The 71,685-nt window shown below is 51.2% G+C and overlaps 2 protein-coding genes and 1 long non-coding RNA gene across 3 annotated transcripts; 1 reads left to right on the top strand and 2 right to left on the bottom strand.

Moving 5' to 3' along the window:
• The first annotated feature begins 5,463 nt into the window (after positions 1-5,463).
• LOC144947185 (uncharacterized) lies at positions 5,464-18,927 on the top strand. Its single transcript, XM_078876376.1, has 5 exons — positions 5,464-5,526; positions 9,647-9,863; positions 10,702-10,776; positions 13,500-13,550; positions 18,487-18,927. The coding sequence occupies exons 2-5, from the start codon at positions 9,699-9,701 to the stop codon at positions 18,541-18,543; spliced, it is 348 nt and encodes a 115-aa protein (XP_078732502.1). The 5' UTR covers positions 5,464-5,526; positions 9,647-9,698; the 3' UTR covers positions 18,544-18,927.
• Positions 18,928-29,767: 10,840 nt separating this feature from the next.
• Positions 29,768-33,686, bottom strand: LOC144947343 (uncharacterized). The gene is made up of 2 exons (XR_013640033.1): positions 32,539-33,686; positions 29,768-32,507 (listed from the first exon to the last, which is right to left on the bottom strand). It is a non-coding gene; the product is annotated as an uncharacterized LOC144947343 (long non-coding RNA).
• A 13-nt stretch (positions 33,687-33,699) lies between these two features.
• On the bottom strand, positions 33,700-69,129 carry LOC144947151 (uncharacterized). Its single transcript, XM_078876345.1, has 7 exons — positions 69,079-69,129; positions 56,084-56,193; positions 39,893-40,030; positions 37,882-38,152; positions 35,345-35,370; positions 34,595-34,712; positions 33,700-34,438 (listed from the first exon to the last, which is right to left on the bottom strand). Exons 1-7 carry the CDS (start codon positions 69,127-69,129, stop codon positions 34,355-34,357), a joined length of 798 nt encoding a protein of 265 aa, XP_078732471.1. The 3' UTR covers positions 33,700-34,354.
• Positions 69,130-71,685: the final 2,556 nt, after the last annotated feature.

Here is a 71,685-nt window from a genome sequence, read left to right as displayed (position 1 = left end):
GCGCCCCTTGTAAATGTGAGTCGGGGACGCATAGGTGTTCGCCGATTCCAAACCCCCCTCAGCCGCTTACGTTGGCCGTCGAGAAGTCGGACACTCCGATGGAACCGGGACCGGCTGACGGGGTTTTGAATCTGCCGCGGTCTGTCTGGATCCGGGAACAGATGATGGATGAGTCATTGGTGTCCTTGCGGAAGCGGTCTGCTAAGGACAATGGGAGTCCGAGTACGGCTGTGGGGCCGCATACCGCTCTCCGAGATGGTCTGCTTATGTGGCGGGAGGGGTTCCAGGAACGTTGGCGCCTGGTGGTACCAACGTCCTTGCGATTCGAGTTGATTAGAACCCTCCATTGTGACACTCTCTTACATTTAGGGGTGCAGAAGACCTTGTTGACGTTGCAACGTCATTATTTTTGGCACGGCATGGCGACAGATGTCGTAGGGCACGTGCGCGCGTGCCCTGCGTGTGCACGACGTAAGCCGCCGAAACATCCTTACGTGCCGCCTCTCCAGTCGATTCAGGTGTCTCGAGTCAATGAATTGGTGGCACTGGACATATTGGGACCTTTTCCACCATCGGCGAGGGGTAATAAATATTTGCTGGTAGGGGTTGAGTACCTCTCCCATTGGCCGATGGCCTGGCCGTTGCCCGATCAGTCGGCCGCGGCCATTACCGACGCCTTTTTGTTTGGGTATATTATGGATAAGGGGGCGCCTGAGAGACTCCTCACGGACCAGGGCAGGAATTTCTCTTCTAAATTATTGGCGGAAGTGTGCGCGGGCCTTGGGACTAAGAAAGTACGGACATCCCCATACCATCCGCAGACGGATGGTATGGTTGAACGGCTGAACAGGACATTGTCTGCCATGCTTTGCCATACCGTGAGTGAACAACAATCAGATTGGGATCTGCACATCCCCGGGGTGCTTTCGGCGTACAGGATGACGCCTCATGCGGCTACAGGATATTCGCCGTTTTACCTTATGTATGGTCGGGAAAACGTGCCGCCGGTGGATGTGCAATTGGGAACTGGGGTGAAGGGACCTCGTAAACCACTTCCTGAATACATTCAGGACACGGTTCGCCGAGTCACGGAGGCGCGGGAGAATGCCCGCGTGGCTACGGCCAAAGCCCAGGCCCGGAACGAGCGATATGCGCGACGGTCTGAGGGGGAGTGCCCTTGGAAGGTTGGAAACCTAGCCTGGCTTCATTGTCCACAGGTACGTCCGGGGACCTCGCCGAAATTGCACAAACCCTGGCATGGTCCCGTACGCCTCATTGCGGTTCCCAACCCACAGTCAGCACGCGTCCAGATTGGGTCTCGTCGCTGGGTTGTGCATACGTCGCGCTTGAAACCATATGTTGCTCCCTTACATGATGCGTCATCCCCCAATGTTGCCTTGCCGGGGTCTGTTGCTGCTGACTCTCCCCTGCCTGCGTCCATTGATCTTGCTAGAGCGCCTGTCGTACCTGTTCCAGACAGGCCGGCCGTGACATTGCGGGGGACGAGGGGCCCTGCTCGGAGGACGCCTGCCAGGTCTGCGGGACCTTCGAGCCCTGCAGCCCTTCCGACCCAGCTGCGGGCACGGTCACAGGACAAGCCCAAGACTAACTCTTTAGAGACACGGGACGGCGGTGGACTTCCAGCTGCGACAGGGGGATTACCCCCTGTCATTCCTCGACTTTCATCGCGTTCCCGTTCTGCGAGTGGGCCGCCGACCGTCCGGGACGGGCCGGCGACCCGCACACGTTCCAAATCGCTTACGTTTCGTTGATTGTTGCTGTCTTGTTATTTTTTTTTTCTTACAGTTGTATTTATTGCATGCTTTTTGTACGTTCGTTGATGTTAATTGCGTTGTTGTTGTTGTTCTTGCTGTTACATTGTATGCTTAGTGTCCTTTAGGGGGGGAAGCTCGGTTCGCCGCATTACGATTTGCTATTGGTCAGCCATGGTCGGCTGGGATTTTTCTACGGGGGAGGGTGGTGTAATGCGGGCGTAAGCGACCTTCCGGATGTGACGTCACGGGGGGTGGAGTCATGTGACGTGGGGGGAAGGTTCGGGTCCTTAAGCGGGTAAACCGGAAGGGGAAGGCAGTCGGGGTGTGAGCGGAAAAGAGTGAGGCCACGCGGGCGAGTGTGGAGAGGGGGGGGGCGCCGACGGCCATCGGGAGCCAACCCCGAAGATAAGAGGAAGCTGCGGAGTGGTGTGCAGCTGCAGAGGAGACAGCCAGAAGGGCTGCGTGTTAGAGGCAGCGGTGTGGCTGCCAGGAGGAGCTGCGGAGAGAGAGAGAGAGAGGGCTGCGTGTTAGAGGCAGCGGTGTGGCTGCCAGGAGGAGCTGCGGAGAGAGAGAGAGACAGCAAGAGGCTGTCAGAGCTGCGGAGGGAGAGGAGTTGCAGCGAGTACAGCCAAGGGGGGCTGTGTGAGAGAAACAGCAGCGGAGCTGCTGTTGTGGATCGGGCCGACATTGGAGTCAGCACCGTGGAGAAGCTACAGAGTAAAGACAGCCGTGTGGGTGTACAGCACGAACCGAATAAAGGACACTGAGCCAGACATCGTGGTCCAGTCGTTTATTACACAATCACCACCAGTCTTCATCACAATCATTAACAACAGCCGCCTCCACAATCATCGTCACGGATGGTCCCTCAGCCCATCATCTCTCCGGCGTCGCTAAAATTGGCACCACTTTGTGAGGAAGTCAACAGCGGTTTGTCCTCTGCTATAGCCTCACCCCCGCCATAGGAATGTGCAATTTCCACCACTGGCTCTACACGACAGTGAACAGGTAAACACCGCCGCCTCGATGCTCATTGGAGCCTCGGATTAGCATGGTTGGCAAAGTACGGTGCAAAAGAAGTTCAACATACATACAGAGCAGATCACGCGGCTCTTGACTTGAATCGTAAATCACCACCATCACATTCGCCTTCATCATCACCATCGTGAAGACACTTCGTCAACCAAAGCAGAGGAGCTGACGGAACGGTCAATGCTTCTTGGCGTCAGGTAGCCGTGGTCTCCTCTCAGCTTCTTGATCATCATCTGGATATCTGTCTGTCTCTCTGTCTGTCTTCACGAGCCTTCTGCTGCCTCGTAAGATTAAAAAAAATAATTCCTCCACGACACTTCCCCATCGGCTAAATCAGCTCGAGCCTGCCGTATATCACGTGACTTTCGTGTAGCCACACCCACTCTGAACCCCTCCCCACGTGACTTCCTGTGACCACACCCACTCTGAACCCCTCCCCACGTGACTTCCTGTGACCACACCCACTCTGAACCCCTCCCCACGTGACTTCCTGTGACCACACCCACTCTGAACCCCTCTCCACGTGACTTCCTGTAGCCACACCCACTCTGAACCCCTCCCCACGTGACTTCCTGTGACCACACCCACTCTGAACCCCTCCCCACGTGACTTCCTGTGACCACACCCACTCTGAACCCCTCCCCACGTGACTTCCTGTGACCACACCCACTCTGAACCCCTCCCCACGTGACTTCCTGTGACCACACCCACTCTGAACCCCTCCCCACGTGACTTCCTGTGACCACACCCACTCTGAACCCCTCCCCACGTGACTTCCTGTGACCACACCCACTCTGAACCCCTCCCCACGTGACTTCCTGTGACCACACCCACTCTGAACCCCTCCCCACGTGACTTCCTGTGACCACACCCACTCTGAACCCCTCCCCACGTGACTCCCTGTGACCACACCCACTCTGAACCCCTCCCCACGTGACTCCCTGTAGCCACACCCACTCTGAACCCCTCCCCACGTGACTTCCTGTGACCACACCCACTCTGAACCCCTCCCCACGTGACTTCCTGTGACCACACCCACTCTGAACCCCTCCCCACGTGACTTCCTGTAGCCACACCCACTCTGAACCCCTCCCCACGTGACTTCCTGTGACCACACCCACTCTGAACCCCTCCCCACGTGACTTCCTGTAGCCACACCCACTCTGAACCCCTCCCCACGTGACTTCCTGTGACCACACCCACTCTGAACCCCTCCCCACGTGACTTCCTGTGACCACACCCACTCTGAACCCCTCCCCACGTGACTTCCTGTAGCCACACCCACTCTGAACCCCTCCCCACGTGACTTCCTGTGACCACACCCACTCTGAACCCCTCCCCACGTGACTCCCTGTGACCACACCCACTCTGAACCCCTCCCCACGTGACTTCCTGTGACCACACCCACTCTGAACCCCTCCCCTCCCCACGTGACTTCCTGTGACCACACCCACTCTGAACCCCTCCCCACGTGACTCCCTGTAGCCACACCCACTCTGAACCCCTCCCCACGTGACTCCCTGTAGCCACACCCACTCTGAACCCCTCCCCACGTGACTCCCTGTAGCCACACCCACTCTGAACCCCTCCCCACGTGACTCCCTGTGACCACACCCACTCTGAACCCCTCCCCACGTGACTCCCTGTAGCCACACCCACTCTGAACCCCTCCCCACGTGACTCCCTGTAGCCACACCCACTCTGAACCCCTCCCCTCGCCACGTGACTTCCCTGTAGCCACACCCACTCTGAACCCCTCCCCACGTGACTTCCTGTGACCACACCCACTCTGAACCCCTCCCCACGTGACTTCCTGTAGCCACACCCACTCTGAACCCCTCCCCTCCCCACGTGACTCCCTGTGACCACACCCACTCTGAACCCCTCCCCTCCCCACGTGACTTCCTGTGACCACACCCACTCTGAACCCCTCCCCACGTGACTTCCTGTGACCACACCCACTCTGAACCCCTCCCCTCCCCACGTGACTCCCTGTGACCACACCCACTCTGAACCCCTCCCCACGTGACTCCCTGTGACCACACCCACTCTGAACCCCTCCCCTCCCCACGTGACTCCCTGTGACCACACCCACTCTGAACCCCTCCCCACGTGACTTCCTGTAGCCACACCCACTCTGAACCCCTCCCCTCCCCACCTGACTCCCTGTGACCACACCCACTCTGAACCCCTCCCCACGTGACTTCCTGTGACCACACCCACTCTGAACCCCTCCCCACGTGACTCCCTGTGACCACACCCACTCTGAACCCCTCCCCACGTGACTCCCTGTGACCACACCCACTCTGAACCCCTCCCCACGTGACTTCCCTGTGACTACACCCACGTTGGACCCCTCCCCACGTGACTCCCTGTGACCACACCCACTCTGAACCCCTCCCCTCCCCACGTGACTCCCTGTGACCACACCCACTCTGAACCCCTGTCCCCGCCCGCTGTGTAAGCAGACGCCGATCCCGCTCCGTGCAGCAGCAGCAGCGTCGATCCTCTGACGCAGCTTCTTCCTCCTGCGCCCTCTCACATCTCTCCTCACCCCTCTGCTCCCGTTTCTCCGTTCCTTCTCCACCCCTCTCCCACTGAGCTCACATTCACTCAAATTCTCTCTTCCCTCTCTCGTTCCTCTTTCTCTCCCCCACCCCACGCCACCACGTGTTACATCCTGGACTCAACTCCCTTCCCCGTGGTGCAGCCACTACAGGTACAACAGTTGCTGGTTTTGTCACCATTTACACAAGATGTCGTTGTTTTTTTTTAAAATCTGTGGCCGTGAACAAACATTTGAATGGACCATATTCCACAACGGCAGTAATTGTGACACGAAAGAATTGCAGACTTCTGCGCGAAGACGCAGCAGCTTGCTGCGAGAGGCATGCTCGCGAATCATGAACGAGGGTAGACGGGACGGGAGTACAGCAAGTAGGTTGGTGGACTGTCCGTGGGCAGTGCCGGATTAAGCTAGCACGGGGCCTGTAGCATATGATGTTATAAAGGGGCCCTAAAAAAAACATGAATATTAAAACACTAAATTTTTAACTTGCATAGTAAAGTAATTGTATTTTTGCATTTGCTACACAGCCGGATAATACGACAAATCGCTAACCTTCAACACCCAGTCGTTCACCAAAGTTGAAGGCGGTATAGTACTATAGTGATAGAGCAAGTGCAGAATCGCTGAAGCGGATTTGATAGCTTGAAAGCATTCAGCGCGGAGCCCTTGAAAGTGCGGGGCCCGTAGCTTGTGTAGCTACTTGTGTAGCTACACACGTGTGTAGCTACACACGTGTGTAGCTACACTACTACCCGTGTGTAGCTGCTACTACACGTGTGTAGCAGCTACACACGTGTAGTAGCAGCTACACACACGTGTAGTAGCAGCTACACACACGTGTAGTAGCAGCTACACACACGTGTAGTAGCAGCTACACACACGTGTAGTAGCAGCTACACACACGTGTAGTAGCAGCTACACACACGTGTAGCTGCTGTCTGTGGGTCTGTGGGTCTGCAGCCAGATCGTTGAGTGTCACCCCCTCGTACACACCGCGCTGCTGCTGCTGAGAGTGCCACTAAGAGGTCTGGTGGCTCTCACCATCAGCCCAACCAACACACAGAACCCGCAACGGGACGTTGTGTCATCAGGCTACTACTGCCACTACCACCACCACTACCACCACCACTACTACCACTACTACCGCCACCACCACTACTACCACTACCACCACTACTACCACCACTACTACCACCACCACTACTACCACTACTACCACTACTTCCACCACTACCACCACTACTACCACCACCACTACTACCACCACTACTACCACCACTACCACCACTACCACCACTACCACCACCACTACCACCACTACCACTACCACCACCACTACTACCACCACCACCACTACCACCACCACTACCACCACTACCACCACCACTACCACCACCACTACCACCACTACCACCACCACTACCACCACTACCACCACCACTACCACCACCACCACTACCACCACCACTACTACCACCACCACCACTACCACCACCACTACTACCACTACTTCCACCACTACCACCACCACCACTACCACCACCACTAATACCACCACTACCACCACTACCACCACCACTAATACCACTACTACCACTACTACCGCCACCACCACTACTACCACTACCACCACTACCACCACCACTACCACCACCACTACTACCACCACCACTACCACCACCACTACCACCACCACTACTACCACCACCACCACTACCACCACCACTACTACCACTACTTCCACCACTACCACCACCACCACTACCACCACCACTAATACCACCACTACCACCACTACCACCACCACTAATACCACCACTACCACCACTACCACCACCACTAATACCACTACTACCACTACTACCGCCACCACTAATACCACCACTACCACCACTACCACCACCACTACCACCACTACTACCACCACCACTACCACCACCACTACCACCACCACTACCACCACTACTACCACCACCACCACTACCACCACCACTAATACCACCACCACTACCACCACCACTACCACCACCACTACCACCACTACTACCACCACCACCACTACCACCACCACTACTACTACCACTGCCACTACTACTACCACCACTACCACCACCACTACTACCACCACCACCACTACCACCACCACTACCACCACCACTACCACCACCACTACCACCACTACTACCACCACCACCACTACCACCACCACTACTACTACCACTGCCACTACTACTACCACCACCACTACTACCACCACTACTACCACCACTACTACCACCACCACTACTACTACCACTGCCACCACTACTACCACCACCACCACTACTATCACCACTACTACCACCACTACTACCACCACCACTACTACCACCACTACTACCACCACCACTACTACCACCACTACTACCACCACTACTACCACCACTACTACCACCACCACTACTACCACCACTACCACCACCACTACCACCACCACTACTACCACCACTACTACCACCACCACTACTACCACCACTACTACCACCACCACTACCACCACCACTACTACCACCACCACTACTACCACCACTACTACCACCACTACTACCACCACCACTACTACCACCACCACTACTACCACCACTACTACCACTACTACCACCACCACTACCACCACCACTACTATCACCACTACTACCACCACCACTACTACGACCACCACCACTACCACCACCACTACCACCACCACTACTATCACCACTACTACCACCACCACTACTACGACCACCACCACTACCACCACCACTACCACCACCACTACTATCACCACTACTACCACCACTACTACCACCACTACTATCACCACTACTACCACCACTACTACCACCACCACTACCACCACTACTACCACCACCACTACTACCACCACTACTATCACCACTACTACCACCACTACTACCACCACTACTACCACCACCACTACCACCACCACTACTACCACCACTACCACCACTACTACCACCACTACTACCACCACTACTACCACCACCACTACTACCACCACCACTACTACCACCACTACTACCACCACTACTATCACCACTACTACCACCACTACTACCACCACTACTACCACCACTACTACCACCACTACTACCACCACCACTACTACCACCACCACTACTACCACCACTACTACCACCACTACTATCACCACTACTACTACGACCACCACCACTACCACCACCACTACTATCACCACTACTACCACCACCACTACTACGACCACCACCACTACCACCACCACTACTACCACCACTACCACCACCACTACCACCACCACTCCATCCCGTCAGGTCTGCGTGAGTGATGGGGCAGTTGTGGAGTGGAGGTGTTCCCATTACCTGGGGCAGTGTGCTTATGCCCAGCTCGGCGTTTGACACGAGAGTTCTCGCCAGAATGGGAGACTCAACAATACTTAGATGTGATCATTGTTTTTTTACCCTTCTATCTGGCAACAAAACTGACCATGTGAGACTAGGCTCTAAGGAAAGCTGTCTTGGGTGTGGACCAATCAACTTCAAGGACAGTGCATACATTATCAGAGTTATGTTTTTTTTTGCATTACGACTGCAGGTATTGTGGTCTATGCAAACATGACTCCTTGTAAAAAAGGTGTCAGTTTTGTTGCCAGATAGAAGGGTAAAAAGACAATTATCATATTTTTTACTGGCAAATGAGGTTCCAATGGAATACTTAGATGTATTTATTTCACATCACGGTTGCTTGAGCACACGGGGTCCCGAGCCTCCAAACACCAAGCGGCCAGCAACAAACAGCACCCGGCGTTTTACACTTTTGCCACGTGGCGTGGCGGGTGTTGCGTGCGTGCCTCTTGAGTTGGCCCAGACATCTCGGTGAGTGGCAACACCCTCTTGAAAGTTCGTGTCTCGAGGATCGGTGCGGCTTTCCATGGGTAAACAAAGTACGTTGTTTGTTGTTGTTGTTGATCTTGTTGTTGATGATGATGTCGTTGTTGTTGATCTTGTTGTTGATGATGATGTTGTTGTTGATCTTGTTGTTGACGCTGTTGATGATGATGATGATGTCGTTGTTGTTGTTGATCTTGTTGTTGACGCTGTTGATGATGATGGTGTCGTTGTTGTTGTTGATCTTGTTGTTGACGCTGTTGATGATGATGGTGTCGTTGTTGTTGTTGATCTTGTTGTTGACGCTGTTGATGATGATGGTGTCGTTGTCGTTGTTATTGTGCTTCACCTCCCGCCGGCAGGAGACTGAGAAGCCGGTGGGGTGGAGCCCAGTTCCCTCGTCCACCCTGGAGGATGAGCGAGGAGGTGGAGGTGGCGGGTCAGAGCAGCAGGAAGAGGGCGGCAAGGGAGGAGGAGGAGGGGGAGGGGGGAGAGGAGAAGGCCGAGGAGAAGGCCGAGGAGGAGGAGGCTCCACCACCAGCCAAGCGACAAAGAGGTCGCCCTAGGAAACAGCAGCAGGTCAGAGGTCATCGCATCGTCGCTCGCCACCTTCACCTTGAGCCATCATCTCACGAGTGACATCGTCGCCGAGATTGGTGACCTCGTCACCGTCTCTGAAGCGGTTTCACCGTCGTCGTCGTCATCATCATCAGCAGCTCGATTGTCAGAAACGGCAGCATCTTCAAAAAAAAAGCATCAGCACTTGCACCTCCCCACATCAGTCTGCACGGCTCCGCGGGGAATCTCCCTCCGCACGTGTCGTTCCACGTGCGTCGTGGAGAGCGGTGGGACAATTGTTGGCGCGCTGTGGTACAAGTGCGGCCAAATCCGAGTTGGACTCTCGCTCACGGCCAACATCGGTGACGAATGTTCGAACCGTTTCTGGGCCTCGCCTGGGCACTGGTGCGATGTGTACACATCGTCACCGGGGAGACAAAGGCTGTTAAATTTCGATTTAAAGCTTTCGTGACTGCAGGGATTCCAAGCACACGTGCTTGGAGCTTATATATATGCTCCAAGCACGTGTGCTGTTTCATTCAGACGCTGTCGCCTCGACAGACCTGGTTTTCACCTGAGGACGGCTGCTTGCGTTGTGGCCGAAACGTCGTGAGAATTATTTCATTATGTTTTATTTTTATTATTTTATTACTTCCCTTCTACATGACTTTACCGAAAGAACCAAGAAGAGAGACAAAGGCCAAAGGCTGTCGCGCGCTCTGCTGGCCACCCACCCCCCCCACCCCCTCGTGTGCCGTGCCGGCCTTAAGATGTGCTCGCTAACAGCACTTGCCCCAAGAGTCTGCTATAGCCTATACGGGTGATCTTTGCCTGTGTACTTGTGTGTTGCTGTGTGCAGGTCTCTGCGGCTGCCCCCATGCCCAAGCGACCTCGGGGCAGGCCCAAGGGCAGCCGGGGCAAGGCGCCAGAGACGGTGCGTACACAAAGATAGCCACGCGTGTGGCCTAGCCACGCGTGTGGCCTGCACACGCGTGTGGCCTAGCCACGCGTGTGGCCTGCACACGCGTGTGGCCTAGCCACGCGTGTGGCCTGCACACGCGTGTGGCCTGCACACGCGTGTGGCCTGCACACGCGTGTGGCCTGCACACGCGTGTGGCCTGCACACGCCTTTGGGGGGCAATTACGATGAGCGAGTAAGCACCTGTGAAAGAAAGTCTGCAATCTTCTTGGTTCTTTCGGTAAAGTCACGTAGAGTGGAAATAATAAAATGATAAAAATAAAACATAATAAAATAATTCTCACGACGTTTCGGCCACAACGCAAGCAGCCGTCCTCAGGTGAAGAACAGGTCTGTGGACGGCTGCTTGCGTTGTGGCCGAAACGTCGTGAGAATTGTTTTATTTTTATTATTTTATTGTTTCCATTCTACGTGACAAAGGAATTTGCATATCAACAGAGGAATTTAGCATATTTATGGGATTAGTCACTACTTGTGGAATGCGTAGGAGGTGGGGGGGTGTTTCAAAGTCATATTATGCCCGTGCATTATGTAGGATTAGCAGCATCAAAGGGAGGAGGTAGGGTTAGCAGTAATAAAGGGAAGGAATTTTAATAGTAAGGAGCTGCAGCAGCCAAACCAAACCTTCCTCCCCTAACCCATCAGCTTAAATATACGCTGCCAAGCTTGGTGGTGTTCATTCAGACGCTGTCTTTCCGACAGACCTGTTCTTCCCCTGAGGACGGCCGCTTGCGTTGTGGCCGAAACGTCGTAAGAATTGTATTTTATTATGTTTTATTTTTATTATTTTATTATTCCCCTTCTACGTGACTTTACCGAAAGAACCAAGAAGATGAATCCCTGCAGTCACGAAAGCTTTAAATCGAAAGTCTGCAATGGCTAACGAGCGAGGCGGTGTGATCAGCTCCACGCTCGCCTGCCTTTATTTCCCCCCCGTGCAGATGTCTACCTAGCCTGGCACTGCCCAGTAGCGCCCTTCACGAGCCTCCTACGCAGAGGCCGATCTTGACACCGCTGGTATCAGTCATCGGCAAGTCCACTCAGCTCCACATCCTCCTGCACCGCATCAGTCCATCTCTTCTCCAGCCTGTGCCGCGCCTGTTCAGCCCCCTCTATCCGGCCAAATAGAAGCTGCTTTGCCATGCGGGGGCTGGGCAAGCGGGCTACGTGACCCAGCCTGCCGGAGCTCACTGATGGAACTGTGTCCAGATCTTTCAAAGGTCTGTGAGCTCATAGAATCCAGTCTGGTTAAAATCCAGTATGATTCGTAGGCTGGTAAGCCTGTTGCAAGCCAGAACAGATGTTCCTTTAAAGAGTTCCATGTTTCACGAGGATTGAGATAAGATGGCAAAACTCTGGCCGAGAAGACCCGGAGCTTCGTATGGAGTGACAGACCAGGAAGCTTTCACACAGCGTGAAGTAACTGATGAAAATATCCCACTTGACTTTTTCAAAGTGAGACCACTGCCAAACTGGGGCTGGTCATCAGCTCTCGACTGCACCCGGGTATCGATCATCCTCACATTTTGTCCGTTCCAGATGGAAATTCCTCCTGTACAGTCATGGGAAGTGTCTCTAACCAAGTGGTCAAATAATGTAGGAGCCAGAGGACATCCCTGTCACACTCCAAGGTGAACAGGGAATGGCTCTGAATTTACCCGGGCCCAGCCCACCATCATGAAGGTCCTTGATGAATTATGAGCAGAGAGTCAGGGACTCCGAAAGCACGAAAGAACAACCCAGAGCACTGGGTCTAGTGATTGTATCATAGGCCTTGACCGAGGCCCATAAAGCAGTCGTAGGTCCCTTTGAACGACCCTCTAGCCCAGCGGTCGGGAACCTATGGCTCGCGAGCCATATATGGCTCTTCCAGTGACGGCATATGGCTCCCAGACAATTTTGAGTTGGAAAAAATAAAATCAGTTTGGAACTGATTTTAAAATACTTGTGATATTACTTAATAATACTGTGTCATTTTAAAGTAAACAGAAATTAGTTTTGAAGATACATTTCACGGGTCACGCCTGCACGAAGCTCAACCTCGCCACGTATGAACCAGACTACAAGGCCATCAGCAAAACCTCGCAGCACCAGAAGTCGCATTAAAAGTAAGACGTATTTAATTTATTAGACGTTAAAAATACTATATGGCTCTCAATGAAATATATTTATAAATATTTGGCTTTTATGGCTCTCCCAGTCAAGAAGGTTCCCGACCCCTGCTCTAGGCCGTGCTGTAGCACACAGAGAATTCAGAGGACCGTGTGTCTGTGTGGGACCAGATCGGAGCTTCTCGGCATCAACGCGACCTTGGCAAGGGGGACGGGGGGGGGGGCCATGAAAAATCCATCGCAGGACCATTACCAGCACGCTGAGGAGGGACGCGCGCCCGGTAGACGTGAAATTATAATCAGTGACGACCCCCCCCCCCCCCCCTTCTTAAAACAAAAGGGGGGACCACCAGACCGCACGCATAAAGACAAAAGATAAAGATCCCCCGTGTAGCCTTAACAGACTGTTGGGGCAAGTGTTGTTAGCGAGCACATATTGATATTGAAACGCACAGAACTCTGATGTTGACGAAGATGGCAATGCTCATGTCGGTGATGGTCACGCCGTTGTTGATCGCGGTGATGACGACGACGACGATCACGATTCCCACACTTCTGTCTCCGTAGGCAACGGAGGCACCGGGAGAGACGAAAGGACGAGGGCGCCCGAGAAAGCGGGTAAATTGGCGAGCGCCGCCTCACTTCCACATGCCCACAGCCTCACTGCAACGTGCCCACAGCCTCACTGCAACGTGGTCACATCCTCACTGCAACGTGCCCACAGCCTCACTGCAACGTGCCCACAGCCTCACTGCAACGTGGTCACAGCCTCACTGCAACGTGGTCACAGCCTCACTGCAACGTGGTCACAGCCTCACTGCTGCATCACTGAGACACGATGTCTTTTGTTGACTTTGAGCTTTCGTGACTGCAGGAATTCATATTTTATATAAGCTGTCTCTGGTGTGGACCAATCAGTTTCAAAGACAATGCATAAATTATCAGAGTATTGTTTTTTGTTTGCATTTGACTGCAAGTATTGTGGTTAATGTGAACATGATTCCTTGCAAAAGGTGTCAGTTTTGTTGCCAGAAAAAAGGGGAAAAACCTTATTAGTATAGGAATTCATATTCTTTGGGTCTTTCGGTAAAAGTAACGTCGATGGGTTCAAAAAAAAAAACATTTGACGTCTCACCAAATTTTTGCCAAATTCCAGCGCGGAGAATTCAAATGTCGGGGTTGGCTGTCGTGACCGTCACGCGGTAAAGCCGGCGTCGTGGGGTTTCCCTCCGCTGTGCGTGGAGCAGCGTGCCACTGGAAGGAGAAGGGGGTCTCAGAGGTCACTCTGTGATATCCGCTTCCGCGGGCTGCTCTCCGAGGACACGAATCGCCGCGCACGCACTGCACGGCGATTTCCGGATTCCACTCCACGTTACTATGCCAGGAGGGGACTGTGTCACTCCCTCGCGCACGGGACTACCACTGCCGTGGTGGCTAGGAGATGTTAACTACCTCTCCTGGTGTACAGGAGGTCGTGGGTTCGATCCCGACCCTGATGCCTGCTGCTGTATATTTGGAGTTTGCGTGTCTCTCTCATCATCATCATCACGGTGTCTAGGAGATGTTAACTACCTCGCCTGGTGTACAGGAGGTCGTGGGTTCGATCCCGACCCTGACGCCTGCTGCTTTATATTTGGAGTTTGCGTGTCTCTCATCATCATCACCACGGTGGCTAGGAGATGTTAACTACCTCGCCTGGTATACAGGAGGTCGTGGGTTCAATCCCGACCCTGACGCCTGCTGCTGCTGTATATTTGGAGTTTGCGTGTCTCTCTCGTGCGGATTTTTCTCCAGGTCCCCCCGTTTCCCCCCCCACCTCCACATTGAGAATGAACGTGCCTCTGTGGAGTATTTGACCGCTATGAACGTCCACGTGATGACAAGCCACTCGATTGAGCGATCGCCAGGCCGCTTCTGAAGAGCCACCAATAGCCCAGCGTGCCGCTCTTACCCGCTAAACATTTTAAAAAGAAAAAGTCGATTTGTATTTGTTTGTCAGTTGCCAGACGCAGAAGGTTGAGCAGCAGATGCCACGGTCCCAGGGTCCCGCAGTCACCGCCCTCGCCGTGGGCACGACGCCGGCAGTCGTGACGATCCGACGCAGGACGCCACTGGGAAGGGAACTCCGGGGTCGGTGGGGTCGGGATGGGGTAGCTTTGGGGGGAGGGGAGGAGGGGGAGAGACGGGGGGGGGGGGTGGGAGGTGTTGAGATTTGAGAGTCTGCGTTGGGATGTTTTTGTGCTTTGCTTTTCTCGCCTTCGGAATTCCCAAGCACCGGCGAAGATTAGCAAGCAGCGGGCTTGTCGCGACCGATATTATTCGTCACAGAGGTTGTTGTTTTTGGGGGGGGGTGGGGGGGAGGTTAGATCGCGTTCAGTATACAGGCAGTCCTCTATTTACGATGGAGATGCGTTACGACGACCTCATCGTAAGTGGAAAATATTGTAAGTCGAAGATGGCCTAGCCTACCCAGGAGTCTTAAAGAATGGTGATAATTTAGCAAAACAGAGCAATTTACAGTACCGTACTGTATAAACTATATACTGTGTATTTATTAATTACAATACTGTATTGCACAGTAAAATGTAAAGTAAAAAACAAGGTAATTTCTTAGCCGACCTATATGAACTACAATTTAATAGAAAGTTTTTTCAGGAAACAATCCTATCTGATATAAAAACTTTTAACATGCATTGAACGTAGCGTATCGTGGTAACCCTAAAATGAAATCGCTAAGGCTACGTATCATACATGCGTTGAACGTACGGTATCGTACCTCGTACGCTGCTGCGTTTGCCTGCCGCGCGAAATTTTAAATATTTTACAATTTTGTCGTATCGCCATCGTAAGATCGAAATATCGTAAGTCGGAGCATCGTAACTCGGGGACTACCTGTTAATGCGTCGTGACCCTCCACCACCCGACACGGCCAAGTGGCAAAGGATTTGTCACGCGAACAAACAACACGCCAATCGAGTTGCTCCTTCGACACGGAGCGGCGCTCGTGCGTCACGCGCAACAACAAAAGCCACCACGTGCAGTTCCTGGAGAGCTGCGTTTGCCGTGTGCTCTTGTCTTAAGGTCACCGCCGAAGCAAATGTCTGAGCGAACGTGACCGACTAAGCAGCAGCAGCAGCTGCAGCAGCGAGTGAGCCCGTGTGAGTGAGCCCGCGTGAGTGAGCCCGCGTGAGTGAGTGGGTGAGGCTGAGTGAGTGAGTCTGAGTGAGTGAGCGGTGAGTGATGTGCGAGTCAGGCTGTGTGAGTGAGGCTGAGTGAGTGAGGCTGAGTGAGTGAGGCTGAGTGAGTGAGTGGTGTGTGAGTGAGTGAGGCTGAGTGAGTGAGTGAGGCTGAGTGAGCGAGCCCGTGTGAGTGAGTAAGGCTGAGTGAGTGGTGAGTGAGGCTGTGTGAGTGAGTGAGGCTGTGTGAGTGAGTGAGGCTGAGTGAGTGAGTGGTGTGTGAGGCTGAGTGATGTTGTGCGAGTCAGGCTGAGTGAGTGAATGAGACTGAGTGAGGCTGAGTAAGTGAGTGAGGCTGAGTGAGGCCGTGTGAGTGAGTGAGGCTGAGTGAGTGAGTGAGGGACCGCGTGCTTTTCTCATTTCCTGGAGTCGGGAGTGGGAATCACAGCTTCCTGTGCAGAAACATTTTCAGGTGGAGAGCGGTTTGAGGTTTTATAAAAACAAAAGTCTAAGATTTGGGTACAAACAAAGACAAAGATCCCCCATATAGCATCAGCATCATTTTCGCGTACGTACTTTTAATGGTACGAAAGGGGGTGAGTAGCCAGCAGTACGCCCGTCCGCCTTTGTCTCTCCAGTGGCGATGTTTACACATTGCACCAGGTACTTGTTTAAGGCCGAGTCGACCTAGGGGAGGCCCAGGACCAGCTCAGATAATCGTCACCGGTGTTGGCCATGAGCGAGAATGAACCTCAGATCGCCGGGTTCAAACGGACGAACATACATACAGCACACAGATATTGTGTAGCCTCCACAGTCTATTGGGGCAAGTGGTGTTAGCAAGCACCTATGAAGGCCAGGACCACCCATTTAAGGTTGAGTAAACCCAGGGGATGCACGCGTCGGGTTCAGGTATTCGTCACCGATATTGGCCGTGAGCGAGAATTGAACTCGGTTTTGCGGGGTTGTCGCACAGCGGGCTAACCACTGCCCCACCACTCTTGTCTCTCTTTCAAATTCGAATCACGAGCACGGATTCTAACAGTTCATCGACCCGATAGGAAGGGGTCACAGGTCAGGGTTCACCAGTCGTCAAGTTCGACCAATATACAGGGTGCTTCAAAAAATGTTTAAACACTTATATCGTTTTTAATGGAAAAAATAACGGATAATACACTGTGACATGATAACAAGTGTGATGTTAATCGTTTCAAAAAGTCAGAGTCTCCCACTTATCTTCTTGGTTCTTTCAGTAAAGTCACGTAGAATGGAAATAATAAAATAATAAAAATAAAACATAATAAACTAATTCTCACGACGTTTCGGCCACAACGCAAGCAGCCGTCCTCAGGTGAAGAACAGGTCTGTCGAGAAGACAGAGTCTGAATGACACACCCCAGGCTTGGAGCGACTATTTAAGCTGGGATGGAGGGGGGAAGGGCGGCTTGACAAAATAATTTGCATATCAAGAGGAATTTTGCATATTTATGGGAAATGCAGATATGCGATTAGTACTACTTGTGAAATGCGTAGGAGGTTTGGCGGGGGGTTTAAAGTCATTATGCCCGTGCATTATGCAGGATTAGCAGCATCAAAGGGAGGGGATAGGGGTAACATTAATAAAGGGAAGGAATGCTAATAGTACGTAGCTGCAGTAACCCGCCGTCATTGTCAACACGTGTCCTGGAATCTTTTCCAGGTGGTCTCCAGAGCCCGGAGGCAGCACGTATCTTGCGGTGTTGTTGCAAATTCTCAGAAAGTGTTCACATTTTTTTAAAAGCACCCTGTATAGATCTTACATGCGCACCTGTTACCTAACCTTTTCACGTAACATTTGCGCAGTTTTTTGACTCCACGTGTTTCCTACGTGACCTTTATGAACCTCATTTGTCGTGCGTTATTCCGCACCTGCGGTTAGCAACGTACATAAGGACCCTGTACTCGTTCTCTGCATATTATTATTTTTGTGTCTCTGTTGTCGTTGCTGCTGTGCTCACGTATCACGGATCCCCCGTGCGAAATATCCGGGGATTGGCTAAACGTGTGAGAAATGTGATTTCACAGCCAGTGTCGTGATTCATCATTGATTTTTCGAGCGGGGGGGGGGGTTAGGCCACGTGATCATGTGGACGACGTTGCCACGTGGTGCACGAGCAGCTTCACTGCTTTGTCCTGAAGAAGCTGAGCGCAGTTTCAAGCGAAAACGCCGGGTTGTCTCAAATCACTTTAACAAAAAATCTGTCCGCGAGAATTGCTCTTGAGCTTAAATGCTGGATAATTCATCGAATCGTGACATGTACATTTATTTGTATGACAAATTTATTTTTTAAGAATCTAATTGTACTTGTGATTTTTTTTTGCGTTTGTTTTTTTTCAAGGAACCGGAACAGGCAGCTCAAGAGCCACCCCAGGGCTCCTCGGGCACCAGCCAATAGAAGCAGGCCTCATGCTACCTCAAGACGGTCGGGTCCTGTGAGCACGTAAGGTGGCTAACGAGGTCAACTGCCAACTGCCTGCACGGAACAAGTTAAAATATGATGCCCAAACACACAAAGGCGGCCGTTGAGACGCGATTTAACCGCGCGGTTAAGTTAACCGCACTGCACATTCTGGCGGATGAGGGGAAATCACGATAAACGCAAAGCAAAAAATGGGTTTGTGCTCAAATGAAATTAATATCTAAACGGAGGCCACGTGGTGGCTCAGAGGTCAGAGATTCTGAGCCGGCACCGCTGAGATCCTGGGTTGCAACCACAGCGATTACACCGGGGTCTCATAGACTCACACAGAGACCCATATACTCGCGTAGAGACCCATAGACTCACACATAGACCCATAGACTCACAGAGACCCAGAGACTCGCGTAGAGACCCATAGACTCACATAGAGCCCCACAGACTCACAGAGACCCAGAGACTCGCGTAGAGACCCATAGACTCACACAGAGACCCATAGACTCACATAGAGACCCATAGACTCACATAGAGACCCATAGACTCACGTAGAGACCCACATACTCACATAGAGACCCACAGACTCACATAGAGCCCCACAGACTCACAGAGACCCAGAGACTCACGTAGAGACCCAGAGACTCACGTAGAGACCCACAGACTCACGTATAGACCCATAGACTCACGTAGAGACCCACAGACTCACATAGAGACCCACAGACTCACGTAGAGACCCACAGACTCACGTAGAGACCCACAGACTCACATAGAGACCCATAGACTCACGTAGAGACCCACAGACTCACATAGAGACCCACAGACTCACATAGAGACCCATAGACTCACATAGAGACCCACAGACTCACGTAGAGACCAATAAGTTTACATAGAGACTCATAGACTCACGTAAAATGAGTTGTGATCAAACCGGGTTCTCAAATATAGAGAGTTGATGGACTCGACTCAGTCACCAATGAATTGCATATATAATCACAGACCTACACATGGTCTTATACAGTATAGAGACCCCAGAGGCTTACATAGAGACCAATAGTCTGACACAGAGCCCCATTGGCTCACTTAGACCGGGGATTGTGAATCAACTGGGTTTCTCAAGTCTAGTGAGTTGATGATTCTAGATTTGAAGCTTTCGTGACGGCAATGATTCATATTCTTAGGTTTTGTCGGTAAAGTCACGTAGGTAAAACATTAAAATTAATATTTAGTTTTATTAATTTTAATGTTTTACCTACGTGACTTTACCGAAAAAACCTAAGAATAAGAGTTGATGATCTAAGCCCGGTCGCCTATTTAATACGTGAAACCCATCGCATAACATTTGGATGTGCACTTAATTTGGCAACATTTCGGCTCTGAGCGATAACATTTGATCGGTTTGACTGTCATGCAATGAGCGTTACTCCCTTATGTCAGGGCAAGGTGGGAAAGTGCTGCCCTCTGGTGCGTGTGGATAAGAGGTGACCTGAAATGAATCTCACAGGTAGTTCTGTGGTGTCCGCTTCTGCGGGACGTTTGCTAACACGGCCGCCGGGGGGGGAGTCTCGCCGCTCTGCGAGGTTTTCCCAACGGATTCTTCGTCTCGTGACGACGCGCCGCCGATGGCAGCACGACGATTGCGTGGTACAAAATCGAGAGGAAATGAGACAAAATCATTTTGTTGGCGGCCGGGTCGAATTTCCCAAAACCGGCCCAAAACTCGTACGACGATCAACTTCCCGACGCGTTTTTTCAATTGTTTAAGCCAAATTTCGATTTAAAGCTTTCGTGACTGCAGGGATTCATCTTCTCGGTTCTTTCGGTAAAGTCACGTAGAAGGGAAGTAATACAATAATAAAAATAAAAACGTAATAAAATTATTCTCACGACGTTTTGGCCACAACGCCGCAAGCAGCCGTCCTCAGGTGAAGAACAGGTCTGTCGAGGCGACAGCGTCTAAAAAAAAAAAAATTTGAATAGGAATCGACAGCGATCTCCCTCTCTCTCTGATCGCCCGCACGCCACTCAGATGTTCATTTTCGCCAAATAATTTCCCCACTGGCGCGTGGCGCGGAGGTAACTCGACAGACGACGTCGCCGCGTCGACGTCTGAGAGTTGCAGCCTCGAGGTGGCAGTAGAGCAAGTGGGTTTTGCCAGCCGGCGTCACCCCCTACATGGTGATGGTCCCCCCCCCTCCCCCCATCGCAGCAACGTAGCGCGGCGCTCTTCATTGCAAGGCCCCGCAGGCCACTGGCGGCCCCAGGTGGCCTTTAGTGCGGCCCCTGACACGCGGCCCTCCCCCCGACAAATACACAACATGCGACAACACCCCCACGCCCCCCGCATCATCGTGCTGCTGTCAAACCCCAACGGTGTTTAATGTGCGCTGGCTCTCGCACACTGAGGATGTCTTATTGGCCAAAGTGGGCCCCCCTCCACCCGCCACCCATCTCTGAAAATCAGCGACGGACACTCGAGTAGCGGCGACCCTCCTGGCAAACGAGTCTCGAGACTCGGCGAGGCTTCCCCGGGTTAACGCATTCCACGCCTGAAATCAACTCGGTTGGGATTTCAAGGCGGTTTCGGCAATCGTCAGTTATGCGCGGCCGCTCAGAACGACGCACGGTTGTCAAGAGTTTGGGGGGCGGGGGGGGGGATAACGCAGCCACGAGTTGAAGGCACGGCGCCACGCGCCGCAGTGCGCGCCAGTGGCAGAGCAGAGAGACTGTGCGTGCACGATGAATGCGGTCGTCGGGGTAACTACACACGCACGCGTCGGTGTTCGTCTACCTTGATCTGGCAGCTGATGATGACGGCGATGAGGATGACATTGACGAGAATGATTTTGATGAGAATGATGGCGGCGATGATGATGGTGATGATGGAAATGATGATGGCAGTGATAATGACATTGACGAGGATGATTTTGATGAGAATGATGGCGGCGATGATGATGGAGGTGATAAAGATGGCAGTGATAATGACATTGACGAGGATGATTTTGATGAGAATGATGGCGGCGATGATGATGGTGATGATGGCAGCGATAATGATGGCAGTGATAATGACATTGACGAGGATGATTTTGATGAGAATGATGGCGGCGATGATGATGGTGCTGATGGCAGCGATGGTGATGGCAGTGATAATGTTATTGACGATAATCATGATATGAAAAATTATAATATTTGTACCCTTTCTGGCAATAAGATCCCACGATAATCATGATGATGGCAATGACAACTGGTGACGATGACGTTGATGATAATTATTACGATGATGACGATGAAGGTAACGCTTTTGATGATTGACAACTATGGTGAAATCGCGATAACGACCATCACCGTCATCACGATGACAACGACGACGCTGTCGGTAACCATGACGATGGTAGTGACGACGATTACGGAATCGCGAGGTGCTATTGATCCAGCTGCGTGACTTTGTTTGCTTATTTTGGTGCTAAATGCGTGACAACAAAACACACGGTTTCTATAAATATACTATTTGCCGTCTACTGCCTGAACAGTGGGCGGGGTTTGCATGAACAGTGGGAGGGGTTTGCATGAACAGTGGGCGGGGTTTGCCTGAACAGTGGGCGGGGTTTGCCTGAACAGTGGGCGGGGTTTGCCTGAACAGTGGGCGGGGTTTGCATGAACAGTGGGAGGGGTTTGCCTGAACAGTGGGCGGGGTTTGCATGAACAGTGGGCGGGGTTTGCCTGAACAGTGGGCGGGGTTTGCATGAACAGTGGGAGGGGTTTGCCTGAACAGTGGGAGGGGTTTGCCTGAACAGTGGGAGGGGTTTGCCTGAACAGTGGGAGGGGTTTGCCTGAACAGTGGGAGGGGTTTGCATGAACAGTGGGAGGGGTTTGCCTGAACAGTGGGCGGGGTTTGCCTGAACAGTGGGAGGGGTTTGTCCGAACAGTGGGAGGGGTTTGTCCGAACAGTGGGAGGGGTTTATCCGAACAGTGGGAGGGGCTTATCCGAACAGTGGGAGGGGCTTATCCGAACAGTGGGAGGGGCTTATCCGAACAGTGGGAGGGGCTTATCCGAACAGTGGGAGGGGCTTATCCGAACAGTGGGAGGGGCTTATCCGAACAGTGGGAGGGGCCTATCCGAACAGTGGGAGGGGCCTATCCGAACAGTGGGAGGGGCCTATCCGAACAGTGGGAGGGGCCTATCCGAACAGTGGGAGGGGCCTATCCGAACAGTGGGAGGGGCCTATCCGAACAGTGGGAGGGGCTTATCCGAACAGTGGGAGGGGCTTATCCGAACAGTGGGAGGGGCTTATCCGAACAGTGGGAGGGGCCTATCCGAACAGTGGGAGGGGCCTATCCGAACAGTGGGAGGGGCCGATCTGGGTGGGTGGGGGCTGTGATCAATGGGGTGGGGTCAACATCAATGGGGGGGGTGGGGGTAGTTTGCGATTGGGCGTGGCCATGTCAAAGTGGGCGGTGCTGACTGAGGGGAGGGAGGGAGGGGCTCCGAACTCGTCACGTGTCCCGAAGTAGTTGGGAAATGTGGCAGCTTTGCATTGATTGAGCAGCTCACGACGGCTCCGTCGCCACCACTGAACATTTACAAAATTGAGTGCGTTTGTGAACCGCTTATCGTTTGAGAAACTCGAAGCCAAGTCTGAGCTCTCACACTGAAGACACCCAGGATCTCGAACGGAGTCTCAGCCGGTTAAAACAATGCAAGGAAATAAATACGAACCGATATTTGCAAAGCCGCAAAGATTATATTCGACGTCCATAATAGAGGTTTTTGGGTTAGAAATATATTTTTCGTAAATATATAAATGTGTGGTTGAAACCCGCCACCACCCGACACAGCCAACTAGTAAGGGTTGTCACGTAAACAGAACGTTCTTTCGGTAAAGTCACGTAGAAGGGAAATAATAAAATAATAAAAATAAAACATAATAAAATACAATTCTCACGACGTTTCGGCCACAACGTAAGCAGCCGTCCTCAGGTGAAGAACAGGTCTGTCGGAAAGACAGCGTCTGAATGAAACACCACCAGGCTTGGAGCGTATATAGAACGTGGCCAATTCGTCACTAGTACAGCACTAGTGTATAGTATAGTGTAGTGTATAGTGTAGTGTATAGTAGTGTAGTGTATAGTAGTGTAGTGTATAGTGTAGTGTATAGGAGTGTAGTGTATAGTGTAGTGTATAGTGTAGTATACTAGTACAGCACTAGTGTATAGTGTAGTGTATAGTGTAGTGTATAGTGTAGTATACTAGTACAGCACTAGTATATAGTGTAGTGTATAGTGTAGTATACTAGTACAGCACTAGTGTATAGTGTAGTGTGTAGTGTAGTATACTAGTACAGCACTAGTGTATAGTGTAGTGTATAGTGTAGTATACTAGTACAGCACTAACCGGTGTGTTGGAGAGCCAAGCCACAACATTTAGAATCCGAGTACGACGATATTGGTCGCGAAAGCCTACGTGTCAAACTGATTATTTGGCGTGACGCTTCGAGTTTCGTTTCTATTTTCAGCATTTTTATCTCGCGCGTGTGTGAACTTTATACGATTGTTTTTATCGTTAGGTCATGGTGCTATACGTATACACACACACACACATCTAAGGTATGTCTTAAAGAGGGTCACACTTGTTTAAGTTTATTTTTGTACGAACATAATCAGTGAAAAAAAAAACAATCACAATAAACCTCAAGAGTATCCTTTAAGAAAGTTTACACTACACGGTATTTCAAACGTGGATTCCGAACTGGACACTTTTGACATTGGCGTCAGATTTCACGAAGTCTCTCTCTGCAGGACATCGATGTCCCGCTGTGCGTGCGAGTGATTGACAACGGCGGCTCAATTGCAGTGGTCGAAAATGCTGCACTCCACACGCTTAAAACACAGATTTGTAATATGAATACAGTTTTGTATTTTCAGTGCGCGGGAATTTTTTTGAACGGACGCAAAGGAAGAGCCACTTGCAGTATTTCACTTTCGACCTCATTCAAATTCACGATTTCCGCGACCTCTGTGACCTCCGCAACCTCCGTAACCTCCGTGACCTCTGTGACCTCCGCGACCTCCGTAACCTCCGTGACCTCTGTGACCTCCGTGACCTCCGCAACCTCCGTAACCTCCGTAACCTCCGTGACCTCTGTGACCTCCGTGACCTCTGTAACCTCTGTAACCTCCGTAACCTCCGCGACCTCTGTGACCTCCGCAACCTCTGTAACCTCTGTGACCTCCGTAACCTCCGCGACCTCCGCGACCTCTGTAACCTCCGTAACCTCCGCGACCTCTGTGACCTCCACAACCTCTGTGACCTCTGCGACCTCTGTAACCTCCGCGACCTCCGCGACAAAACCGCATCCTCAAGCCGGCCCGCACCCGAGAGAGCTCGCGAGCGCAACTCGCGTGATCACTCGCGCGCAACGTGGTTTGCCTGCGAACCGAGTCGCTTGCAACGTGGAGCGTTCTCTGCAAACCGAGTTGCGTATCAGCCTGCTCCACGGTTGCTGCCCGCGGCAGTAGCAGCCTCGACCTCCGATCAGAGCGCCGCGATTCGTGCTAGCGCCGCGATTCGTGCCTCAATCCCACGGCGGACACGCGTGGTGCCGCGCGTCTGCCCCAACCACTCGCTCAGGATGCGTGTGGTGGGCAAAGCGGCTGCGGTGCGACGATTCCGGAGTCGCGCGCGGTTTCGCGAGCCCGATCGCTCGCACGTGGACAAAAAACTAAAAAAAAGCCACAACTACCTCGCGACAGCTCGTATACCTCGCTACGGCGGTAAAACACGGAGAGGCGCGTAGCTAACGGTACGTTTTTATTTTTACTATAAACATATTCCCTCGGTTAGACGTTCGTACGTGTTGTTTGTTTTATCGCTAGAAATTTTTAGAAGGTTGCCGAAGTGCGTTCGTTAGATGAACCGGCTTCCATCGTGATTTGGAGCTGTCGTGACTGCAGGAACCCATAACTCTCTGGTTCTTTCGGTAAAGTCACGTGGGTAGAACAATGAATAGATCGCGACGTTTCGATCGCCACACAAGCAATCGTCTTCAGACGTGTGCCGATCGAAACGCCGTGATCTATTAATTGTTCCACCCACGTGACTTTACCGAAAGAACCAAAGAGTATGGACCTGGCTTCCATTGAAAACAAAAAATTTAATGATCATAATAATAACAGTATTAGTATTACTCATCGTCATGAGAGAGTGGAGAGCGGTGGCGCAGTTGTTGACGTACTAGTTCCAATTCCCGTTCACGGCTAACATCAGTGGCGAGTAATATTTGAACCGGTCATCGGTGTCGTCATCCCCCCCCCTCCCCCCCAATTCCACTGACGATCGTGGTGAAGTATGGTCAAACGATGACTAACACGGAATTTGGAGGCCTTCATCCAGCAGTGGATTGAGAAAGAGCTCCATATTATGACTTGTACTATAAATACTCTGAACGGTAATGGGGAGGGGAGGGGGGTGGGGAGTTGTTTGACCATACTTCACCGCGCTGGTCAGTGCGGGTTGACGAAGTGGTCGGGCTCACGACTGGTTCCCAAATCACTCGCCACCGACGTTCGTTCGTCCGTGACCCCGGAATCAAAACTCAGGTGGCCGTGTTCGCAGCGCAGTCCGCTAACCTCTGCGCCACCCAGCACTGCACTCCAGTGGCGATGTGCAGGGTCACGCCGTTGTCGTCATGTTCCAGGGTTCAGCTTTTCGTGTTACGCGCGCGCGCGCGCGTGTCATCGCAATAAAGATGCGTCGTCAAAAAAAAGGTGACGTTGCAGCGTGTGACCCTCATCGATGTTAAAGCGGCGACGTCGCCGCTTTAACGACGAACGCAAAAAACATCGGCGGTTACCCGGCAGACACGGCACGACGTCGCGTATCCGACTCGCGGGGTACCGCGGTGTAGGGAGCGGTGTGTGTCTGTGCGTGTCGAGGTCGGATGTTTAAACGAACAAAAGAAACGAACGCCCTCTCAATGTGCGCGGTCGGATGTTTCGGTCGGAACGGCGGATGCGCGACGGTCGGATATGCGACGTTGCAGGGAGACCGTCGTCCGTAAACACTGTGAGTGTGTCTTCATCTTCTTGGTTCTTTCGGTAAAGTCATCACGTAGAAGGGAAGTAATAAAATAATAAAAATAAAACGTAATAAAATAATTCTCACGACGTTTCGGCCACAACGCAAGCAGCCGTCCTCAGGTGAAAACCAGGTCTGTCGAGGCGACAGCGTCTGTGAGTGAGTGTGTGTGTGGCCGTCGTGATGCCGTTGTGGAAATGAATGAACGACAATAAATAAAGTGTTGGGATCTCGATCGAGGTCTCCCCCCTCTCTTCCTGGCGGTGTCGTTATTTCAACCGCGTTCGTTTGTGCATTGCCACAATCACATCAACGCATCTCTCATTCCTCTCTGCGTGTGTACTAGTTAGCCCACAGTTTGTGTTGCATTGCCACAATCACACCAACGCATCTCTCATTCCTCTCTGCGTGTGTACTAGTTAGTCCACAGTTTGTGTTGCACTGCCACAATCACATCAACGCATCTCTCATTCCTCTCTGCGTGTGTACTAGTTAGTCCACAGTTTGTGTTGCACTGCCACAATCACATCAACGCATCTCTCATTCCTCTCTGCGTGTGTACTAGTTAGTCCACAGTTTGTGTTGCACTGCCACAATCACATCAACGCATCTCTCATTCCTCTCTGCGTGTGTACTAGTTAGCCCACAGTTTGTGTTGCACGACCACAATCGCACCACCGCTGCTTGTGGCACATTCTAAATCGCCCATTGCCGACGGAGCTGCGGGCGCAGCGTCATCGGCCTTGTTGACTACTCTCTGATTGGCCCCTTGCGAGGGAGCCACCTACGTCACAGGCCGCAGTGTGACGTCATGGGTCTCTCGCACGAGGCGTCGTCCTCTGGCCCCGTGGCATCTCCAGAGTTGCTCGTGTCGACGACTCGCCACGTGCTGCTCTGTCAGGAGCTAAGGGGCCCTCCGTAAATGACGTCACGCGATTTTGGATGATTTTTTAACCCCCCCCCCCATCGTCACACGGCGTCACAAAAAGTCAGACCCCCCCCCCCTCAAATATGACGTCACAACGCTCTGCCCCCCCCCCCCCCCACACACAAAAAAATATAAAACATGCTTCAAATCGCTTTAAACTATTGTCATTGTAGCGCGTATTTAATGTGGCGCTGCACTCTGATGTTGTAGGAGAAAACATTTATTAAGAAGTCTATTTAATTAAGTAGAACGTGTTGCCTATATTTATTTAAAGTTGCGCATTTTGATGTAACGTCACATTTCTCACCCCACCCCCCTCGTCACACATCGTCACAAACGTCTGACCCCCCCCCCCTAGGTGCGTGACGTCATTTATGGACGGCCCCTAAAACGCTTCTGTCAAGAGGAGATTTGAGACGAATTGCGGCGACGGACGACGGTCCCAAGGGTGGGGGGGAACTGCCCCCGAGGGGGACCACGTGTCGTGCCACGTGTTGCACTCTCACCGGTATCTTCAGGGCCGCCACGGTGGCCAGATGTTAACTACCTCGCCTGGTATACAGGAGGTCGTGGGTTCGATCACGACCCTGACGCCTGCTGCTGCTGTATATTTGGAGTTTGCGTGTCTCTCTCTCATCATCATCACGGTGGCTAGGAGATGTTAACTACCTCGCCAGGTATACAGGAGGTCGTGGGTTCGATCCCAACTCTCTCTCCCCATGGTCGTTTGGATTTTTATCTGGGTCCTCGGGATGTTCCCATTTAGAATCAACATCACCACGCGTTCAAAGTGTTTGGCTGCTAGACATTTCCACGCAATAAGCCACTTAGTTTAGCTAGCTTCTGCAGAAAAGCTGTATAGCTCAAGTGGGCCTGAACTGGAAAAATAAAATTAAAAAAATTAGTTTGTTCTCCTTTTTGCGATTTCTCTTCCGTAACCCCAAAGCCTCGCCACTACTAACCACGGTTACTGTTCCCCACAAACTTCGCTCGTTGATGCCTCCACCCACGTTGAGAAATCGGTCACCCAGACGCCGTTTCGTGTCATCCACCACGCCGGCGTTCAACCTGGGCACTGCGGGTCGCAACTCGTGAACTCGCAACACTCAATCACCCACTCGCCACCAGGCCTCGGCAAGGTCAAAACAACGAGCCTACCTTTACCCAATATTAATTTGATGATTGCTTGTGTTGCAATCGAAACGTCGTATGCTATTATTTAATTCATTAGTTTATCTTTAGACGTACACCTTTACCCTTTTAGCTTACCACAATACAGTCACTCTTGCTGTTGTTTTTTCCACCTGATGATGATTGCTTGTGTTGCGGTCGAAACGTCGTGATTTAATTGATTTTATTTCTACCCACGTGACATTACCGAAAGAACCAGCGAGTATGGATCCCTGCAGTCACAGAAAACTTCAAATCGAGATTAATCACTCGACCCTTACCTTTTACCCTTCAGCAAGGTAAGGTAAAAGGTCAAAAGCAACGAGCCTACCTTTTACCTTACCAGAATACAATCGCTCTACCCCTACCTTTCACCCTTTAGCAAGGTAAGGTAAAAGGTCAAAAGCAACGAGCTGACCTTTACCCTACCTTTTACCCTTACCCCACACAAATTACCCGATCACAGGGTAATTACTGGGGTACTACGTCACATGAAGAAGGGTTGTAACAGGTAAATGCGAGGTAGAGTGCTTTATTCATATAGAATTCTCTCGATGATTCCAATTTTAAATGGAGGCCACGGACCGTGCCACTGAGCTTTTAGCGAGCGGTAAACGCAAGGTTTTTACCGGGTAATTCTTTCACGCTACCTTTACCCTACCCTTTACCTTACCCCTCGGCATGTCGACTACTTTACCTTTACTTAAATTGCCGAGGCCTACTCTCCACTAATCCACCCACTCGCCACACTGCAGGTCACCCCACGCATCTCTCCGTTTCTTCTCTCACACTGCTCCACGTTGCAATTCCCTTTCTCTTACCATCATCAACATCGACAACATCTTCAATCCAGAGGAGCCCTCACGTTAACCTTGCTCAATTCAAGAAACGTCTTACTCTCATCGATCATAACCTTGACGGCACTGTGTTTTTTTCTGGCCACGTGACATTTCGGTTGCCTTGAGACCCGTGCTCACCAATTAAAACATCGGCGCACGCTGACCAACACCACAGAAGCAGACCACCCCATCCTCCTCTTGTGCGACTTCCACACCGTCTTTATTTCGCTCTCTCTCCGTTGACGGTGAACCACTTAGAAACAACAGTGACGTGGACTACGCGTGCTCTAAAAGTCACTTCCACGCAAATCGGGACCAAACCAAAACAAACACACAAGTGAGGCTAAACAGACCGCGACGACCCCCGCGCGGCCGTCGTACAGGCAATACAAGAACGCCCCTTTTTTTTCCACTGCCACATCCGAGCCGAGCCACCGTGGGGTCCTGGCGGTAACAGGTGGTGCGTTTTTCTCCCAGCGACTTCGCCGAGGCGAGCCGCAAGCAAAGCGTAACGATCCACTGCTGCTAAAGCCTCGCACGGAGACGTCTGCATCTGCCTCGGGCGGGGGAGGGGAGGGGGCCAAGCAGGGCCAGGGAGTAGAGCTAACCACGAACACACTTGTGGCGAGGCCGTGACACGTTATCGCCACGTTTACGACTTTTTATTTTCTTCGTTTTCACTCTCATCTCCGTTTTTTTACCCACAGACGCTAGGTACATTACTCCTTCCACGTTGCACCGAACTCCTCGATTCTTGTGTATGGAGGCAACGTTGTTCAGGAGCTGAATGCCAATGTCTGCTTGCCCACGCAGAGAGGGCTTCAGGAGAGAGTTTGTGTCGTTTTGCAGCTCGGTTGTGCGGTGGGAAAAAAACGACAACACGGCGCATCGCGAGCCAACGCCTGGCTCGGCACGGCTCGGCACGGCTCGGCACGGCACGGCTCGGCACGGCTCAGGTGCAGCTCGGCACGGCTCAGGTGCAGCTCGGCACGGCTCGGCACGGCTCGGCACGGCTCGGCACGGCACGGCACGGCTCGGCACGGCTCGGCACGGCACGGCTCGGCACGGGTGCAGCTCAGTAGTTCAGTGGAAAGACGAACAGAAAAAATCGACACAATTCAGGCGGGAACACAGAAGTGTGACTGCGACCTACCCCCTAACCCCAAACGAACTTCGTTTTGCTAATTTGTTGGAACGCCTCGGGGAAAAACGAGTGAACGTTTCAACCGCAAGCACCCACTGGTAGTATCCCACCCGCCCCCCTCGTGAAATATCCGACCTATGAGAGTTTACAATTCACGCCCGGAGCCCTTCCCTAGAGGGTATACGGCCAATCGGGGGGCGACACCACAGTATCACGATATAATACTTCCGGTTTAGTTTGAAGGCATGGGAAGGGGGGGGGGCACACTGTGAGTTGCCCACCAGAACCTGCACCCCCCCCCACCCACCACCACCTCTATGGACAGCCCTGCACGTGCCACTGCTGGCAAGAGGGTCTCTCCAAGGCTCCGGTTCTGCAGTGGGAGAGGAAGAAATAAAACCTGGGGCATTGTCCAGGAGCAGCCTCTGAGCTCGGGAGAACACCCAATCCCCCCCGGCCGTGCGTGCGATGCCAAGGGGGGTAAGCGCCCGCGAGGCCCGCCCCGTCTCGTTCGCTCCGTCCCCCAGTGCAAAGAGACGACGCTAAAGTGGAAAACGAAACCATAAATGACACCGACACTCAAAAGGGGCAAAAGCAACAAGTTCTAAATCCTTGCCCGTAAAAACCGACATCGTATACAGAAAGGTTAAAGGGGCAGCCCCGCAAGTGCTTGTGTGCGCCCCCCGCCCGCCCGCCGGTGGGAAGGGCTAGAGGCCCCCGCGACGGCGAGCTGCACTGCCGCGCTGGGCGGACGCCGTGGAAGGAGGTGGTGGTGGTCACCGCGCTCCACCCCACCGCCGCACGCCACCGACGGTCCGAATCCGGTGAGCCCATCTCAGCTGCCGAGTGGACGGCGGTGGCCGTGGGGGAACGGGGGGTGGGGGGGAGTTTAAGAAACTCGCCCCTCCCCCCCCCCCACCCCCCCACGTTGTTTAAAACCGCCGAGCCGGGAGATGGAATCGAACCGGCGGACCTCTGGATCGCAAGTCGCGTGACGCACTGCTAACGGTGACACCACCGATGCAGCAGCAGCAGCAGCAGCAGCAACCCTTGTACATAAATAAAGTAAAAAAAAACTAAAACACAAAAGCTGAAAATGTAAGACAGGCCAACATTGCTTGTACATTTGCATATAAATACCGCACACAGACGCACGCGCAGACGCTTCGTGTAAATGCCCTCAAAAAACAAGCTGCACGTATCGCTTCGGCGCCACCGCCGCGCGCACCAAACGTCAAGAAGCAACGCGACCTCCGCCGTACGGAGCGGCCGCCCTTCAAACTCAACTCCGTTTCGCGGCCCCCCTCTGGTAACCGCACGGCGCACGGCCGACCGCCACCGCACACACCCCGCCCCCCCCCGCCCCCCCACACACCTCCGTGCGACAGCACTCACGCGCACGCTGGCGAGACCTGTCGTTTTCTACGGACGTTCGCACGTCCGAGCGTTTCGTGTCGACGCGACGCGAAGGGGAATTTCCGTCGGGGAGTTTGAGCGGCCTTGCTGTGGAAGACGACGTCAGGGTACTACATCTGAGGTCTCCGCAGAAAACGTCTCTCGCTCCACACTTGGGGGCACGACGCCTGTCACATGGCCTGCGAAGAGCGCTCAATTCAACCAAACTGACATTTCTCATTCTCGGAAGAGGAAGGTGTTTTTGTTTTGTTTGGGGGGCAATTAAAATAAAATCCAAATTTACAACGATCTTCTACAGACCACTGCATTGTCTTACGGAAACGTACTTCAAGGTTAAAAGGATGCGTTTGTGTTTGTGTGCAGTCATTGGTGACTGGGCTGAGGCCATCAACTCAATGGATTTGAGAACCCGATTGATTACGTCTCAGTCTATGCGAGTCGATGGGTCTCTGTGCGAGTCTGTGGGTCTCACACAGAGACCCACAGACTCACACAGAGACCCACAGAGTTGGTGGTCTGAATGACTCACATAGACTCTATGGGTCTCAATGCGAGTCATTAAGACCACCAACTCGATAAGGGCCTTACCCGAGAGAAAACCATCAAACGGCTGCCCAAACAAATGTCCAGACTCGAACCGAAATGATTATTTGCAGAATCCATGCGCGTGCATGGTTTTTTTTTCCCCCCCGACTCGTTTAATTTTACGGAAATTTAAAGTTTGCATCGCTCCACCTTCAGCTGGAGCCGATATTTTGGTGCAGCGACCTCGTTGCACGGACATCCCCACGTAAGCGATGCAGCCGCACGCAACCAAGTTGCAGGCAACGGAGTCGCTCACGCGTGCAACGGCTTGAGACCGCGATAGCCGCACGCAACCAAGTTGCAGGCAACGGAGTCGCTCACGCGTGCAACGGCTTGAGACCGCGATAGCCGCACGCAACCAAGTTGCAGGCAACGGAGTCGCTCACGCGTGCAACGGCTTGAGACCGCGATAGCCGCACGCAACCAAGTTGCAGGCAACGGAGTCGCTCACGCGTGCAACGGCTTGAGACCGCGATAGCCGCACGCAACCAAGTTGCAGGCAACGGAGTCGCTCACGCGTGCAACGGCTTGAGACCGCGATAGCCGCACGCAACCAAGTTGCAGGCAACGGAGTCGCTCACGCGTGCAACGGCTTGAGACCGCGATAGCCGCACGTAAACGGGCGTGGTTCAAAATGTAAATCGCGTTGTGCAGTTTTCTTGTAAATGTTCAATTTTGTTTTTTACCGCGGTTGTTTCGCACAAAACCGCAGAGACCAGACACGCCATACAGCAGTCTCTCTCGCTAGTGTGACGGGCGGGATGTGCGGTAAGACGAGCCGATGCGAGATGCAACAATAATCTTAGGTTTTTTTCGGTAAAGTCACCATGTAGGTAACAAATTAAAATTAATAAAAGTAAAATAAAATAAAAATCACGACGTTTCGGAGGCAACACAAGCTTCCGTCTTCAGGTGGAACCGTCACAGCACGATTGCTGTATCAACCTAAGAACCGTCACAGCACGATAGCTGTATCAAGCAATCGTGCTGTGACGGTTCCACCTGAAGACGGAAGCTTGTGTTGCCTCCGAAACGTCGTGATTTTTATTTTACTTTTATTCATTTTAATGTTTTACCTACGTGAATTTACCGAAAAAAACTAAGAATATGAATCCTTGCAGTCACAAAAGCTTCAAATCTAGAAATATGCAACAATAACATTTCACTCCACTGTGCTTACGCGGAGCAGTGCATTGTGGGAGGAAGTTTTAACACCAGTCTCTCTGGGACAGGCAGGAGGGGGAGTGGGTGGCAGCCGCTCGGACGCTTAGGCCTTACCCACAATGCTTTGCATGTGTGACCCATTTTGCCGGAGTGACGACTCAGAGGGGAAGGGAGGGGGGAGGCGATCAGCAGGAAGAGACCAGGAGAATTATGGGTAATTGGCATCGCCCCATCGGTGTTGTAAACGTCGACCATCAACCTTCGTCGCTGAGCGTTTGTAGCACTCTCCTGCCCCTCCACCCACCACCCAGACTCAGCACCACTCGCCCAACAACCCTCAACCCTTGAACCCGGTGTGGGGGGGCGGTAGAGTGGGGGGCGGAGGAGTGGGGGGCACAGGGGCAAGGGGGGGGGGAGTGGGGGGCGGATGAGTGGGGGGCACAGGGGCAAGGGGGGGGGGGGAGTGGGGGGTGACGTCAAGCGTTCATGGCGGCCGTGGCGACGTCGGTGAACACCAAGCGGCTGGGCCTCTGCACGGTGCTCTGTGTCGCGCCGGGACCCTGCAAGTGCACAAGACAAAAATCCCCCATGTAGTCCACCCAGACTGCTGGGCCAAGTGCTACGTGGCGGTGCTGTGCTGCTGCGCGGGTTGCGCCAAGCCGTTCGGCGGTGGTGCCGTGGTGCCGGTAGCGCCGTGCTACGGGCGGCGCTCTCACCTTGCCGGCGAGGGGGCCGTCTCCGCCGGGGTCAAGCAGCTCCTGCTCGAGCTCGTCCTGGTCCTCGCTCGGGTCGAAGTTGTACATGGGCATCAGCTGGTGGCGCAACTTCTCCAGCCTGCGGGGGGCATGGGGGTGGGGGGGGGTCATTGAGGGGGGGGGGGGGGGGACGAGAGGGGCACAGTGGTGGGGGGGGGGGGGTGAGGGTGCCGCTTCCAGCTAGGGGTAACACGAGGTGAAACTGTGTTTGTGTGTTTGTGTGCGTGAGTGTGTGTGTGTGTTTGTGTGCGTGAGTGTGTTTGTTTGTGTGTGCGCGCATGTCTGTGTATGCATAAATATTGTAGGGAGCGGTGGGGCAGTGGTTAGCGCACCGCACATCGAACCCGGATACCTGGGATCAATTCCCGCTCACGGACAACACCGGTGACGATTATCTGAACCGGTCCTGGGTGGGCCTCCCCCAGGTCGACTCAGCCTTAAAATGAGTACCTGGTGCGGTGTGTAAACATCGCCACTGGGGAGACAAAGGCGGTCGGGCGTGGTGCTGGCCACCCACCCCGTCGTGTGCCGTGCCGGCCTTCATAGGTGCTCGCTAACAGCACTTGCCCCCTGCAGTCTGTTAAGGCTACACGGGGGATCTTTATCTTTGTTAGCGAGCGAGACCAGCCTTTTGAATTACCTCGTTCGTAACTTTACATCTGAAGCGTCTTAAATGTGGAGAGTGCGGTGATCATTATCAAAGTCACTCACCGCTTCCTTTTGCGGATGTACATCGCCTGGCGGTGAACGTTGAGACAAAGAGAGACACAGAGGGACAGAGGCAGAGAGAGACATTCATGCATTGCTCATTATCACCACCATCGGCACGTGCGCGCGTGTCTGTACCTCGGTGCGAGCGTGTACGCACGCTGAACTTCTTTCACACCATACGCAGCCAACGGTGCAGATCGGAGGTTTGTAGCAAAGCGCTCCACGCCAGCGCTCACCAACCTTCTTGGCGGCAGGGATCGGTTTCGTGGAAGACAATTTTTTAGAATCTCTCCAGCGACGTTTGTTTTTGTACTCATGTTGGCTACTCGGGGCTAGCAGCTTGTGGACTCACCACAACTGTGGCCGACACGAGTGTTTGTTCCTCATTGTGGCTACTCGGGGCTAGCAGCTTGTGGGCTCACCACCACTGTGACTGCCGAGACGAGTGCGCAGTGCGGGTAAGAGGCGCGGACGGAAGTGGTGAATCATAAAACAATGGGGGCGGACCACATGCAGACTCACCGCTATCACCTAAAATTATTATTTTTTTTATCACCTCCTGCCGTTGGGCGGCCCGGTTCCTAACAGGTTCCTAACAGGCCAGAGACCGGTACCGGTCCGCGGCCCGGGGGTTGGGGACCACTGGTCTACGCTACAAAACCAGGAAGTCTGAAGCCAATTCCCGCTCACGTGAAACACCGGTGACAAATATGTGAACTGCTCCCGTGCATCTTCTTGGTTCTTTCGGTATAAAGTCACGTAGAAGGGAAATAATAAAGTAATAAAAATAAAACATAATAAAATACAATTCTCACGACGTTTCGGCCACAACGCAAGCAGCCGTCCCTCAGGTGAAGAACAGGTCTGTCGGAAAGACAGCGTCTGAAACGTCGTGAGAATTATTTTATTATGTTTTATTTTCATTATTTTATTATTTCCCTTCTACGTGACTTTACCGAAAGAACCAAGAAGATGAATCCCTGCAGTCACGAAAGAAGCTTTAAATCGAAACATGATCCCGTGCACTTCTGCTCAGCCAACTCAGCCTGAGATGAGCACCGTCAGGCTGATGATATTTCTGTCCACAACGGAGCAGGTGGAGGGAGTGCTGCTGCCTGCCCCCCCCATCCACCCTCTCCAGTGTAGACCCAAAGGTCACTTGTAGGGGCCTCTCAAGAGGTCGCGCTGCGATAATTATCGCTTCCAAGGGTCGTTCTCCGACAACAACCAAGTGATCACTTTTCTTAGGTTTTTTCGGTAAAGTCACGTAGGTAAAAACATTAAAATTAATAAAAGTAAAATAAAATAAAAATCACGACGTTTCGGAGGCAACACAAGCTTCCGCCTCCGAAACGTCGTGATTTTTATTTTTATTTTATTTTTATTAATTTTAATGTTTTTACCTACGTGACTTTACCGAAAAAACCTAAGCATATGAATCCTTTGCAGTCACGAAAGCTTCAAATCTAGAATCAAGTGGTCACTGTGAGATTTACCAACGGATTGTTCATCACAGGGACGCGACTAGGCACAATCGGGGATAAAAATAAAAATGTTTAAAAAATACAAACCCACGTCTGACTCACGAGCTACCCAGTTGCCTCCCGCCAAAGGGCGCCACGGTGGCTAGGAGATGTTAACTACCTCGCCTGGTCTACAGGAGGTCGTGTGTTCGATCCCGACCCAGACGCCTGCTGCTGTATATTTGGAGTTTGCGTGTCTCTCTCATCATCATCATCACGGTGGCTAGGAGATGTTGACTACCTCGCGTGGTCTACAGGAGGTCGTGGGTTCGATCCCGACCCTGACGCCTGCTGCTGCTGTATATTTGGAGTTTGCGTGTCTCTCTCTCCCTGTGGTCACGTGGATTGTCTCCGGGTCCTCCGCTCTTTCCCTCCACATTTACAATCAACGTGCATTGAAATCATTTTACTGCGAAACATTTCCACGTGATAAGCCACTTTGCTGAGCTATTATTTGTGGCCAGGCCGCATCTGAAAAATCTCAGTGGGATTTACCTGGGAAGATAAAAAAAATGGTTTAGTTTTATTTTGTATATATTTTTTTAAAGTGAATTGTTTGCCTTTCCTATACTTTTTTTCGATTTAAAGCTTTCGTGACTGCAGGGATTCATCTTCTTGGTTCTTTCGGTAAAGTCACGTAGAATGGAAATAACAAATTAATAAAACTAAAACATAATAAAATAATTCTCACGTTTCGGCCACAACGCAAGCGGTCACAACGCAAGCAGCCGTCCTCAGGTGGACGGCTGCTTGCGTTGTGGCCGAAACGTCGTGAGAATTATTTTATCATGTTTTATTTTTATTATTTTATTACTTCCCTTCTACGTGACTTTACCGAAAGAACCAAGAAGATTTCCTACACTTTGCTTTGCGTATTGTTTGTTGTTGTAACCGTTCTGACCCCGTGCCCCTATTGAACATCTGTGAAAAAGATCTTCACAGCTCATCGGATTCCTCCTGCAGTGCTAATAAACATTCCGAAAATTCTCATTCTACAACGAGAGGCCCGGTTACCATGATGATGGCGACGCCAATAATGGCGACGAGTCCGAAGGGCAGGAGGATGAATCCGAGCGAGGAGGAAAACGAGGAAGAGGGGGGGGCGATGGTGCCGCCCCCCCCGTCGCCGCCCCCGCGCGTGTCGGGGGCAGGGGTCAAGGCTGCTCCCCCGGTCACGTTCCACGGCGCCATCTTCGTCGCCGTGGCGCCCGGGGCCTGGAGCCTGCCGCTCGCCTGGGCCGCCTGGGCGTTACCGCCGCGCGCCACCGCCCGGCCTCCCGCCTCCCTGCGCCGCGTCGCAAACAGCGGATGGAAAGTTTTTTGTGAAAGGCAATCGCCGAAAACCGGGCGGTGATTAATCCGGGTTCTCAAGCGTACCCCGGTCACCGTTGGCTTGCATTCAAAGCAGAACTGTTGTATGTGTGTACGTTGAACATCTTTCGCACCGTACGTAGCCAACCGCGCTAATCAGAGGTGCGGGGGAAGGACAACAAACTAAACACAAGAAGCAGTTCTAAAGAAATGAGTTTTCAACCTACATTTGAAAGTGCATAGCTCCAGTGGCTTCCTAATGTCTGAAGGGAGAGCGTCCCCACATGGCTGCAGAAGCGCATCCGAAAGCGCACGAGGCTGTGACCGCCTTTGATTGATGGTTAGCCAGAAGCTGCTGCTGAGAGCACCTCCTAATGTGTAAACACACGAGGCTGGGATGTGACGAATCATTGATTCAAACAGATTTCCACGGGAGGGGAGCAGTCATTGGTAGCCGGGTTGAAAGGTTTGCCGAGTGGCAGTCAAAGATATATATTTTTTAAGTCTCAGAACTGAAACTTGAGTTAAATTAAGCGCAAAAATCAATAAAATGTGATGGTGTTTTTTGTTCTTGCAGTCATTGGTGACCAAGCTGAGATTAGATCAACTACATTGAGAACTTGGTTTAATCACAACTCAGTTTGGGGAAATGTGAGTCTGTGGATCTCTGTGCGAGTCGTTGGGTCTCCGTGTGAGTCTGTGGGTCTCTGTGCAAGTCTGTGGATCTCTGTGCGAGTCTGTGGGTCTCTGTGCGAGTCTGTGGGTCTCCGTGCGAGTCTGTGGATTTCTGTGCGAGTCTGTGGATCTCTATGCGAGTCTGTGGGTCTCTGTGCGAGTCTGTGGGTCTCTGTGCGAGTCTGTGGGTCTCTGTGCGAGTCGGTGGGTCACCACGCGAGTCTGTAGATCTCCGTGAGAGTCTGTGGATCTCTATGGCAATGGGTCTTTGTGTGAGTCTGTGGGTGTCTGTGCGAGTCGGTGTGTCTCTGTGCGCGGCAGTGGGCCTTTGTACGAGTCTGTGGGTCTCTGTGCGTGGCAGTGGGTCTCCGTGCGAGTTTGTGGGTCTTTGTGCGAGTCTGTGGATCTCCGTGCGAGTCCGTGGATCTTTGTGCGAGTCTGTGGATCTCTGTGAGAGTCTGTGGGTCTCCATGCGAGTCTGTGGGTCTCTATGGGAATCCGAGGCGGGTCCTTTACGCGCCGGTTTTTATCTGGAGGTTTTGGATGACCCTTCCCTCAATTTCGCGACGAATCTTTACACGAAAGCAATGCGAGTTTACACTAAACTTCTATGCAATTCGAAATATCAACGCCCTCGCCATTACGGATGACCACGGGTACAGAGCTTAAGGCACAAATGCTCTCAACCCGAGTTGGAACTCAAACAGGACCCTGCGGGGTGGGCTGGTAGGAATAATACTGATACCGGTACAGGGATATCGACCGGGTATAGAGGAGTTAAAAAGAAAATGATTTGTGCATGGGGGCTGAGCGATGACGTCCACACCCCCCTCCCCACTGACTCGCGCGCCCACAGAGCAAGGATTGCAACAGGCGATGTCATTGGCTGCGCCGGATGCGACGGCCATCTTGTTTAGTTCATTTAGTTCACGGATCGCAGGGGGAGCGGGCGGCCATCTTGTCGGACAGACGGACAAGTCGGACGGACGGACGGACGGACACATTAATCTATTGGTGGTCTGGTCCACTTCGTTCCTACCAGTATAACAATCGCATCTCGTCGCACGAAGCCTCACCGCCTTTCTCACCGCCCCGCGTTGTGTTCCGGTGGCCCAGACGTCCCACCGCGTCCGCGTCATCTACAGCGAGGCCCACGCAAGTTGACGGGCGGCAGCAGCTGAAACACATTGGTGACCATCACCAGGCACGCAGCGCCAAGTGGTCAGCAACAAACAGCACTTTTGAAGGTGTAATTGATAATTGACGAGGAAGATGTTATTTTCTTGAACCGAGCGAGGTGTTTGTTTTAGGCGCTTGGGAATAAGGACAATGGGAGGGAGCGGAGCAAGGGGAGAAGCAGAGAGAACAGTGGGGTGACCTGCAGTGTGGTGAGTGAGTGTGTGAGTGAGTGTGTGAGTGAGTGTGTGTGTGAGTGAGTGTGTGAGCGAGTGTGTGTGTGAGTGGGTGGGTGGGTGGGTGGGTGAGTGAGTGGGTGGGTGAGTGAGTGGGTGGGTGAGTGGGTGAGTGAGTGGACGAGTTGAGTGGACGAGTTGAGTGGGTGAGCGGGTTAGTGAGTGGGTGAGTGAGTGTGTGAGTGAGTGTGTGAGTGTGTGTGTGTGTGAGTGAGTGTGTGAGTGTGTGAGTGAGTGAGTGTGTGTGAGTGTGTGAGTGAGTGTGTGAGTGTGTGAGTGAGTGTGTGTGAGAGTGTGTGTGAGTGTGTGTGTGAGTGAGTGTGTGAGTGAGTGTGTGAGTGTGTGAGTTGTGTGTGTGAGTTGTGTGTGTGAGTAGAGTGGGTGAGTGAGTGAGTTAGTGAGTGGTTGAGTGAGTGGGTGAGTGTGTGAGTGAGTGAGTGTGTGAGTGAGTGAGTGTGTGTGTGAGTGAGTGTGTGTGAGTGAGTGTGTGAATGAGTGGGTTAGTGAGTGTGTGAATGAGTGGGTTAGTGAGTGGATGAGTGGGTTAGTGAGTGGATGAGTGGATGAGTGAGCGGGCGAGTTGAGTGGGTGAGTGAGTGAGTTAGTGAGTGGACGAGTTGAGTGGATGAGTGAGTGGATGAGTGAGTGGGTGAGTGAGTGGATGAGTGAGTGGATGAGTGTGTGAGTGAGTGTGTGCGAGTGTGTGAGTGAGTGTGTGAGTGAGTGTGAGTGAGTGTGTGAGTGAGTGTGTGTGTGTGTGTGAGTGAGTGTGTGAGTGAGTGATTGTGTGAGTGTGTGAGTGTGTGTGTGTGAGTGTGTGAGTGTGTGTGTGAGTGTGTGAGTGTGTGAGTGGGTGGGTGAGTGGGTGGGTGAGTGAGTGGGTGAGTGAGTGGACAAGTTGAGTGGATGAGTGAGTGGGTGAGTGAGTGGGTGAGTGAGTGGGTGAGTTGAGTGTGTGAGTGAGTGAGTGGACGAGTTGAGTGGGTGAGTGTGTTCCTGTGACCTGCAGTGTGTTGGGTGAAACACCACAGCGTTGGGTGAGACACTACAATCCGTCTGCAACACAAAGTCCTCATCATGCGAGAAGCGAGGCTCATGCGATGAGTAACCATGACAGTAGCACACAAAGACCCGGTGTTCAGGTGGCCAGGTGATGCAGGGGGTCAAATCACTGCAGAGTCAGCAACGTTTCGGATTACGAGTTCCAATTGTGTAATCATCGGCACCGGCTGTGATTTAAACTGGGTCCGCGAGTCGAGAAAGTCGATGACCTCAGTCCAGTCAGCAACGATTGCCATAGAGACCCATTTGCCAAACACGGAAACCCATTGACTCACACACGCACACAGATCCGATGACTGTCATAAGCTTCCATTGATCAAAAGCGACCTCTATTCAGTTCGATGCAAATGCGCGTTGGGTAAAGTGAACTCCATTGTCGTCTCGTTGAACTCCATCGATTCAAGTGAAAATTCGGTCACAGTTCCTATGATCACCATTTCATTGCTTTCATGGCTTTATTTTGGTGATTTTCGAAAAGTTTGTTGGTTTGGCCACGTTTGTGTTGTTGTAGTACAGAGTTAGACTGATGGCCTTAATCTAAGTTGTCTTGTGGTTGTTGTTGTTGTTTGACTTGCATCCCACTGGGATTTTTGCACACAGCGTTGGTGTACGGTGCTTTTCCTGCAATATTTTGCTGTCTTTTCTTGGATTTTCTGTTTGCACTTAGTCACTTTCACTTTAAGATGTTTTCTTGTTCATGTTTTTGTGTTTTGTTTGTTGCGGTTGCACCCGATTCAAGAGCCGAATGGTTCACAGGGCTATACCTAATACATGAAGTTCATTCATTCATGAAGTTCATTCATTCATGAAGTTCATTCAGTGAGTTCATTCAGACGCTGTCTTTCCGACAGACCTGTTCTTCACCTGAGGACGGCTGCTTGCGTTGTGGCCGAAACGTCGTGAGAATTGTATTTTATTATGTTTAATTTTTATTATTTGATTATTTCCCTTCTACGTGACTTTACGAAGAACCAAGAAGACGTCCCAACCCATCACATTACATTACATAGAACCTCAGCATTGTATGTGCGGGGTGGTCCAGATGTGTTGTGACCCCCCCCCCCATTTCCCTAAAACTTGATACTTTTTAAAGGAAGGTTGATTTTAAACAGAAATGAATATGCAGTTCATTGGTGTGGGGTGTGGGGGGGTCACCAGACATCTGGACCATCCTGTCCTGCAACAAACCCAGAGTAAGTAGTTGCATGTGATTGTGTACTTTGTGATTGTGTACATTGTGTGTGATTGTGTACGTAGTGATTGTGTATAGTGTGTGTGATTGTGTACATAGTGATTGTGTACATTGTACGTGATTGTGTATTTTGGGATTGTGTACTTTGTGTAATTTGCGTGTAGTGTATGTTATTGTGTACATTGTGTACTTTGTGATCGTGTACTTTGTGATTGTGTACGTTGTGATTGTGTACACTGTACATTGTGTACTTTGTGATTGTGTACGTTGTGATTGTGTACACTGTACATTGTGTACGTTGTGATTGTGTACGTTGTGATTGTGTACACTGTACATTGTGTACGTTGTGATTGTGTACGTTGTGATTGTGTACACTGTACATTGTGTACTTTGTGTACGTTGCGTGCATCTACTCTGCGCACGGAACAAATCGTCCGCGCTGCTCACGGCGACTCCCGTGCCGCGCTGCAGCAAGCGAAGCGCTTCGCAGCTCTTCGGATTTACTTCGCTCCGCGCACGCGGGAGCCGGTCACCACCACCACCACCCACCGCACTGTACGCGCACTGTACGCAGCGCGTGTACAGTGCGCGCACTGTACTCTACTGTACACGTTGCTTTAAAGACGGCGCACCAGACGTTACAAGACGGGCGACATTAAATATATTAAATGTGTCTGTTTGTTCGTGTTTGTCTCTTGTGATGATGGGACTTTGTGTGATGAACGTGGAGATTTGTAAGGGCCGCGTGGTGACCGAAACGGTATCTGAATTGGTCTTTTATAAGGTAGAGCACTGATATGGGGTTGACATTATTATTATAGACAGAGACCCATAGAGACACATAGAGATACACAGAGACCAATAGAGATACATATAGACTCATAGAGATACATAGAGACGTATAGAGATCTATAGAGATACATAGAGACCTATAGAGACCCATAGAGATACAAAGAGACACATAGAGATACATAGAGATACATAGATACCCATATAGATACAGAGACCCAGAGACTCATAGAGACCCATAGAGATACACAGAGACCCATAGAGATACATAGAGACCCATAGAGAACCACGGAGATACATAGAGACACATAGAGATACATAGAGACCCACAGAGACCCACAGAGATACATAGAGACCCAGAGACCCACAGATATACATAGAGACCCATAGATATACACAGAGACCCATAGAGACCCATAGAGACACATAGAGACCCATAGAGACACATAGAGACCCATATAGACCCACAAAGACCCATAGAGATCCACAGAGACCCATAGAGACCCACAGAGACACATAGACACACACATAGAGACACATAGACACACACATAGAGACACAGATACCCACAGAGATACATAGAGACCCATAGATACATAGACACCCATAGAGACACATAGAGATACATAGAGACCCATAGACACCCATAGAGACCCATAGATATTGCAGAACTGTCAACACAGACGGTTCGCCCCGTATTTCTTCTCCAGATAAATGTAGTTTTAGCTCCATGCGGCGAACGGCCGTTTCAATGCGGACAACAACAACAAAATATATAAATGTGTCTATTTGTGTTTCTCTCCTCGTGATGATGGGCCTTTGTAGGACGAACGTTGCTATGTACAAGGGTCACGGGGTGACCAGCGAGGTTTGAATGTGTCTGTAGTAAGCTGGGGCACTGATAAGGGCTTGACAGGGATGGGATTCCAATTTATTTTCTTTAAAATAATGAAAACGCCGCCGCCACCACCACCGCCATCACATCGCTCACCAAATCCGCGACTCGATGAAACTCGTGATTATTATAACCGCACACGAATGCGCGGCAAATCACAAAATTAACAGCAATAATAATTATAACGACGACGACGATACTACTGCTACACGTCTTACAGAGCCCACTCACCATCACGGAAGTCAATCGTAGACGCCAACAATCGTAATAACGACGACGACGATGTTGACGATGATAACGATGAAGACCGTTTGCTGACTGTGTTGATTTAAACCTCGGGGCCGATTCAAAATTTGAAATAAAACCAAAAAAATGACTTCAACACGATCAGGAAGCGAATCGCGCTCAACACACACAAACACACCGCACCTCCTTTTACATTCCGTAGTGCGGACAGGCGCCCGCGCCGGTAAACGCACCTCTCCCATTGGCTCCCGGCGGTGCGCGTGACCCGCTTATGCGATGTGCGAATTGCAATGGGACTGGGGCAATGCTCTTGAGTGTGTGACCGGCGTCTTGTTGGCGTGGTGAGAATTTGGAATGGATCTGTGATGAACACATTGTCCTGCGGAGGGAGCTGGTAGAAACGTTGGGTTGCTCGGTCAATGGCCTGCAGGGTCAACGGCGGCGTGGTGTATTCCGCAAATATGGCCGGCTGTGAGGGCGGGCACAAGCCGGCGTGAGTAGGTTAAACGTTGAGTTTTATAAGGGCACCACGGGGTGACCAGCCCCTCCCCACCCGGCCCCACCCCTCTCACCCAGCCCCACCCTCCCCACCCAGCCCCTCCCCACCCAGCTCCTCCCCACCCAGCCCCTCCCCACCCTCCCCACCCAGCCTCTCCCCACCCTCCCCTCTCCACCCAGCCCCACCCCTCCCATTTTTGGATCCACGACGGACGGACGGACACAATAATCCCCTGTGGGCTGGTGTAACCAGGAGGTTCCTACCAGTATTATTATTGACCGTGAACAATTAGAGCCAAGCCAAAACATAACATATAAAAAATAATGTTTTAAAAATATATTTTTAATGATAGAATATAGTAGCGTCATCAGTATGACATAAGTATACCAAGTTTGCAGTCGATTCGACATTGGAAAGTGGGTTAAAATTCAGTTACAATATTTGAGGATACGACAACAACAACAACAACAGCCAGAGTGAGTTAAATGAAAGCGTGTAAAAACCAGATCTGGTGTACATATCAACGCCCATCATAAAGACCAGCCTGGTGCTATCCCAGCAGGTTCGAGACGGGGTCCTGCAGTTCAGTCGGAGCACCCTTTGCCAATAGCACCCAGCAGTGTGCTGCTGGCGAGAAGCAGAAGCGTGAGACCGGCCACGTGGCTGGACGGCATTGGTCTGGATGAGTTAAAGGCACAAATATCTCAGTAAATACACACACACACACTCGATGCGGGGATATCTTTGTGTGTGCTAATCGAGATTTGAAGTTTTACTGGTCGGAACCTCCTGGTTACACCAGGCCACAGGGGATTATTGTGTCCGTCGTGCAGGGAAGGGCTGGGTGGGGAGGGAGGGGCTGGGTGGGTGGGGAGGGGAGGGTGGGGAGGGGCTGGGTGGGAAGGGTGGGGCTGGGTGGGGCTGGGTGGGGAGGGGAGGGTGGGGAGGGGCTGGGTGGGGAGGGTGGGGAGGGGCTGGGTGGGGAGGGTGGAGCTGGGTGGGGGGTGGTAGGGGTGGGGCTGGGTGGGGAGGGGCTGGTCACCCCGTGGTGCCCTTATAAAACTCAACGTTTAACCTACTCACGCCGGCTTGTGCCCGCCCTAACAGTCGGCCATATTTGCGGAATACACCACGCCGCCGTTGACCCTGGCCATTGACCGAGCAACCCAACGTTCCTACCAGCTCCCTCCGCAGGACAATGTGTTCGTGACTGCAGGGATCCATACTCTTTGGTTCTTTCAGTAAAGTCACGTAGGTAAAGATATGTTATACCTTTGTGTGTGCTGTGTGTGCTGTGTGTGCTGTGTGTGCTGTGTGTGCTGTGTGTGCTGTGTGTGCTGTTGGGCCAAAATGATGATTCTGTGTGTGGGACACCCACCCCCTCGTGTGCCGTGCCGGCCTTAATAGGTGCTCGCTAACAGCACTTGCCCCGGCAGTTTGGTAAAGTCCATACGGGAGATCTTTGTCTTTGTGTCGGGATAAACTCGTGATTTTTGTTCGTGGAACACACAGAAGCGAGTTTTGCTCGTATTCCAGTAGAGGGAGCCAGTGTATTGCAATTAATATAACACTCGTACCTAATTGTAGATGTGAAGCTTTCGTGACCGCAAGGATTCATACGCTTAGGTTTTTCGGTAAAGTCACGTCGGTTAAAAAATTAAAAATAATAGAAATAAAATAATAAATCACGACGTTTGGGAGGCAACACGAGTCTCCGTCATCAGGTGGGACCGTCACAGCTAGATTTACTGTCTCAACCTACTCATGTACCTTCTTGGTTCTTTCGGTAAAGTCACGTAGAAGGAAAATAATAAGATAATAAAAATAAAACATAATAAAGTAAGTCTCACGACGTTTCGGCCACAACGCAAGCAGCCGTCTTCAGGTGGAGAACAGGTCTGTCGAGAAGGCAGAGTCTGACAGACCTGCTCTCCACCTGAAGACGGCTGCTTGCGTTGTGGCCGAAACGTCGTGAGAATTACTTTATTATGTTTAATTTCTATTATTTTATTATTTTCCTTCTACGTGACTTTACCGAAAGAACCAAGAAGATGAATCCCTGCAGTCACGAAAGAAGCTTTCAATCGAAATTTACTCATGTACGTTCACCTCGCACTGGTGTACATTCCATATTACTCTGGCGGGGACGAGTGAGTCAATAGTCTAGATACAGACGACTGTACACATACACACGGGCAGCCTAAGGGCATTTCCCAGGGGCCGCGCCTGAGAAGGTCCGTCCGCTGATGAGAGATGGAGCAACGAAATCACGAATCGTGGGAATGTCGACGGTTTGGGGAAGACCTTCATCCAGCAGTGGATCGATCGTGGCTGGTGTTGACGATTACACCTCATCGGCCGCAATGCGCCCCATCTCGTCACCTTTCACTGGGATTTTCGCACACAGCGTTGGTGTGCGGTGCTTTTTAAATCCTTTATTAAATCCTTTATATTAAGTTCGCGTGCTTGCTTGCTTGCGTGCTTGCTTGCTTAGGACCGTGCAAATCTTTCGGTCGTTTTTTAACCCACTTCCCGTGATCCAATCGAGCTGACATTTCCCACACAGACTCGTTGTGCCAGACAATTATTGTTCGTGAAAAAAAATTCTCAAAATTTTACACTTTTTAGGCAAGAAAAATTGATTTTACATATATTCAAATAGAACGCATTCATGGCTTTGGCTGAACGTCAGAGTGTAAGAGCCCAGAGCGTCACCCCTCCACAGGCCGTGGCGGAGTAGCGCAGTTGGTAGCGCCCTCGCTTCCCATGCCAAAGGTCGCGGGATCGATCCCCGCGTCCTCCACAGGCGAATATATTTTTAAATCCTTTATATTAAGTTCGCTTGCTTGCTTAGGACCGTGCAAATCTTTCGCTCGTTTTTTAACCCACTTCCCGTGATCCAATCGAGCTGATATTTTCCACACCGACTCGTTGTGTGTGACAATTAATTTTCGTGAAAAAAATCCAAAATTTTACACTGTTTAGGGAAAACAAATTAAATATTTAATTACCAATTGCTTAATGGTGGCAGACAATCATCTGACCCATAGGTGGCAGCCATCTCAAGCCAGAGGACGAGAGGACTCTAGCCGCCACGCATATAAAGGATTTATAGTGAAAAACTTTGTTTTTACGGGTTTACTTGTTACGGGTTTACTTGTATTAAGTTCGCTTGCTTGCGTGCTTGCGTGCTTGCTTGCTTGCTTACGACCGTGCAAATCTTTTGGTCGTTTTTTAACCCACTTCCCGTGATCCAATCGAGCTGACATTTTCCACACAGACTCGTTGTGCGTGACAATTAATTTTCGTGAAAATTGTTTTCCAAAATGTTACACTTTTTAGGAATTTTTTTAAATATTTAATTACCAATTGCTTAATGGTGGCGGGCAATCATCTAATTCATAGGTGGCAGCCATTTCAAGCCAGAGGACGAGAGGACTCTAGCCGCCACGCATATAAAGGATTTAGAGTGAAAAACTTTTTTTTACGGGTTAATTTTTTTCTGCACTATTTTGCTGTCTTTTCTTGGATTTTCTGTTTGCACTTAGTCACATATTCACTTTAAGATGTTTTCTTGTGAATGCTTTTATTTTTTGTTTGTTGCGGTTGCACCCGATTCAAGAGCCGAATGGCTCACAGGGCTATACCTAATACATTAACTTGAAACTTGAACTTGATCTGAGACCCACAGACATGACCCAGCGCTCGCCGCTTGTTGTAGACGTTCACGGTTCAAATCCCCCGGCCGCCCGAGTTAAAGACCCCCACCGACGAAGTTTGCAAGCGTAGCCACCGTGTGGCAGTGTCATAATTCAACACATTTTAAAAATGATTCAATAACACAAATGTACTCAATTTGGAGTATACATAGCAATCATCTGTCTTTTCCTGGATTTTATCTTTGCACTTAGTCACATATTCACCTTCTTGGTTCTTTCGGTAAAGTCACGTAGAATGGAAATAATAAAATAATAAAAATAAAACATAATAAAATAATTCTCACGACGTTTCGGCCACAACGCAAGCAGCCGTCCTCAGGTGAAGAACAGGTCTGTCGAGAAGACAGAGTTCAGACCATTAGGTTTTTCGACTGTCTTCTCGACAGACCTGTTCTCCACATGAGGACGGCTGCTTGCGTTGTGGCCGAAACGTCGTGAGAATTATTTTATCATGTTTTATTTTTATTATTTTATTATTTCTTATTTCCATTCTACGTGACTTTACCGAAAGAACCAAGAAGATGAATCCCTGCAGTCACGAAAGCTTTAAATCGAAATTTTATTATGTTTTATTTTTATTATTTTATTATTTCCATTCTACGTGACTTTACCGAAAGAACCAAGAAGATGAATCCCTGCAGTCACGAAAGCTTTAAATCGAAAAAAACCACATATTCACTTTAAGATGTTTTCTTGTTCATGTTTTTGTTTTTTGTTTGTTGCGGTTGCACCCGATTCAAGAGCCGAATGGCTCACAGGGCTATACCTAATACATGAACTTGAAATGAACTTGAACCTCCGATGAGCACAGTTGGCTACGTACGGTGCGAAAGAAATTCAACGTCCGTACACAGCAGACGAAAGCCTGCTTAGTCCTTGGGTGATCAACCAATATGCATAGCTGGGGTTACAGGCGGCTCGCGGGTCTGCGTTGTGATATACGGTAGCGATATACAATCTGCTCCACGCCTTCACCGATCCGCACTGGCCAAAGTGGTGAAGTATGGTCAAATGGAGGCCCTCACTCAACAGCGGATTTGACAAAACGCACCCCTCCCGCATGCCGTGAAAGTGGTCACCCATCGCCAGCCAGTGTCCAGGCTCAATCGGGTGAACTCCGGGGTGATCGGAAGGCCCCATCCTTAAACCGTCGTACATTTGTACTTAGACTGAAGGAAATCCGAAGAGCTATGAAGCTCTTCTTGACACGCGCCCAATTTTGGGCGGGTCGGCAAAAATTCAGAGCGCTAACACCCCAGGGAGACAAAGGCGGCCCGGAGTGGTTCTGACCACACCAAACCCCATCATAGGCGTACCGTTCCGCTCGTAATAGGTGCTCGCCAACTGCACTTGCCCCAACAGTCTGTGAAGGCTATGGGGGGGGGGGGAACCTTTGTCTTTGTGTGCGAGATCGGTGGTGCAGCGGTTAGCGCACTGCGATACGAACCCGGCGTGTCCCGAGTTCGATTACCGCTCACGGCCAACATCGGTGACGATTATCTGAACCGGTCCTGGGCCTCCTCCTCTAGATCGACTCAGCCTCAAATGAGTACCCGGTATGCGATGTGTAATCATCGACACTGGGGAGACAAAGGCGGTCGGGCGTAGTGCTGGCCACCCACCCCCTCGTGTGTCGTGGCCGCCTTCATAAGTGCTGCTCGCTAACAGCACTTGCCCCAACAGTCTGTGCAGCCTATACGGGGGATCTGTTTCTTTGTTGTGTGTGTGAGAGAGAGAGAGTCCTTGAGTGCATGCGTAGCTGTGTGTGTGTGATTGATTGCTTGTGTATGTGTGTGCTTTTGTAAGTGCTTGAGAGTGAGTGTGCCTTCCTGTGTAATTTGCTGTGTGTTTTGTAGCGGTTCGCGTTACACACACGCAGACACACAGGCACTAAACGCTACGAACCCGGCAACCTGAGTTCGATTCGCGCCCACGGACACCAAGCACCGAGTGGCGATTATCTCTAGAACCGGTCCTGGGCCTCCAGCTTCAAGCGATGACCGTGCCCGGTGCGCTGCGCGATGTTTGCCTGTTGAATTTCTTTCGCGCCGTACACGTAAGCCAGCCGTGCTGATCGCCGCGAGGGAGACAAAGGCGGTCGGGCGTGGTGCTTGCGCTGTGCAGCGCCCTCCCTTCGCGAACAGCACTTGCCCCTAACAGCCCATGTAGTCTACACGGGGGAGAGATGTACTTTGTCTTTGTGCCTTGGCCAGAGGTCGCAATCGGGTACCCGATACCCGTAGCCTACCCGATACCCGGGTACCCGTTTGCGACCCTGGTGCGGCCGGGTACGGGTAAGGAATCAAAACCCGTTTGCGACCTCTGGCCTTAGCCCGTTGGGACACTTCACACGGCCTCGACATGCACCTAGCCTGGCACGAGTTAATTATCTTTGCGATGCACAGCTCCGCGTCGGAATGCACTCGCCATCACCTCTTTCCCTCCAGGCTCTTACAATTACGTCGCTGAATTGACACTTGGCCTACGGGGGTGTATGTACAGTTCAACAACAGCAACAACAACAACCGTGATTCCGCAGAAGAAACTGGAGGTATCCGTATTCTTAGGTTTTTTCGGTAAAGTCACGTAGGTAAAACATTAAAATTAATAAAAGTAAAATAAAATAATAAAATAAAATAATATAATAATTATAATAAAATTAATTTTAATGTTTTACCTACGTGACTTTACCGAAAAAACCTAAGAATATGAATCCTTGCAGTCACGAAAGCTTCAAATCTAGAATTAATGGAGGAATCCGATGAGCTATCAAGCGTTTGTTCACAGACGTCCAATAACAACAACAACAACAACAACCAAAGTCCATGAAATGCGAGTTGTCCCGAATTGCCCCTTGCAGGATTCTCTCAGTTGACGGGCGAAACTTGAGTTGCTTGAAGGACCCTCCCCATCCCACCCACCCCCACCGTCATCATCTCGAGTTGGCAATCAAAAGATTATAAAGTATATCTCTATGTATTTGAAAATAAATTCGAGTTGATGAGCAAAGAGATGCGTCACGACGGGCCCTGTAGACCGTTCCTAGAATCACCCCCCAGAAATGGACATTCCCAGAAACACTTTGCAGGGGGACGGGGTAGAAACAGAACAAGGACACCACTTCTAACGACGTTAACGTTCAACTTTTGTACGTAGCGTTTCGCGTCGTTGCGAATGTTGAATTGAATCGGTGTGAATTTTTTTTTTAAACTGTACTAGTCACGAATTGCCACGTTCTGTTTACGTGACATACCCCTTACTAATTTGCTGTGTCGAGTGGTGGCGGGTTTAACGAGACATTTATATTTACGCGATCTAACTACCCCTCCCCAAAAAAAACTAGATTATGGATTTAAAAAACTAAAATTTCTGTTCTCCCGCGAAGGATCGGTCGGTCTAACTGGGGACCGATTGAAACGGTACTTATAACGCAGCCTTTCAAGTAAGGTCCACGTGGGTCAGAACACATTTGTTTTAATCTGTACAGAAATTTAATTGTGTATATATATACAGGGAATGTAAGAATAGCAAATACGTGGAACGGTATACGTGAGAATGGACAAACAAGAATAGGTTGTATCCTTTCTGGCCATACAAGATGTTCAAATACCAAATGGAAAGCCTTCTGCGAGGAATCATGTCTGCATTAATCACACACGGAACTTGTGTCGAACATGCAAACAAAAACACACTGCTCATAATCTATACGTGAGAATATTCAATGTGGTCAGCTGGGTGACTTTAAGACGTTTAAACTCGAACGTATCCCTTACGCTGAGCTCCACTCAACACAGACAAAGAACCATCCAGATCCGAATAACACAAATAGTGATTTTTCGATTTAAAGCTTCTTTCGTGACTGCAGGGATTCATCTTCTTGGTTCTTTCGGTAAAGTCACGTAGAAGGGAAGTAATAAAATAATAAAAATAAAACAATAAAATAATTCTCACGACGTTTCAGACGCTGTCGCCTCGACAGACCTGGTTTCACCTGAGGACGGCTGCTTGCGTTGTGGCCGAAACGTCGTGAGAATTATTTTATTATGTTTTATTTTTATTATTTTATTTCTTCCCTTCTACGTGACTTTACCGAAAGAACCAAGAAGATGAATAGTGATTTGAAGCTTTCGTGACTGCCGAAATCAAAGAGTAACTCAAATGGTCTCCGATTATAATTTACGTCAAGAGGTGATCGTAACGTAGTCATTGTGAACGTACTTTTCGGGCTCTCGGTAAAGTCACGTAGGTATAAAATAAAATCTATTAAATCAGCAGGAAACAAATTGTGTCTTGCTGTGATTGTCCCACCTGATGACGGACGCTTGTGTTGCGCCCGAAACGTCGTCATTTAATTTATTTTACACCTAAGTGACTTTACGGAAAACTTCAAATCGAGATGACTTTTTGTGCTGTTAGGCTGTTCGTCGTCGCCGCTAATGATTTGTCCCAGCAAACTCTTTAGTCGCGGGACTTTTGTGTTTACGATACTGACCAGTTGGTCTGCAGTACACGTGCACAGTTCGTGAGTTGATAATTGTTTTTTTACCCTTCTATTTGGCAACAAAACTGACACCTTTTTTTTACAAGGAGTCATGTTTGCTTAGACCACAATACCTGCAGCCATAATGCAAACAAAAAACATAACTCTGATATTTCGATTTAAAGCTTTCGTGACTGCAGGGATTCATCTTCTTGGTTGTTTCGGTAAAGTCACGTACAAGGGAAGTAATAAAATAATAAAAATGAAACATAATAAAATAATTCTCACGACGTTTCGGCCTCAACGCAAGCAGCCGTCCTCAGGTGAAGACCAGGTCTGTCGGGGAGACAGCGTCTGAATGAAAAGCCTGAGGACGGCTGCTTGCGTTGTGGCCGAAACGTCGTGAGAATTATTTTATTATGTTTTATTTTTATTATTTTATTACTTCCCTTCTACGTGACTTTACCGAAAGAACCAAGAAGATAACTCTGATAAACAGAGTTATGTTTTTTGGTCTATGCAAAAATGACACCTTGTCATAAAAAGGTGTCAGTTTTGTTGCCAGATTGACGGGTAAAAAAACAATTATCATATTTTTTACTGGCAAATAAGGTTCCAATGGAGTTCGTGAGTTGTGATTTTTTATTTTAAAGTTCACCGCCCTGCTGGACTCTTTCGCTATTTTCGATGACTGTGGTGTCACTCCGGCAAACGACCTTGACCTCTTTGTTTTGGTGACATATTCTATGAACTCGCTCCAAATGGTAGTAGTAGTATTTTTATTATGATTGCGCCTAAGATAATCGGGGTTATCCCTTACAGCGAAATGATCCTCCGGTAGATGCTGGTTGTGTCCCGGATTCGTGGTGGGTTTTTATTTTTGAAATTCATGGAAACTCGGCGCTTTCCTTTTAGCCGGAACAGTCCGGAACACCATTCCGAGAATTGTTTTGGCAGCCACCGTCCATTGTGGCTTCATCTCGTTCCCGGGACACTGCGATGGGGTGTGCGGTGGTGGTGGTGTGCGGTGGTGGTGGTGGTGGTGTGTGGTGGTGGTGTGTGGTGGTGTGTGGTGGTGGTGTGCCGTGGTGTGTGGTGGTGGTGTGTGGTGGTGGTGTGTGGTGGTTGTGGTGGTGTGTGGTGGTGGTGTGTGGTGGTGGTGTGTGGTGGTGGTGTGTGGTGGTTGTGGTGGTGTGCAGTGGTGGTGTGTGGTGGTGGTGTGTGGTGGTGGTGTGTGGTGGTTGTGGTGGTGTGCAGTGGTGGTGTGTGGTGGTGGTGTGTGGTGGTGGTGTGCGGTGGTGGTGTGTGGTGGTGGTGTGTGGTGGTGGTGTGTGGTGGTGGTGTGTGGTGGTGGTGTGTGGTGGTTGTGGTGGTGTGCAGTGGTGGTGTGTGGTGGTGGTGTGCGGTGGTGGTGTGTGGTGGTGGTGTGTGGTGGTGGTATGTGGTGGTGATGTGGTGTGTGGTGGTGTGTGGTGGTGGTGTGTGCTGGTGTATGGTGGTGTGTGCTGGTGGTGGTGGTGGTGTGTGGTGGTGGTGGTGTACAGTGGTGGGGAGCGGTGGCATAGCGGTTAACGCACTGCGCTACAAATCCGGCCACCTCGGGTTCGATCCCTACTCACGGTCAACACCACTGATGATAATTGTGCGAACCGGTCCTGGGCCTCCCCTAGGTCGACTCAGCCTCAAATGAGTACCTGATGCTGTGTAGAAACATCGCCACTGTGGAGACAAAGGCGGGCGGGCGTGGTGCTGGCCACCCACCCCTCCTGTACTGTACCGGCCTTCATAGGTGCTCGCTAACAGCACTTGCTCCAACAGTCTGTTCAGGCTCTCTTCTTGCCTTGAGGCCACCAGCAGTTTCATATTTGGAAGAAAAAAATCCCACCGACGGTGTTAATTACAACGCGGATTCACGTGGAGCTCCTCTAGGTCAACTTAGCCTAAACTGGAGTAACCATTCGTGGCGGCGGCGGTGGTGGTGGTGTCGTTTCCACGACGGAGTGCACTTGGGGGGCGATGGGGTGGTGGTGGAGGTGGGGTGTGGTGGTGGTGGTGTGTGGTGGTGTGTGGTGGTGGTGTGTGGTGGTGGTGTGTGGTGGTGGGGTGTGGTGGTGGTGGTGTGGGGTGGTGGTGGTGTGTGGTGGTGTGTGGTGAAGGTGGTGGTGGTGTGTGGTGGTGGTGATGTGTGGAGGTGGTGGTGTGTGGTGGTGTGTGGTGAAGGTGGTGGTGGTGTGTGGTGGTGGTGATGTGTGGTGGTGGTGTGTGGTGGTGTATGGTGGTGGTGGTGTGTGGTGGTGTGTGGTGGTGGTGTGTGGTGGTGTAGGTGGTGGTGGTGGTGTGTGGTGGTGTATGGTGAAGGTGGTGGTGGTGTGTGGTGGAGGTGATGTGTGGTGGTGTGTGGTGGAGGTGGTGGTGGTGGTGTGTGGTGGTGTGTGGTGGAGGTGGTGGTGGTGTGTGGTGGTGGTGATGTGTTGTGGTGGTGTGTGGTGGTGTGTGGTGGAGGTGGTGGTGGTGTGTGGTGGTGGTGATGTGTGGTGGTGGTGTGTGGTGGTGTGTGGTGAAGGTGGTGGTGGTGTGTGGTGGTGGTGATGTGTGGTGGTGGTGTGTGGTGGTGTGTGGTGAAGGTGGTGGTGGTGTGTGGTGGTGTGTGGTGGAGGTGGTGGTGTGTGGTGGTGGTGATGTGTGGAGGTGGTGGTGTGTGGTGATGTGTGGTGGTCGTGGTGTGTGGTGCGTCCGCTCCCTTAGCGCACTGCTTCTTCACGACCGAGCTATAATAGGTGCTGGCCAGCGGCACTTTGTGACAGCGTTCCCACCACACCACAACACACCACCACACCACCACACCACCACACCACCACACCACCACAACCACCACAACCACCACACCACCACTCCACGCGGGCGAGCGGAGATTGCGATCCGGGAAGATTTGGCACCGGACTGGACGCTCCGGATCCGCGACGCGCTGAGCCGCGCCGGGTTTTGTCTGCAGCTGGTGGCAGCCGAGTGTTGTTGGCAAGCTCGTGAGAGAGACTTTGGAGGATTTCTAAGAAACGGGGAACACGTGAGTTGACGTGTGTGTCCAAATGTGCGCGTGTGCGTGTGTGCCTGTGCGTGCGTGTGTGCGTGCGTTAATGTACGCGTGCGTGAGCGGTTGTGTAGTGGTTAGCGCGCTGCGCTATGAACCCAACAGCAGTGACGATTGTTTGAACCGATACTGGGCCTCCCCTAGGTCGGCTCAGCCTCAAATGAGTACCTGGTGTAGTGGTTAGCGCGCTGCGCTATGAACCCAACAGCAGTGACGATTGTTTGAACCGATACTGGGCCTCCCCTAGGTCGGCTCAGCCTCAAATGAGTACCTGGTGTAGTGGTTAGCGCGCTGCGCTATGAACCCAACAGCAGTGACGATTGTTTGAAACGATACTGGGCCTCCCCTAGGTCGGCTCAGCCTCAAATGAGTACCTGGTGTAGTGGTTAGCGCGCTGCGCTATGAACCCAACAGCAGTGACGATTGTTTGAACCGATACTGGGCCTCCCCTAGGTCGGCTCAGCCTCAAATGAGTACCTGGTGTAGTGGTTAGCGCGCTGCGCTATGAACCCAACAGCAGTGACGATTGTTTGAACCGATACTGGGCCTCCCCTAGGTCGGCTCAGCCTCAAATGAGTACCTGGTGTAGTGGTTAGCGCGCTGCGCTATGAACCCAACAGCAGTGACGATTGTTTGAACCGATACTGGGCCTCCCCTAGGTCGGCTCAGCCTCAAATGAGTACCTGGTGTCGCGGTGTGTAGCAACACATTGCTATTGGCCGGGCGTGGTGCTGGCCACCCACCCCCTCGTGTACCGTTCCGGCCTTCATAGGTGCTCGCTAACAGCACTTGCCCCTACAGTCTGTTAAGGCTATACGGGGGATCTTAGTTGGTTTGTATACGTGTGTGTCACTGTGTGTGTGTTACTGTGTGTGTGTCACTGTGTGTGTGTTACTGTGTGTGTGTTACTGTGTGTGTGTCACTGTGTGTGTGTCGCTGTGTGTGTGTCACTGTGTGTGTGTCACTGTGTGTGTGTCACTGTGTGTGTGTCACTGTGTGTGTGTTACTGTGTGTGTCACTGTGTGTGTGTCACTGTGTGTGTGTTACTGTGTGTGTGTTACTGTGTGTGTGTCACTGTGTGTGTGTTACTGTGTGTGTGTTACTGTGTGTGTGTCATTGTGTGTGTGTGTGTGTTACTGTGTGTGTGTCACTGTGTGTGTGTCACTGTGTGTGTGTGTGTTACTGTGTGTGTGTTACTGTGTGTGTGTCACTGTGTGTGTGTCACTGTGTGTGTGTGTCACTGTGTGTGTGTCACTGTGTGTGTGTTACTGTGTGTCTGTTACTGTGTGTGTGTCACTGTGTGTGTGTTACTGTGTGTGTGTCACTGTGTGTGTGTTACTGTGTGTGTGTCACTGTGTGTGTGTCACTGTGTGTGTGTTACTGTGTGTGTGTTACTGTGTGTGTGTCATTGTGTGTGTGTGTGTGTTACTGTGTGTGTGTCACTGTGTGTGTGTTGCTGTGTGTGTGTTACTGTGTGTGTGTCACTGTGTGTGTGTCACTGTGTGTGTGTTACTGTGTGTGTGTCATTGTGTGTGTGTGTGTGTCACTGTGTGTGTGTTACTGTGTGTGTGTTACTGTGTGTGTGTCATTGTGTGTGTGTCACTGTGTGTGTGTTACTGTGTGTCTGTTACTGTGTGTGTGTCACTGTGTGTGTGTTACTGTGTGTGTGTCACTGTGTGTGTGTCACTGTGTGTGTGTCACTGTGTGTGTGTTACTGTGTGTCTGTTACTGTGTGTGTGTCACTGTGTGTGTGTTACTGTGTGTGTTACTGTGTGTGTGTCACTGTGTGTGTGTCACTGTGTGTGTCACTATGTGTGTGTCACTGTGTGTGTGTCACTGTGTGTGTGTCACTGTGTGTGTGTTACTGTGTGTGTGTCACTGTGTGTGTGTCTGTGTGTGTGTCACTGTGTGTGTGTCACTGTGTGTGTGTCACTGTGTGTGTGTCACTGTGTGTGTGTCACTGTGTGTGTGTCACTGTGTGTGTGTTACTGTGTGTGTGTCACTGTGTGTGTGTCTGTGTGTGTGTCACTGTGTGTGTGTCACTGTGTGTGTGTCACTGTGTGTGTGTCACTGTGTGTGTGTCACTGTGTGTGTGTCACTGTGTGTGTGTTACTGTGTGTGTGTCACTGTGTGTGTGTCTGTATGTGTGTATGCAGTGGGGAGCGGTAGTGTAGCGGTTAGCGCGCTGCGCTATGAACCTGGCGACACGAGTTCGATTCCCGCTCACGGCCAACACCAGTGACGATTACCTGAACCGGTCCCGGCCTCCCCTAGGTCGACTCAGCCTCAAATGAGTACCTGGTGAGGTGTGTAAACATCGTCACTGGGGAGACAAAGGCGGTCGGGCGTGGTGCTGGCCACCCACCCCCTCGTATACCGTTCTGGCCTTCATAGGTGCTCGCTAACAGCACTTGCCCCTACAGTCTGTTAAGGCTATACGGGGGATCTTTGTGTCACTGTGTGTGTGTTACTGTGTGTGTGTTACTGTGTGTGTGTGTGTTACTGTGTGTGTGTTACTGTGTGTGTGTGTGTCACTGTGTGTGTGTTGCTGTGTGTGTGTCACTGTGTGTGTGTTACTGTGTGTGTGTTACTGTGTGTGTGTGTGTTAATGTGTGTGTGTTACTGTGTGTGTGTCACTGTGTGTGTGTTACTGTGTGTGTGTTACTGTGTGTGTGTGTGTTACTGTGTGTGTGTTGCTGTGTGTGTGTTACTGTGTGTGTGTCACTGTGTGTGTGTTACTGTGTGTGTGTTACTGTGTGTGTGTCACTGTGTGTGTTAATGTGTGTGTGTGTTACTGTGTGTGTGTTACTGTGTGTGTGTCACTGTGTGTGTGTTACTGTGTGTGTGTCACTGTGTGTGTGTCACTGTGTGTGTGTCACTGTGTGTGTGTTGCTGTGTGTGTGTTACTGTGTGTGTGTTAATGTGTGTGTGTGTTACTGTGTGTGTGTTACTGTGTGTGTGTCACTGTGTGTGTGTTACTGTGTGTGTGTCACTGTGTGTGTGTCACTGTGTGTGTGTCACTGTGTGTGTGTCACTGTGTGTGTGTTACTGTGTGTGTGTCACTGTGTGTGTGTTACTGTGTGTGTGTCACTGTGTGTGTGTCACTGTGTGTGTCACTGTGTGTGTGTCACTGTGTGTGTGTTACTGTGTGTGTGTCACTGTGTGTGTGTCACTGTGTGCGTGTTACTGTGTGCGTGTCACTGTGTGTGTGTCACTGTGTGTGTGTCACTGTGTGTGTGTTAATGTGTGTGTGTGTTGCTGTGTGTGTGTTACTGTGTGTGTGTCACTGTGTGTGTGTCACTGTGTGTGTGTCACTGTGTGTGTGTCACTGTGTGTGTGTCGCTGTGTGTGTGTTACTGTGTGTGTGTCACTGTGTGTGTGTCACTGTGTGTGTGTCACTGTGTGTGTGTCACTGTGTGTGTGTTACTGTGTGTGTGTCACTGTGTGTGTCACTGTGTGTGTCACTGTGTGTGTGTCACTGTGTGTGTGTCACTGTGTGTGTGTCACTGTGTGTGTGTTACTGTGTGTGTGTTACTGTGTGTGTCACTGTGTGTGTGTTACTGTGTGTGTGTTACTGTGTGTGTCACTGTGTGTGTGTTACTGTGTGTGTTACTGTGTGTGTGTCATTGTGTGTGTGTGTGTGTCACTGTGTGTGTGTTGCTGTGTGTGTGTCACTGTGTGTGTGTCACTGTGTGTGTGTCACTGTGTGTGTGTCACTGTGTGTGTGTCGCTGTGTGTGTGTTACTGTGTGTGTGTTAATGTGTGTGTGTGTTACTGTGTGTGTGTTACTGTGTGTGTGTCACTGTGTGTGTGTTACTGTGTGTGTGTCACTGTGTGTGTGTCACTGTGTGTGTGTCACTGTGTGTGTGTTACTGTGTGTGTGTCACTGTGTGTGTGTTACTGTGTGTGTGTCACTGTGTGTGTGTCACTGTGTGTGTGTTACTGTGTGTGTCACTGTGTGTGTGTCACTGTGTGTGTGTTACTGTGTGTGTGTCACTGTGTGTGTGTCACTGTGTGCGTGTTACTGTGTGTGTGTCACTGTGTGTGTGTCACTGTGTGTGTGTTACTGTGTGTGTGTGTCACTGTGTGTGTGTCACTGTGTGTGTGTTACTGTGTGTGTGTCACTGTGTGTGTGTTACTGTGTGTGTGTTACTGTGTGTGTCACTGTGTGTGTGTTACTGTGTGTGTGTCACTGTGTGTGTGTTGCTGTGTGTGTGTTACTGTGTGTGTGTTAATGTGTGTGTGTGTTACTGTGTGTGTGTTACTGTGTGTGTGTCACTGTGTGTGTGTTACTGTGTGTGTGTCACTGTGTGTGTGTCACTGTGTGTGTGTCACTGTGTGTGTGTTACTGTGTGTGTGTCACTGTGTGTGTGTTACTGTGTGTGTGTCACTGTGTGTGTGTCACTGTGTGTGTGTTACTGTGTGTGTCACTGTGTGTGTGTCACTGTGTGTGTGTTACTGTGTGTGTGTCACTGTGTGTGTGTCACTGTGTGCGTGTTACTGTGTGTGTGTCACTGTGTGTGTGTCACTGTGTGTGTGTTACTGTGTGTGTGTGTCACTGTGTGTGTGTCACTGTGTGTGTGTTACTGTGTGTGTGTCACTGTGTGTGTGTTACTGTGTGTGTGTTACTGTGTGTGTCACTGTGTGTGTGTTACTGTGTGTGTGTCACTGTGTGTGTGTTACTGTGTGTGTGTCACTGTGTGTGTGTCACTGTGTGTGTGTTACTGTGTGTGTCACTGTGTGTGTGTTACTGTGTGTGTCACTGTGTGTGTGTTACTGTGTGTGTGTCACTGTGTGTGTGTCACTGTGTGTGTGTTACTGTGTGTGTGTCACTGTGTGTGTGTTACTGTGTGTGTCACTGTGTGTGTGTCACTGTGTGTGTGTCACTGTGTGTGTGTTACTGTGTGTGTCACTGTGTGTGTGTCACTGTGTGTGTGTTACTGTGTGTGTGTCACTGTGTGTGTGTCACTGTGTGTGTGTTACTGTGTGTGTGTCACTGTGTGTGTGTTACTGTGTGTGTGTCACTGTGTGTGTGTTACTGTGTGTGTGTCACTGTGTGTGTGTTACTGTGTGTGTCACTGTGTGTGTGTCACTGTGTGTGTGTTACTGTGAGTGTGTCACTGTGTGTGTGTTACTGTGTGTGTGTCACTGTGTGTGTGTTACTGTGTGTGTGTTACTGTGTGTGTGTCACTGTGTGTGTGTCACTGTGTGTGTGTTACTGTGTGTGTGTCACTGTGTGTGTGTTACTGTGTGTGTCACTGTGTGTGTGTCACTGTGTGTGTGTTACTGTGTGTGTGTCACTGTGTGTGTGTTACTGTGTGTGTGTTACTGTGTGTGTGTCACTGTGTGTGTGTCACTGTGTGTGTGTTACTGTGTGTGTGTCACTGTGTGTGTGTCACTGTGTGTGTGTCACTGTGTGTGTGTTACTGTGTGTGTGTCACTGTGTGTGTGTTACTGTGTGTGTGTTACTGTGTGTGTGTCACTGTGTGTGTGTCACTGTGTGCGTGTTACTGTGTGTGTGTCACTGTGTGTGTGTCACTGTGTGTGTGTTACTGTGTGTGTGTGTCACTGTGTGTGTGTCACTGTGTGTGTGTTACTGTGTGTGTCACTGTGTGTGTGTCACTGTGTGTGTGTCACTGTGTGTGTGTCACTGTGTGTGTGTTACTGTGTGTGTCACTGTGTGTGTGTCACTGTGTGTGTGTTACTGTGTGTGTGTCACTGTGTGTGTGTTACTGTGAGTGTGTCACTGTGTGTGTGTCACTGTGTGTGTGTCACTGTGTGTGTGTTACTGTGTGTGTGTCACTGTGTGTGTGTCACTGTGTGTGTGTTACTGTGTGTGTGTGTTACTGTGTGTGTGTTAATGTGTGTGTGTTACTGTGTGTGTGTTAATGTGTGTGTGTGTCACTGTGTGTGTGTTACTGTGTGTGTGTCACTGTGTGTGTGTTAATGTGTGTGTGTGTCACTGTGTGTGTGTTACTGTGTGTGTGTCATTGTGTGTGTGTGTGTGTTACTGTGTGTGTGTCACTGTGTGTGTGTTACTGTGTGTGTGTCACTGTGTGTGTGTCACTGTGTGTGTGTGTCACTGTGTGTGTGTTACTGTGTGTGTGTCACTGTGTGTGTTAATGTGTGTGTGTGTTACTGTGTGTGTGTCACTGTGTGTGTGTTAATGTGTGTGTGTTACTGTGTGTGTGTCACTGTGTGTGTGTTACTGTGTGTGTGTCACTGTGTGTGTGTCACTGTGTGTGTGTTACTGTGTGTGTGTCACTGTGTGTGTGTCACTGTGTGTGTGTTACTGTGTGTGTGTCACTGTGTGTGTGTTACTGTGTGTGTGTCACTGTGTGTGTGTCACTGTGTGTGTGTTGCTGTGTGTGTGTTACTGTGTGTGTGTCACTGTGTGTGTGTCACTGTGTGTGTGTTGCTGTGTGTGTGTCACTGTGTGTGTGTTGCTGTGTGTGTGTCACTGTGTGTGTGTTAATGTGTGTGTGTTGCTGTGTGTGTGTCACTGTGTGTGTGTTGCTGTGTGTGTGTTACTGTGTGTGTGTCACTGTGTGTGTGTCACTGTGTGTGTGTCACTGTGTGTGTGTTACTGTGTGTGTGTCACTGTGTGTGTGTTAATGTGTGTGTTGCTGTGTGTGTGTTACTGTGTGTGTGTCACTGTGTGTGTGTTACTGTGTGTGTGTCACTGTGTGTGTGTTGCTGTGTGTGTGTTACTGTGTGTGTGTCACTGTGTGTGTGTTACTGTGTGTGTGTCACTGTGTGTGTGTGTTACTGTGTGTGTGTTACTGTGTGTGTGTTACTGTGTGTGTGTCACTGTGTGTGTGTTACTGTGTGTGTGTGTTACTGTGTGTGTTAATGTGTGTGTTGCTGTGTGTGTGTTACTGTGTGTGTGTCACTGTGTGTGTGTCACTGTGTGTGTGTCACTGTGTGTGTGTTACTGTGTGTGTGTGTGTTACTGTGTGTGTGTGTTACTGTGTGTGTTAATGTGTGTGTTGCTGTGTGTGTGTTACTGTGTGTGTGTTACTGTGTGTGTGTTACTGTGTGTGTGTCACTGTGTGTGTGTTACTGTGTGTGTGTCACTGTGTGTGTGTCACTGTGTGTGTGTCACTGTGTGTGTGTCACTGTGTGTGTGTCACTGTGTGTGTGTTACTGTGTGTGTGTCACTGTGTGTGTGTTACTGTGTGTGTGTTACTGTGTGTGTGTTACTGTGTGTGTGTCACTGTGTGTGTGTCACTGTGTGTGTGTCACTGTGTGTGTGTCACTGTGTGTGTGTTACTGTGTGTGTGTCACTGTGTGTGTGTTACTGTGTGTGTGTTACTGTGTGTGTGTCACTGTGTGTGTGTCACTGTGTGTGTGTCACTGTGTGTGTGTCACTGTGTGTGTGTCTCAATGTGTGGGAAGGAGCAGGAGTGTAGCTGTGAGCGCACTGCCCGGCGACCCGAGTTCACGGCCAACACCAGGAGTGACGATTATCTGAAACGGTCCTGGGCCACCACTAGGTCGACTCAGCCTCAAATGAGTACCTGGTACGGCGTGTAGACATCTCCACTTGGGAGACAAAGGCGGCCGGGCGTGCTGCTGGCCACCCACCCCCTTGTGTGCCGTTTCGGCCTTCATAGGTGCTCGCTAACAGTGCTTTCCCCAACATTCTTCTGAGTATGTATATATGTGTGAGAATGTATGTGTGTTCATGTAATTAATAAGCTTGTGCCAGAGGCCCCGGGGGGACAGGCGTCTATGACGTCTCCTGGCCAAACCCTATTTGGCGGAGCCAAGAGACTGAATCTTTACCCTCGGGGCTACTCCAGAAACAACAAAAAACCACTACGGGTGGCCACGTGGAATGTTCGAACGCTCACTGCGGAGGAGAGGCTGCCACTCCTCTGTTGGGAGCTGGACCGGTACTGCCTGGATCTCTGTGGTATTCAGGAGGTCTGGTGGACCGGCTCTGGCTCCTGCCACCATGAGCAGTGGACAGTCCTCCACTCGGGGCAGGAGACTGCCAAACAACAGGGAGTGGCTCTTCTTCTGAACGAAACAATGAAGGGGGCGTGGAAGCGTAGCGGTGAGGTGTGGGAAGCTGTAAGCCCCAGGCTACTTTGAGCTCGCCTTCCCATCAACCAGAGGTGAGGAGTGGTGGTCGTGGTTACTTATGCCCCCACCGAAGACGAACATCCGTGGAGGGATGCAGGCAAGGCCGATGAGTCAAATGGCTGCTATGACCAGTCACAGGTGCTGGCTAAAGTGGCCACTCAGGACAGAGTCATCTTGTTGGGTGACTTCAATGCCCGAGTTGGACATGATGCTGGCACCTGGTCTGAAGTCATTGCAAGGCATGGGCCAGATCAGCTCAATAACAACGGCAGGAGTCTACTAGATTTTTGTGCAGCCCATGGGCTTTTAATTACCAACACGCTGTTCCGGCATTGGCGCATCCACACAACATCATGGATGCATGCCGGGTCCAAGCAAGAACATCTGCTGGACTACATAGTGACGGACCAGCGGATGCGAGCCCATGTCCTTGACACCAGGGCCTACCGTGGAGCTGATCTGCCCACTGACCATCGACTTGTCATCTGTAAGATGCGCCTGCCATTCTTCCACTCTGGTGGTGGGTGTACACCCAGGACCCCATTCAAACCTAAGGTGGCCTGGTCTCAGCTAGCTGATGAAAGTTGCAAGCGAAAATTTCATCATGGCTTGCAGCTGGGGTTGGCATCGCCCCCCACTCCTTCTGATGTCGAGGGGAAATGGGCGAGGTTTAGGACTGTGGCTCATGCAGCTGCAATGGCTGCTTTGGTACACGGTCCAGACCTCCCCAGAGACCCTGGCTGACAGAGGAGGTGTTCAGGCTGCCTGAGAAAAAGCGACAGGCCCACTTTCATCGGCTACAGCATCCCACGTTGGAGAATGAGGAGGTTTACCGCAGCCTTCACTCGGAGGTTCGGAGAGCCATGGGGCACTTCAAGGATGGGTGGTGGTTGCTGAGGAGATGGAGTGCCTCAATGGCCCGCGATCACAAATCACTCTTTAACTCCATAAAAAAGTAACCTGCAGCACCACACCTATTACCATCACCCCCAGGAACAAGTTTGCAGATTTGCAGAGCCCCAATGCGCAGATGCCATATTTTCTGTCCGTCTGCTGCAGCAGAGGTGTAGGGAAGTCCAACAAAACCTACATCTCTGCTTTATTGACCTGGTCAAGGCCTATGATACCATCAGTAGGCCTGGGCTCTGGGTTGTTCTTCGTGCTTTCGGAGTCCCTGACCCTCTGTTCACGATCATTAAGGACCTTCATGATGGTGAGCGGGCCCGAGGAAAACTACGTGGCTGGGAGTCGGAGCCTTTCTCTGTTCACCTTGAGGTGCGACAGGGATGTCCTCTGGCTCCCACATTATTTAACATCTATTTTGACCGCGTAGTTCGTGATATAATGGGAGGCTGATCGATGCCCGGGTGCGATCAAGGGATGGCTCTCTATTGGTCAACCACGTTAAGTATGCCGATGATTTGGTAATAGCTGCTCATTCAGAGGAGGATTTGGAGACGATGCTGCTGAGACTGGGGCCTTACCATCAGCCCCACCAAAACTAAGCACCTGTCTGGGTATTTTGTACCATCGGACACTCCACCCACACAACTCCCGATCGGTGATGGGGCAGTTGTGGAAAGAGTTTCCCATACCTGGGCAGTGTGCTTATGGCCGGCTCCAGTTTAACAGCAGAGGTCTCACTCCGAATCAGTCGAGCGGCAATATATTTTCATCAGTTGCGTAACGCTGTGTGGAAGCTACCTGGTCTGTCGCTCCGCATGAAGATTCAGGTCCTCTCGGCCACAGTCATTCCCTCCCTTCTCTACGCTTGCGAAACGTGGACCCCCCTAATGGAGCATCTTCGCCGGTTAGAAACATTTAGGCTGGCCTGCCGACGATCCATCCTGGGTTTAACCAGGCTGGATTGTGTGAGGAACTCACAAATCTTTGAAAGATCTGGACAAAGTCCCATCGGTGAGCTCCTCCGGTAGGCAAGACTGCATTGGCTGGATCATGTAGCCCGCATGCCCAGCCACCGCATGCCTAAACAGCTTTTGTTCGGCCGGATAGAGGGGGCTAAACGGGCGCGGCACGGGCTAGAGAAGAGATGGGGTGATGTGGTACAGGAGGATGTGGAGCTGAGTGGACCGGTACCAGCGGTGTCAAGATCGGCCTCAGTGGAGGAGGCTCGTAAAGGACGCTACTGGCCAGTTGGAGGCAGTCGCCCTCCAAAAACAACGGAGGGTGGAGGAGCGACTCTCACAACAACGAGTGGAGTGCCGGGTGGATAAATCACAGCAAGTTGGCACAGTAGGGGGCACAGGTGGTGCATCAGCCAGTCATCTCGGTCATCTCGGTCAGTCGACCCGTGGCACCTGGGTTTGCCCCGTGACCTCCTGCCAGCGGGCGTTCGACACTTCACGTGGTCTCAAGGTGCACATCGCCTGGTACAAGCGTCGTGGTGACGTCACCGCCACTTAGTGGCGAATAGCGGTTGTTGTTGTTAATGCATACGTGTATGTGTGTGCATCTAAATGTTCACGTGTGTATGTACACGTTTGTGTTAATATGTACATATATTCATATATGCGTTCGTGTGTGTCTGCTTTTTGTGTTAATTTGTTTTGTATGTGTATATTTATTGTGTCCTAATCGATACGTGTGTGTTCATGTTACGTGTGTGAGTGTTAATGTGTGTGCGTGTTCATGTGTACATGTTTGTATTTGTGTGTGAATGCACAAGTGCTTATTGTACAAGTGTATATGTAAATTTCGATTTAAAGCTTTCGTGACTGCAGGGATTCATCTTCTTGGTTCTTTCGGTAAAGTCACGTAGAAGGGAAATAATTAAGTAATAAAAATAAAACATAATAAAATAAAATTCTCACGACGTTTCGGCCACAACGCAAGCAGCCGTCCTCAGGTGAAGAACAGGTCTGCCGGAAAGACAGCGCCTGAAGACCTGTTCTTCACCTGAGGATGGCTGCTGCGTTGTGAACGAAACGTCGTGAGAATTGTATTTTATTATGTTTAATTTTTATTACTTAATTATTTCCCTTCTACGTGACTTTACCGAAAGAACCAAGAAGAAGTGTACGTGTGTTACTAAATGTATACTTGTGATTGTGTTGACGCATCTGTACATCCGTGTGTCGCGATGTGTGTGTGTTTGTTGTGGTCTGCGTCCATGTACTGCATGCGTGTGTGACTGTCTGCATGTGTGTTAAAGTATGGTGCTGCGCAGTAAACATCGCAACTGGGGAGACAAAGGCGGCCGGGCGTGGTGCTGACCACCCCCCCCCCACCCCCTCGTGTGCCGTGCCGGCCTTCATAGGTGATGCTCGCGAACTGCACTTGCCCCAACAGCCTGTGCAGGCTACACGGGGGATCTTTGTGTATATGAGTGCTTCTGTGTGTTGGGGTGTGTGTTAACATGTGTGTTGATCTGAGTTACCTGCGTGTGTGTGTGTGCGTGTGTGTGTGCGTGTGTGTGTGCGTGTGTGTGTGCGTGTGTGCGTGTGTGTGCGTGTGTGTGTGTGCGTGTGCGTGTGTGTGCGTGTGTGTGTGAGTGTGCGTGTGTGTGTGTGCGTGTGTGCGCGTGTGTGTGCGTGTGCGCGTGTGTGTGTGTGCGTGTGTGCGCGTGTGTGCGTGTGTGCGCGTGTGTGTGTGTGCGTGTGTGCGTGTGTGTGTGTGTGTGTGCGTGTGCGTGTGTGTGCCTGTGTTGACGTGTGTGTTGATCTGAGTTGCCTGCATGTGTGTGTGTGCGTGTGTGTGTGTGCGCGTGTGCGTGTGTGTGTGTGCGCGTGTGTGTGTGTGTGCGTGTATGTGTGTGCGCGTGTGCGTGTGTGTGTGTGTTGAACTTCTTTCGCACAGCACGTAGCCAACCGTGCTTATCGGAGGTGTGTGCAGGAATGTTTGATGTAATGCGTCCTGAACACACAACAACAACAACAAGATGAGCGCGCGTACGTTCGTGTGTGCTAATGTTTGCAATAGTCACGTGTACGTGCATGTGTGTGTGTGTCTGTGTGTGTGTCTGTGTGTGTGTCTGTGTGTGTGTCTGTGTGTGTGTCTGTGTGTGTGTCTGTGTGTGTGTCTGTGTGTGTGTCTGTGTGTGTGTCTGTGTGTGTGTGGGGAGCGGTAGTGTAGCGGTTAGCGCGCTGCGCTATGAACTTGGCGACCCGGGTTCGATTCCCGCTCACGGCTAACACCAGTGACGATTATCTGAACCGGTCCTGGGCCTCCCCTAGGTCGACTCAGCCTTAAATGAGTACCTGGTGCGGTGTGTAAACATCGCCACTGGGAAGACAATGGCGGTCGGGCGTGGTGCTGGCCACCTACCCCCTCGTGTACCGTTCCGGCCTTTATAGGTGCTCGCTAACAGCACTTGCCCCTACAGTCTGTTAAGGCTATAATTCGGTCACAGTTCCTATGATCACTGTTACATTGCTATTATGGCTTTATTTTGGTGATTTTCGAAAAGTTTGTTGGTTTAGCCATGTTTGTTTGTTGTAGTACAGAGTTAGACTGATGGCCTTAATCTAAGTTGTCTTGTGGTTGTTGTTGTTGTTTGACTTGCATCCCACTGGGATTTTTGCACACAGCGTTGGTGTACGGTGCTTTTCCTGCAATATTTTGCTGTCTTTTCTTAGATTTTCTGTTTGCACTTTAGTCACATATTCACTTTAAGATGTTTTTTTGTTCATGTTTTTGTTTTTTGTTTGTTGCGGTTGCACCCGATTCAAGAGCCGAATGGCTCACAGGGCTACACCTAATAAATGAAACTTGAACTTGAACCACGGTGCGTACCGCGAGCAGGTTCGGGGTCTCGGCGCAATCGTCCTCGCTGCGTTTCGACATCGCGGAGTGTCGCACCGATGTCGGATTGATCGGTGCCCTAGTCGTGGAGTGAAGTACACCCCTGGGAACAAAACTAGTGTGTCCCAGAAATACCAACATTGAATTGCCTCGGCCCATTTTGTATTATTTGAGACCCCGGGGTGACCGCCTTGAGGATCATTTAAATTGTTGTACCTTGTTTGTACTTGCCGACTGTATATATATGTAATTACACACATCACGCAGACACACGCATCTATATTTCTAACAATCTTCTATGATCACGCAATTATCACAGGTAAAATTGTCGTCAATCCACTGCTGCACGAAGGCCTAAAACTCCCTTATCGGGTTCATACGAGGTAATTTAAGCCATACTTCCCCACTCTGGTCAGTGCGGGTATATATGTGTGTGTGTGCGCGCGTGTGTGTCGCGAATTGGGAGCGGTGGCGCAGCGGTTAGCGCTACGCTGCGCTACGAACCCGGCGACCCGAGTTCGATTCCCGCTCACGGCCACCAACACCCAGTGACGATTATCTGAACCGGTCCTGGGCCTCCCCTAGGTCGACTCAGCCTCAAATGAGTAACCCGGTGCGATGTGTAAACATCGCCGCTGGGGGGGGAGACAAAGGCGGCCGGGCGTGGTGCTGGCCACCCACCCCCTCGTGTGCCACAGTGCTGGCCTTTATAGGTGCTCGCTAACAGCACTTGCCCCAACAGTCTGTTAAGGCTACACGGGGGATCTTTGTCTTTGAGTCGCGAACAGCACTTGCCCCGCTCACCCACTCACCCACATCATCACACGCCGGAGCTGAGGCCTCAAATCGGCGCTCTCTCTCTCTAGAGCAGCGGCAGCAGCAGCAGCGGCAGCAGCGGCACGTGGAGCTGTAACAAGGAGATGCGGGGGGGGGATGGTCCCGTGTCTTCGTGTCGCCCCGCGTGTGTCCGAGAGACGGGGCGATGTGCGACACGTGTTGTGTACAACGCGCGGGGTGGACACACGCACACCCACTACACACCACACACACACCTCACACACACCACACACACACACCACACACACACCTCACACACACACAACACCACACACCCCACACAACACCACACACACACCACACACACACACTACACACACACCACACACACACACCACACACCACACACACACCACACACACACACCACACACACACACCACACACACACACACACACCACACACCACACACACACCCCACACACACACCCCAAACACACACACCTCACACACACCCCACACACCTCACACACACCCCACACACACAGATCTCCCCACAACAACCAAACCCCACCCACTCACGTGGAGCCTTTCGCGGAAACCGTGAGCGGCGTTGTTAGCGAGCACCTATTAAGGCCGGACCCGCGCACGCTCCATTTAAGGCTGAGTCGGTCGAGGGGAGTCGCGAGGGTCAAGTTTCAGATATCACGAACTGCTCGTGATATCCGTGGCAATTACTCTATTCAATCACTCTATCTAATTACTCTATTCAATTACTCTATTCAATTACTCTATTCAATTACTCTATCTAATTACTCCATTTAGCTGATAGAAACAAAGATACGGATCGCCCCGTGTAGCCTCAACAGACTGTTGGGGCAAGTGCTGTTAGCGAGCAGCACCTGTGAAGGCCGGCACTGTGGCACACGAGGGGGTGGGTGGCCAGCACCACGCCCGGCCGCCTTTGTCTCCCCAGTGGCGATGTTTACTACACACCACGCACCCAAGTACTCATTTGAGGCTGAGGCGGCCTAGGGGAGTCCCAGGACAGGTTCAGATATGACCTTCTGAGAAACACACCCGTGTGTGTGTGTACATGTACACACGTACACACACACGGGTGTAAGGAGAGTTGAGGTAGCACACCCACCCCGACCTTTCTTGGAAAGCTCACCCCTCCCCCACCCCTCCCCCACCCCTCCCCCACCCCTCCCCCACCCCTCCCCCACCCCTCCCCCACCCCTCCCCCACCCCTCCCCCACCCCTCCCCCACCCCTCCCCCACCCCTCCCCCACCCCTCCCCCACCCCTCCCCCACCCCACCCCTCCCCCACCCCTCCCCCACCCCTCCCCCACCCCCACCCCTCCCCCACCCCTCCCCCACCCCTCTCCCACCCCCCCACCCCTCCCCCACCCCCACCCCCACCCCCACCCCACCCCTCCCCCACAAAGCCCCCTCCCCTTCCCCCACAAATGCTATTTAAAGCAGCGTGGTTTCCTAAACCGCGTTGCTGTCACGAGCATCACCACCACCATCCCCCACCACCATCATTACATCTTGTCTCCACAATCACCCCCATCATCATCACCACCATCACTCCATATTATTACCACCACCATCACCACCATCACCCTCCACCACCACTAGCATCATTACATCTTGTCTCCACCATCACCGCCATCATCATCACCACCATCACTCCATATTATTTCCACCACCATCACCACCACCATCACCACCACCCCCCACCACTACCATCATTACTTCTTGTCTCCACCATCACCGCCATCATCACCACCATCACTCCATATTATTTCCACC

Source organism: Lampetra fluviatilis, chromosome 44 (assembly GCF_964198595.1).
Source record: "Lampetra fluviatilis chromosome 44, kcLamFluv1.1, whole genome shotgun sequence".
NCBI classification, from domain to species: Eukaryota; Metazoa; Chordata; class Hyperoartia; order Petromyzontiformes; family Petromyzontidae; genus Lampetra; species Lampetra fluviatilis.
The sequence above is the reverse complement of the archived record's forward strand: the minus strand, read 5'-3'. Positions and strand labels throughout refer to the sequence as shown.

Bases quoted from the DNA above. Each gene is read 5' to 3' on its own strand.
- LOC144947151 (XM_078876345.1), bottom strand. From the start codon at position 69,129: ATGTCGAAACGCAGCGAGGACGATTGCGCCGAGACCCCGAACCTGCTC. The intron at 34,713-35,344 runs GTGAGTGACTTT...TGCCCCCCGCAG, and splicing joins TACATCCGCAAAAGGAAGCG to GCTGGAGAAGTTGCGCCACC. The intron at 34,439-34,594 runs GTGAGAGCGCCG...GTGCACTTGCAG, and splicing joins ACGGCCCCCTCGCCGGCAAG to GGTCCCGGCGCGACACAGAG.
- LOC144947185 (XM_078876376.1), top strand. From the start codon at position 9,699: ATGAGCGAGGAGGTGGAGGTGGCGGGTCAGAGCAGCAGGAAGAGGGCG. The intron at 10,777-13,499 runs GTGCGTACACAA...CTGTCTCCGTAG, and splicing joins GGGGCAAGGCGCCAGAGACG to GCAACGGAGGCACCGGGAGA. The intron at 13,551-18,486 runs GTAAATTGGCGA...TTTTTTTTCAAG, and splicing joins GAGGGCGCCCGAGAAAGCGG to GAACCGGAACAGGCAGCTCA.